This window comes from Sus scrofa, chromosome 9 (assembly GCF_054392235.1).
Source record: "Sus scrofa isolate SSC_HxYL_T2T_F1_AM1 chromosome 9, Sscrofa_HxYL_maternal_Yorkshire_Landrace_v2.0, whole genome shotgun sequence".
Taxonomy (NCBI): domain Eukaryota; kingdom Metazoa; phylum Chordata; class Mammalia; order Artiodactyla; family Suidae; genus Sus; species Sus scrofa.
The window spans coordinates 71,385,833-71,447,492 of record NC_139391.1 but is presented as its reverse complement, the minus strand read 5'-3'; the positions used below and the strand labels follow the sequence as shown (position 1 = coordinate 71,447,492).

The window sequence follows — 61,660 nt, the reverse complement described above, 5'->3', positions numbered from 1 at the left end:
TTTTTCCTTTCTTTTTCATCTGCACCTTCAGCATACGGATATTCACGGGCCAGGGATTGAATCTGAGTCCCACCAGCAACCTATGCTGCCCACTGCACCAGACAGGGGATCAAACTCTGCCTTCTCAGAGAAAAGCTGGATCATTAACCCACTGTGCCATTGCAGGAACTCCTCTTTCTGAATCTGCTGTGCAAACTGTACCTCAGGGTGACCAAATAGTTGATGAGGAGACGATTCTCTTTATAGAATTATTTGAATTAATAAGCAATGAAGGAATGGTAGAATTAGAATATAACAATTTTGCAAACCTGATGAATTAATGGATCTAAGCAATGGATATATCAATGGCTGCTGACATCATAAAAAGATAGACAATCAGACATTATTTATCCGTGATGGAAGCATCCAATAATACCTACGAAGTACTCTAACGGAAACAAAGAAACAAACAAAAAAACTAACCAGAATCTTATCAGCCCTCATTAAACAGGGGAATTTATTAAACAACTTCACAGGGATGCAAGTCTCAAAATATAGATAATGGGAAACTCTACAGGATAAAGCAGTCTTGGTCTTTAACAACAAAAACAAAATTACAAGGAACAAAGGAAACAAAAAAATGGAGGTGGAAGCTATAAAAAACAGACTTAAGTGATACATTAACCAAACACCAATGTATGAACCTTTTTTGAATATGGACACAGACAACCTGTTAAACATTTTTAAGACAATAAAACATTTTTATTAGATAATCAAGGAATTGTGAAAGCTGACTGAATATTTGATGCTGTTAGTGAATTACTAATAGTTTGGGGGATTATATTATAGCTATATTTAAGAGCCTCATTTTTTTGAAAATATATCTGATGTATTTAGTGATGAAATGGTATTATGTCTGACATTTGCATCAAAATAGTTTTGGGGTAGAGGGCAAGTGAACGACGAAGTAGATAAAACAAGACTGGCTATCTAGGAGTTCCCGTCGTGGCTCACTGTAAAGGAATCCAACTAGGAACCATGAGGTTGCGGGTTCGATCTCTGGCCTTTCTCAGTGGATTAAGGAGTGGCGGTGTTGCTGTGAGCTGCAGTGTGGGTCACAGTCGTGGCTCAGATCTGGCATTGCTGTGGCTGTGGTGTAGGCCGGCCGCTGAGCTCCAACTCAACCCCTAGACTGGGAACCTCCATATGCCACTGGAGTGGCCTTAAAAAGAAAAAAAAAAAAAAAAAAAAGATTGGCTATCTATTGATAATTGCTAAAACCAGGGGATGAAAATATGGGGTTTTCCTATACTATTCTTTGTACTTTTGTATATGATTAAATTTTCCTTTAATCAAAAAAAATTTTTTTTTGTTTGGAAGAAGATTTTTACCTTTAGGGAGTTGAAAAAATAGGGGTAATATTGGAGTACGATTACTTTTATACGAACTCCACTATAAAATCATCTGACTCTTTATACTATGCACATGTAAAAATAAGTATATTTTAAAAATTAAAAAGTGGAGTGGATCTACCATAAATATAATACTTCATGGTAAAACAATATATTTAAATGTGTATAATTTTAAGTGAATACATCAAAAAGTGAATAACTGGGAGCAGGAAGAGGGAGATATGCACAGACAGCCCTTTTGAGTCTTGCTGTAATAGCTGGAGGTGGGTGAATAACTGGGAGCAGGAAGAGGGAGATATGCACAGACAGCCCTTTTGAGTCTTGCTGTAATAGCTGAGGTGAGTTTATATATATATTTATAATATATATATTATATATACATATATAATTTCTTAACGCACAGACCCTAGAGTTTGTTTGCCTGCCTAAAATGATCCGGTAGAGAGACTTAAAATTTAAAGAGCAAAATCCTTGAAAAGTTGGGGCTTTGGCTGCAGAGCACAAACGGAGGCTGCTACAGTATGTCAGGTGAGAAACGGTGCAAGCACGGTGGCAGTGGGATGGAGTGGAGATGCATGAGATGCATGAGAGCATGGTGGCTGTTTAGGATGGAGGCTCTTCAAGAAGTGCTGTTAGGAGTTCCCATCAGGGCTCAGAGGTAACCAACTGGACCAGTATCCTTGAGGACACAGGTTCCATCCCTGGCCTCACTGAGTGGGTTAAAGGATGTGTTGCCTTGAGCTGTGGTGTAGGTTGAAGACATGGCTCAGATCTGGTGTTGCTGTGGCTGTGGCATAGGCCTGTGGCTACAGCTCTGATTTGACCCCTAGCCTGGGAACTTCCATATGCTGTGGGTGTGGCCCTAAAAAGACCATATAAAAAAAAAAAGTGATGTGGAGTTCCCTTCGTGGCTCAGTGGTTAATGAATCTGACTAGGAACCATGAGTTTTCAGGTTCGATCCCTGGCCCTGCTCAGTGGGTTAAGGATCCGGTGTTGCCGTGAGCTATGGTGTAGGTGGCAGACACGGCTCAGATCTGGCATTGAATGGCTCTGGCATTGGCCAGCAGCAACAGCTCTGATTAGGCCCCTAGCCTGGGAACCTCCATATGCTGCAAGTGCAGCCCTGGAAAAGACAAAAAAAAAAAAAAAAGTGATGTTAACTGGATGGGGGGTGGCACTTTAAAGGGGGATCTGGTTTGATTAAAAGTCAGGACAAGAGGACCTCTGGTACAATGATGAACCCTGCCCTTTCTGAGGGTGTAAACGTGCTGTTGTCACACCTAAGGAACTTCTAATACGCTCTAGGGAGTCCCAATAACCCACCTGCTATATGTACTAAAAATAAAGTGAGTTCCACAACCAGGACCACACACTACATTCTCCACTGAACCATAAGCTTCCTCTGGGCCCTGGTGGTTTATTTTTCTTTGGACCCTCTGCGCCAGCGCCTCTCACACACTGGATAAGGCCGCTCTTGGAAAAGCATATGCCCTGGGTCTAGTCCTGCCTCTACTGCTTACTAGTTCTGTGATCTTCCAGAGCAAGTCATGTAACGTCCATGGGCCTCCACGGTTCCTCTCATAGGGTGGTTTACTGCCTTTATGATGCTGCTTGAGAAGGACTCTGGAGTCCACGGGTTAACCTATCCTGAACTGCAGAACTCCAGGTCTAACTCCTCCCACCCCTGCCTTCCTGTCACCACTATTGCCCCCTCTTCGCACATGTCCTGCTTCCCCGCCCGCTATCCTTTAAGACCTCCACCTGTTTCCTCGGAAGGAGTCGTCAAGGTCGCTCCCAAGGGCTAAGAGCGCCTTCTGGGGCCTTGCCTCGCCCACCTGGCCACACCTGCCGTTCTTGGACCCTTGCTGGGCTAACAAGGAACCCAACAGCGCTGCTAGCCTTAGGGTCCCCACATGGTGAGTGGCCACCCCCCATTCCCTGGGTATGCATCTGTCTTGGGAGACAGTCCGATGGTTCCAAGCGCGAGCCAAGATGAGGTTACCTGCCTGTTTGCGGATCCATGGGTCCCTCTGGCAGGTGAGCGCTGACTTGTGCGGTCCCCTTCCCACCCTCTCTGTCCCTGATCCACCTTCTCTCCCTGCCTGTGCCTGGTCCACCCTCTGTTCCTCCTCCCCGACTCTCCCCGGACACTCCCCTCTACCCCCTCCAGCCAGCCTCTCCGTCCCCCCGCCGCCGGCTGGGTGCCTGTGTCACTCCGCCCTCCTCTGCAGGAGCCAACCGGCGTGCGGAGGGGCCGGAGCGCTCCGGCTGTGAGCCCATAAAACCTGCTCAGGCTGAGCCGATGCTCTGTCGCTGCCGCTTGTCGCCTCCCGCCCGCCAGGGTGCGCGGGCCAGGCTGGGACCGCCACACTGGGGCTTCCCGCTCCGCGGGTGGACGGGTGACGCTGACGGACGGCTCTGACCGCGCCTCCAAGCAGGCTTAGAGACATCTGCTTTCCACTTCCAGAAAAGTTTGGAGAAAGTGAACTCAGGGTGGATTCAGGAGTGGTGCCAGCTCCCCCAGCCTTCTTTCCTTTTCAGAAGCCTCACCTTGCACAGCCTCATCCATTCTTTCCTTCCTGACACCTTGCCTCCCTGACTCCTCCGTCCCTTCGCTGCCGGTTTCCCCCTCCCCTCTCTAGGATCGGCGCCTTATAGGTCCGTCCTTATCTCTTTCTCCCTCATCCTCTCTATCCCTGTCCTCTTAACTATTTTCACCCAATTTCAGCCCTTCTCCCTGGCATCCTCACCCTCCTCCTTTCTTCCATCTTAAATCTTCCCCTCCCCCCTCCATCTCACTCCTTGACCCTCTCCACTTGCACCCAACTCTCCATCCATCCCTCTCCTCGTCCCTGTCCCTCCCCGAAGACTTCCGCCATGGATTCGGGACCTCCTTGGTTGGCCAACCCCACCCCTGGAGGCACTCTCTCTGTCCCCAATGCCACCACACCCTGGCTGGGCCGGGATGAGGAACTGGCCAAGGTGGAGATTGGAGTGTTGGCCACTGTCCTGGTGCTGGCGACAGGGGGCAACCTGACTGTGCTGCTGACCTTGGGACAGCCAGGCCGCAAGCGCTCCCGCATGCACCTGTTTGTGCTGCACCTGGCCCTGACGGACCTGGGCGTGGCGCTCTTCCAGGTGCTGCCCCAGCTGCTGTGGGACATCACCTACCGCTTCCAGGGCCCTGACCCTCTCTGCCGGGCCGTTAAGTACCTACAGGTGCTCAGCATGTTCGCCTCCACTTACATGCTGCTGGCCATGACACTGGACCGCTACCTGGCCGTTTGTCACCCTCTGCGCAGCCTCCAGCAGCCCAACCGGTCCACCTACCCACTCATCGCAGCTCCCTGGCTGCTGGCCGCCCTCCTCAGCCTCCCTCAAGTCTTCATTTTTTCTTTGCGAGAGGTGATCCAGGGCTCCGGCGTGCTGGACTGCTGGGCAGACTTCCGCTTCCCTTGGGGGCCACGGGCCTACATCACCTGGACCACCCTGGCCATCTTCATCCTGCCTGTGGCCACGCTCACGGCCTGCTACAGCCTCATCTGCCACGAAATCTGCAAGAACCTAAAAGTCAAGACTCAGGCCTGGAAGGTGGAAGGAGGGGGTCGGAGGACTTGGAACGAACCCTTACCTTTGGCCCAGGCTGCCGCCATGCGGGGGCTGCCCTCCCGGGTCAGCAGCATCAGTACCATCTCACGGGCCAAGATCCGAACTGTGAAGATGACCTTTGTCATTGTGCTGGCCTACATCGCCTGCTGGGCACCTTTCTTCAGTGTCCAGATGTGGTCTGTATGGGATGAGAATGCCCCTGACGAAGGCAAGTGTGTTGTCTGGTGGCAGGGGTGGGGGGAGGGGGGAATGAGGAGGAAAAATGCAGAGAAAGGAGAATGAGAATATGAGGACAGGGTTACAGTGACTCCCAGGGCTAGACAGGCCACAAATGAGTGAAAACAATTCAGAGAGATGGTGCTTGTCCCACGTGAAAGGGCTCAGCTGCAACTCCCAGCCAGGCAGCCGATGCCATGTGAAGTTTGTCATGGGAATTTCCATGTTTAAAAATGTTGGTAGCTAATTGAATCATTTAAAGATGCTATATGACCCTAAGGAAATATGACCATTAGTAGATTTGATCAAGCAACTGGCAGTTTGCTTGATGTTTGAAAGGGATTTTCACATGATTCAGTCCAGGATGTCCATGTGTGGCCCACGAACTGTAGCTCTCATCACTCTTGCCCCCCTGCACCTGAACATGACTTTGAACTCCTTCTCAACAGCCCTTCCAGTTAACTAGCCTGAAACCCCGAAATTTCAATTCAACCCTGATGAGAAAGCAGAGGCCCAGAGAGGAAACGTGACTTGCCCAAGGCCACACAGCTAGGAAGGAGCAAAGTGAAGAATAGAACCCAGGCTTGCTGTTCCTTGACTTTTTCCTCAACTCTGTGCCCCCCTTCAATAATCCTGGCTCTGAAAGGGATGAGGAGAGGAGCCTTCCTCCTACGTGAAAAACAAAATGGAGCCCTCCAGGTGGACTGGGTCCCGGGTGGCACGTGGGAGGCCATGTTTTGGTGACTTTTTTGGAGTGAGGTCGATCACAGCCTCCTAAGTTTTAGATACCTCCAGACCGCCAGGCCATTTGGGGGTGAGCGTGTTCTCAGAAAGGTAGGTGCTGGGGGTGGGCAGCAAAAATGTTGGAGAGTGGTATTCAAAGGCATCTATTCCCGGAGTTCCCATCGTGGCTCAGTGGTTAACAAATCCAACTAGGAACCATGAGGTTGCAGGTTTGATCCCTGGCCTCACTCAGTGGGTTAAGGATCTGGCGTTGCCGTGAGCTGTGGCGTAGGTCACAGACATGGCTCGGATCTGGCGTTGTTGTGGCTGTGGCGTAGGCCGACAGCTACAGCTCCGATTCGACCCCTAGCTTGGAAACCTCCATATGCCATAGGAGTGGCCCCAGAAAAGGCAAAAAGACAAAACAAACAAACAAAAAACAACAAACAAACAAACAAACAAACCAGACATCTGTTCTGGTTCCCCTAAGAAGAGTGAGGACAAGTAAGTGGCCTGGGTGTCCTCAAAACAGGGTGACGGGGTGCTCTGCAGTGCAGCATCTCTTATGCAAAGCTGGGGATGTATAACAGGTGCAACACGTAATTGCCCAGGGAGGCCCTGTGCACAGGCTCCTCTGAAAGCTTCTGGAGGGTTCACTGGCCAGTAGACCCAGGCTACCCCTTCCTACTAGATCTTAGGGAGTGGTCCTCTTTGCCTGTGCTTTTGTTTCTGATCTCATTTGGCTCATCCCAGGCCACACTCCAGCCAAATGCTTTGCCTTTTCTGGAGAGATGAAGTAAGGGAAAGGCTGTTAGTGACATTAACACAATTTAGCAAGAGGAGTGTGATGCTGACCATCCCACCGTACCTCTTGTTAACCACCTTTTGGACATCAGTCTGGACAAGGGGCTATTTATTTATTTATTGTCCTTTTGCCTTTTCTAGGGCCGCTCCTGTGGCATGTGGAGGTTCCCAGGCTAGGGGTCAAATCGGAGCTACAGCTTCCAGCCTACACCACAGCCACAGCAATGCCAGATCTGAGCCATGTCTGCGACCTACATCCCAGCTCAAGGCAACACCAGATCCTTAACCCACTGAGCGAGGCCAGGGATCGAACCCGCAACCTCATGGTTCCTAGTCAGATTCTTTAACCACTGAGCCACGACGGGAACTCCCAAGGGGCTATTTATAAATTACCCTTTAAGCAATGAGCATAGTAATCTTAAGAGCTGTAGAGATCTCCCTGCTCTAGTCAAGCCCAGAAGAGAAGGAAGGAGGGCTTCCTAGCACCAAGCACATCCAGGCCCTGTGCTGCTTAGGGGTGGCCCTTTCTCCTTTCCATCTGAGTAACCTGAGACTCAAGGAGGTGAAATAACTGGTCCAAAGTGTCCCTGCTGGTCAGAGATGGAGCCGGGAATCTAATCAAGGTCTTTATGGGCCAAGCTTTATCCATGGCACAGCCAGATTCCCAGTCACAGTTCAGCTGGCACCAGGGGTAAGATGGCCATTTGCCCCTTTATCAAGGAACCTCTGAGAAGAGGTAGATCCTGCTGCTCAGCCAGTGCAGGCTTCCTGCTTTCACCACCAACATGAACCTGTGCCTCAGTACTATGTGTAAAGTGACTTACCAAGGGCCTCTCTGAGCAAAGAGTACAGGAACTAAGTGTCGGAAAATGTGCTTCCCTGGAGTTCCCATTGTGGCTCAGCAGGTTAAGGACCTGACATTGTCTCTGTCCCGTCGAGCTCTGTAATTCTTGTGCTTCTCTCTGGGCAGATTCAACGAATGTGGCTTTCACCATCTCCATGCTTTTGGGCAACCTCAGCAGCTGCTGCAACCCCTGGATCTACCTGGGCTTCAACAGCCACCTGTGGCCACGCCCCCTGCGCCATCCTGTCTGCTGCCGAGGCCCCGGGCCCAGTGTGCGCAGGCAACTCTCCAGCAGCAGCCTGTCCAGCCGCCGCACCACCCTGCTGACCCGCTCCAGCGGCGCCCCCAACCCCAGCCTCAGCCCCAGACTCAGCGGGAGGCTGGAGCCCCAAGACTCACTGAAGGACTCGGAGCCGGTGGACAGGGATGGCACCACCGAGACCGGCATCTTTTAGGTAACACACCCCTGAGTCTGGCGCTGCCCCCGGGGCCGGCGGAGGGTCTCTGCTCATCTCAGATGTGAACCCTGGGAGCATCAGGGCTGGAGTCAGGGGAGCCCAGGTTGAGGCAGGGTGAGGAGGCCAGCATGGCTGCTCCGACCCTCGCTGTGGTCGCTGTCCTCGTTGATTCCCAGTCTCACATGCTGGGAGTTAAGGAGATTCAATGTCTGTTTCCTTGATCCTGCCATATTCACAGGGTGTCTGGGGACCATGCATGTGGTAGATGTGGTGCATCAGATCGGAGACAGGCCTAGGACTGTCCTGTCTGGAGGTCCACAAGCAGCAGGAACTCAGAGGCTGGTCTCTTATCTTGTTTATCCCCATCCTAACCTGACTAGCGATCCCAGCTCAACCCTGAGCGGGAAGGAGTGAAAAACTGTAAGGAGGATGCTATTTGTATCCTGGATGGTTTTCTTTGTTTGTTTTGGTAGCGAGAGGATTGTTAATGAAGAAAAGCAAAAGTAGGCGGGGCTTCGCCTGCTACGCCCACCTGTCTACGGGAAGGGAGATGCAGGGTGAACACAGCACCTGGTAACTAGTAAAAACTCTGCAAATGCTACTTCTCTTCTCTCCCTTAGGGGGCGACAGGGGCAAAGTGTTGCACATTCTCAGTGGAACGACCTGCTGGGAGCGAGTGTGAGAAGAAGGAGTGAGGAAAGGAGGAGATGAAAATGGTCATAATAAAATGACAAACGGAGGAAGCTTCAGAAGCTGCAAGGAGGGGTTGCTCTCCTCCCCCCCCCCCCTCCAAAGGATCCATGCTGCTCCTGCCCCTGGGGCTGCATGGAGGAGGCATCCTTTGGAAAGTGTGACTTGGTCATGGCTGTGAATTTGTTTGAGGCTCTTCAGAGCTTCCACATGAATCACAAGCTTGCTGTGATCAAATCAGGAGCATAGGATTTGAGACTTGGCTCTACCTTTGGGGATCTGTAATGGCCCTGGGCAAGTCACCTCCCTCTCTGGGCCTCAGCTCCTGGCCTGGAGAACAGAAATGATCTCGGAGGATTTTCCCAGCTCTAACCTTTCATGACTCTGCAAGACTGGAGAAACGGTGTCTTAAGGACATTCTAACCAAAAGACTGGAAGATTTTTTTTTTTTTTTTTTTTTTTGGTCTTTTTAGGGCCACACCCGCAGCATATGGAGGTTCCCAGGCTAGGGGTCGAATCAGAGCTGTAGCCGCTGGCCTAAGCCACAGCCACAGCAATGTGGGATCTGTGCCTCTTCTGCAGCCTACACTGCAGCAATGCTGGATCCTTAACCCATTGAGTGAGGCCAGGGATCAAACCCAGGTCCTCATGGATGCTAATAAGGTTCGTTAACCGCTGAACCATGACGGAAATGCCAAGGCTGGAAGAATTGTTCAATTTTCACGACAATGACATTTATGCCCTTTGACTCAATTCGGGTGACTACGGGTCCTGCTGTGGCCGGAACTTTTGCCCTCAATTCTGTGATGCTGACACCGGGAGAGACAGCCTAGCAGGTAGAATCTGGGGCTTTCTCCTGCTTCTCATCACCTCCAGTGGGGTTTATACCATGGAACAACCTCCCACCCTGACTCTGGTTCTACTCTAAGTGATGGACTTGATGGTGAAAAGAGCACCAGCTGAAGTCAGGAGAACTGGCTCCTGGCTCTGCCTGGTTCACGCCATCACCCATGACCAAGACCGTGAAGATGCTGGCTGATCCTGGCTCTCTTCATTATGAGTGTCAAATAGGACTGTGGATGGTGGTTTGTCAGCCCACGAACCCATACTCATTAGGGATGACTAAGCTAATTAGGAGCTCCTGAGAGCAGCTCTAGGGAACAGATTCGCTCTCTGCCCTCCACTCCTAGGGAAGCTTCGAGGAGTGGCTGTGCCTTTGGGCATATACTTACGTATGAGGCTACTTAGCTCTAAGTTTTCTTATGCTTCCTTAAAAGAAAAGAACCTAAGCCGAGTGTTGCGAGTGAGCAAAGCATCCCAACCCTTTGATACGAGAGAACTGGCAAACAGGATGCATATGGGACCAAGGCCCAAGGCGGATGGGCACCCCCACCCCATCTCTCTTCACAACACCCCATTGCTCAGTTAAGCCCCTGACATCCAACTACTTCTTCCCTGTCCATCTGTCCCACTGGAGCTGGGCTCAGGAGCTTCCTATGCCAGCTTGGGCTGTTGAAGTTGCTCCTTCCTCTGCTTGCATAAGCCACCCTCCTTTCAAGACCGCAATTTCCAACCCTAATGCCCATAGTAGGTACTGAGCAAACTTTGCTCATCATGATGACTGAGAGGTAGAAGGGATACTGGCCTTGTACCCCTAAACCTGGATTTGAGTCCTGCCTCACCTCTTTCCACCTGTATGAAACTTAGCAAGTTTGCCTGTATGAACTTGGGCAAGTTATCCAATCTCTCTGAGCAACAGGTGCCCCATTTGTGGAATGGCAGTAACAGTGCTCGCCTTGCTGGGAAGGATTTGTGAGGCTGTGGACTGACTTTGGAACATCCTACTGATGTTGGAGAAGATAATGGCCTGGCTCAGGATTGCATCCAGTGGGTACCTCCAGGGCCCTGGGCCCAGGAGACTCCATAGTAGAAAGGAGAGAAGAGAGGAGGCCTGGAATTGAGGTTGACCAGAGCCCCTGCCATGCCCGTTCCAGGCCTTCTATAGCAAAGAGTAGCAGGTAATCCCCCTATTATATTTCCAACTTTGCATCGCACAAGGGGGATTTACTTATGGTTGGTGGCTTTGGGGCCCTCACTGTTCCTCCCATGGAGAGGCTGCTCTTGTTCTTTTCCAGAAAGCTGGTGCTGTCCTATGATGAGGCCAGTGGGGAACAGCTGGATACTGGGATAGGGGGAGGCTCCTGGAAGAAATGGCATGAGGGTGTCTGGATCTACAAATGATGGCTTTTGCAGTCCCTGTAGGAAGCTCTCACAGACACTCTGAGACAACACAAGGGCCTTGGATAAGGTTCGGGGAGGTGGGCACTTGCTGGAAACAAGAAGGAACTTCTGTGTTCTCTGGGTCAAACTCGTTTCTTTTTTTTTTTTTAATGCATTAAAAATATTAAAGTATAGTTGATTTACAATGTTGTGGCAGTTTCTGCTGTACAGCAAAGTGACCAGTCTCTCTCTCTCTCTCTCACACATACACACACACACAAACAAATACACATTCAATCTCATTTCTGAGTTTGCCCCAGGAAAAACAGAAAGATACTATCCCTGGGCTGAGCACATTTGTAAAATGTTTATGTCATCCTGTGGACTCAGAAATATAGCACTTCAGTCCCTTGGGACCCATATGGGAGCAGGGGGTCAAGGATGCGCCAGGCAGAGGCTGGCAGGAGAAGGTTAATTGCTTGACCGTGGACATTTCTCAGAATGACTTTTTATGTTGTTTGGTATAGGCCAGTAATTTTCCAGATGACTCTGTCTGTGTTATGCATGTAAATAGGTGTTTTATCTATTGAGGGGCTATAGCCTCAGCCGAGGGCACAGCAGCTCACTCCTGGGTCCAGCACCCATAGATGTGGTTGAAATTGACCAATAAAACTCCTTAATGACCGGGAAATTTCTGGGCATCTTTGCTTCCTATGGGCAATGACAATGGGATATGCAAGCTAAAATAAAGTTTTGATCTCTTTGAGCAGGGCAGAGGCAGGGGAAAGGCTGAGGGGCAGAGAGCCACTTTCCTGGAGCCTCAGCATCTACTTAAGAGGGAAAAGGAGACAAGCGTGACCTGGGATTTGCCCTGAGACCACACGGTGGCAGTGTGGAGCTGAAAGTGGGCCTGAAGCAATAAATGACCCACAGGCCCCTACTGGAAAGTTACACAGTCTCTCAGCTCTAAGGCCATACTACCTTTCCCTAAAGTTCTAGCGCCTTGGCCTTTCATTTGACCCAGTGCTCCTGAGATTCTTGGATGTGCACGTCTTTTTCCCTAAGTTCATGGAGGATGTATTTAGCAAGAAGGGGCAAAGAACAAGAGGTTTCTTCTGCAAGGTGAGGACCTGAATATAGAAATTCCTGCCTGAAAGGCTAGGTGTATGAGGGAGCTCATAGAAAGAAAGAGAAAGAAAGAAAAAAAGAGAGAAAGAGGGAAGGAAAGAGAGAGGAAGGAAGGAAGGGAGAAAGGAAGGAAGAAAGAGAAAAAAAAAAAGAAAAGAAGAGAGGAGTTTCCGTCGTGGCGCAGTGGTTAATGAATCCGACTAGGAACCATGAGGTTGTGGGTTCGGTCCCTGCCCTTGCTCAGTGGGTTGACGATCCGGCGTTGCCGAGGGCTGTGGTGTGGGTTGCAGACGCAGCTCAGATCCTGCGTTGCTGTGGCTCTGGCGTAGGCCAGTGGCTACAGCTCCAACTCGACCCCTAGCCTGGGAACCTCCATATGCCGTGGGAGCGGCCCAAAGAAATAGCAAAAAGACAAAAAAAAAAAAGAGAGAGAGAGAGAAAACCACTAAGGTGAAGCCATTATAATGTATTTGGTTTAGAGGCCAGGGGCTTGGGTTAGAAGGCCTCCTGATCCCGGAGCAAATATCTCACTGATGTTGGACATAAAATACCTTCCTCATGCTGTGGGTCTTGCTGGCTAGTAAGTCTAGTGTCCCTCATGGAATCATAGAATTCTGCTGCATCTCTATTGTGGGCACTGGGTGCTTGCTCCTTTAGAATAAATATTCATTGAAGACAGGTCACATTTTTTTTCTGGTCTACTCCATATTCCCAGGTCATCACTGGCATGTAATCAACCTTCATCTGGTTGCCAGTACCAAATCAGTTTGTCTGTAGCATGTTATAAGATAGTTTTGGAGAGGTTTTTATCCAGTCCTTATCCATGGAGGAACCCAGAGTAGGCCAGCCTGATACTCCCCTGGAGGTTCTGATGACAAATAACCTGGGAGAAAGCCACTTCATTGTACTAGAAACCATGCTCCTCAGTTTGTCCTGTTTGAACTGTGCCTTGTACAGGCAGCCATTCCTACAGATTTATACAGCTACCCTTTTAAGCTCATGGAGGTATCACAAACAAAAGGCCATGTTATTTCTAGCAACATGGCTAGCAATGTGGGTCAGTTCAGATTGTTAGCTGGCCCCAATCATTGTCAGCTTATTGGCTCAAGCTCCTTAGTATGTCAGATCAGCCCTCCTCTTTATTTAGCTTATCAGGGCACTGTGAGGTCATCAGCATCACTGATGGTCAATCAAACATCTGTGAGTCACTTGGAGCCACTCTTTCAACTCTATTCCTAAACAGCACTCTCCAAGTATGCCTTTCCTTATAAGCAACTCTATGATATGTTTATTTGCCGTGAAAGTCATACTTGTGAAGCCAGGCATAGCAGCGTTTATGACAGACCTTGATCAGCTTGCTGGTGCCATGGCCATCTCTGCTTTCTCTGACCCCAACTAAACCTGCTCCCAGATATCACCACTGCTTCTGAGCCCAGGCTCAGATATTTCTCCTGCAGTTCAGTTCAGGTTAGTCCCTGGAGAATTTATTAAGTGCCTGCATTGGGTCAGGTCTGCCCCCTTTCCTTCTGTCTCTTCTCCCATCCATCAGTTTTCCACCCTTTTTTCTCAACTGAGGCCAAAAACTACCTCTCTCTGAGATGGTTTTTGATAAGGCCCACCTTTCTTATACCTACCAGTCTTATTCGTATTCTGCCTAAACATTGACCAGCTCTGGTTTCATTGCTCGATATTAGTTCTTCTTTGTCACATGTTGTTTTGTACATGTTCTTGCCTGTGCTCACAACTAGGTCATACATGCCTTGACCCCATCCACATGTCCAAGTCCTCTTTTTGTGTATGATCTTCCCAATTCCCAGGGCCTATCCAGAATTATGCATAAAGCAGGCATTCTGTCCATACTACTGCAATTTTCTCCTCTCCTGGTGTTGGAACTGTCTCTGCAGTATCTCTGTCTCTCTTGCGTGTGCTATAACCTATCTGAATATCTTCAGCATACTCTTGAATTGTTTTTTCCTTTTTAAAAGAGATCTCCATTTCTGGATGCAAAGATACTGTTATTGTTGGTGGCTTTGGTGGTGTTTAGTCTTTATTCTGCCTCTCTAATCAGTAGAATCTCTTCTTCCCCATTAAGAAAATCTTAAACAAAATTGATAACCCCTAAGGCAGACTTACCAGGAAAAAAGAGAGAAGACCAAATAAATAAAATCGGAAATGAACAAGAAGTTACAATCAGCATCACATACATATAAAGGATCATAAGAGATTACTATGAAAAATGATATGCCAATAAAATGGACAACCTAGGAGAAATGGACAAATTCCTAGAAACATATAATCTCCTGAGACTGAATTAGGAAGAAATAAAAAATATGAGCTGATCAATTACCAGTAATGAAATTGAATCTGTAATTCAAAAAACTCCCAGCAAATAAAAGTCTATGAGAAGACAGTTCTACAGGTGAATTCCACCAAACATTTAGTAAAGAGTTAATGCCTATCTTATCAAATTATTCCCAAAAATTGCAGAGAAAGGAATGCTTCCAAATTCATTCTATGAGGGCAATAGTTCCCTGATACCAAAGTCAGACAAAGATATCACAGAGAAGAAAATCATAGGTCAGTATTATTGGTGAACATAGATGCAAAAATCCTCAACAAAATCATAGTGAACCAAATCAACAATATTAAAATTATCATATGTCATGATCAAGTGGAATTTATTTCAGAGATATAAGAATGGTTTGATATCCACAAATCTAAGGAGGTAAAAGATCTATACTTGGAAATCTATGAAACGCTAATAAAAGAAATTGCAGATGAGACAGATAGAAATATATACTGTGCTCATGGATTGGAAGAATTAATATTGTTAAAATTACCATACTACCCAAGGCAATCTAGAGATTCAATGCCATCTCTATCAAAATACCAATGATATTTTTCACAGAACTAGAACAAATAATTCTAAAAGTTGTGTGGAAACACAAAAGACCCTGGATAGCCAAAACAGTCTTTAGAAAGAAAAACAAAGCTACAGGAAACAAACTTTCTGATTTCAAACTATATCACAAAACTACACTACCAAACAGTATGGTACTGGCACAAAAACAGACACAGAAATCAATGGAACAGAATAGAGAGCCTAGAAATAAATCCGCACTTACATAGACAATTAACCTATGACAAAGGAGGCAAGAATATACAATGAGATGACAGTCTTTTCAATAAAAAGAGTTGGAAAACTGGACAGCTACACACAAAAGAATCACACTGGACTACTCTCTCACATACCATGCATAAAAATAAATTCAAAATAGATTAAAGACTTAAATGTAAAATTAAATTGTCTAGAAGAAAACAGAGGCATTACACTTTTTGACATTGGTCTTAGCAATTTTTTTTTTTTTGATATATTACCTCAGGCAAGGGAAACAAAAGCAAAAATAAACAAATGGAACTATAAAAAACTAAAGCGCTTTAGCACCATGAAGGAAACTATTAACAAAATGAAAAGGCTGCCTACTGAATAGGAGAAGATATTTGCAAATGATATACCTAATAAGGGGTTAATATCCAAAATATACAAGAATTTATATAACTCAACATAAAAAAGATGGAAAACCGGCAGATAATTTGGATAGACATTTTTCCAAAGAAGATAATACAGATGGCCAGTGGACACATGAAAAGATGTTCAACATCACTAATCATCAGGGAAATGCAAATCAAAACTACAATGAGATATCCCCTAACACCCGTCAGAATAGCTATTATCAAAAAGACAACAAGTAAGTATTCAGGAAGATGGGGTGGGGGTGGGGAGGAACTCTCCTGTACTGTTGCTAGTGCAGGGAAGGTAATGCACCTTTGTGCAGTCACTGTGGAAAACAGCATGGAGATTTCTCAAAAGAATTGAAATTAAGACTACCATACAATACAGACCTTCCACTCCTAGGCATTTATCCAAAGAAAATGAAAACACTAGTTAGGAAAGCTATGTGCACTCCTATGTTCATTGCTGCATTATTTGCAATAGTCAGGATATGGAAGCAACCCAGTGCCCCTTGATAAAGAGGATGGATAAAGAAGATGTGAGACACACACACACACACACACACACACACACACACACACACACACACACTTGTATTACTCAAAAAAAGAATAAAACCTTGCCATATGCCACAACATGAATGGACTTAGAGGTTATTACACTGGCTAAGTGAAATAAGCCAGACAAAGACAAATACTATATCATTTCATTTGTATATGGAATCTAAAAAACAAAAGTGTGATAAATTCATTGAGTAATTAAAAAAAAAAGAAAAAAGTATTCTCAAAATTAATATCATGAAGCTTTGGCCTTCAGGATTTTTCTAGGACTTTTATAGTTTGGGGTCTTATTTTTAAGTTTTTCATCCATTTTGGGTATATTTGTATGATATATTATAAGGATCAGTTTCATTCTTTTGCAAGTGAATAACCAGTTTTCCAGACAAAATTTGTTGAAAAGAGTATTCCTTCTTCATTGTGCATTCTTAACACCCTTAACAAAGATCAGTTGATCACATATGTGTATATTTTGAAGGGGGAATCTCTATTCTGTTCCATAGGTTTACATGTCTAACTTTATGCCAGTACTGTACTGTTTGATTAGTGTGCTTTTTTTTTTTTGTCTTTTTTTTTTTTTTTACCTTTTCTAGGGCCGCTTCCCATGGCATATGGAGGTTCCCAGGCTAGGGGTTGAATCGGAGCTGTAGCTGCCAGCCTACACCAGAGCCACAGCCACGTGGGATCCAAGCCGCATCTGTGACCTACACCACAGCTCACAGCAACACTGGATCCTTAACCCAATGAGCAAGGTCAGAGATCGAACCCGCAACCTCATGGTTCCTAGTCGGATTTGTTAACCACTGCACCACAATGGGAACTCCTGATTAGTGTACATTTATATTATATTTTGGAATCAGAAACAATAAATAAAAAACAAAACAAATAAATATGACAAAATAGAAACAGAGTCTTAGATACAGAGAACAAACAGGTTGTTACCAGAGAGGAGGAGTGAGAGAAGAGAAGAAGTAGGCGAGGGAGATTAAGAGGTACGAACCTCCAATTGCCAAGTGAATGAGTCACAGTTCTGAAAGGTTCAGTGCGGGGAATACAGTCAATAATTATGTAGTATCTTTGGAGATGACAGAGGATAACTACACTTACTGTGTCATCATTTTGAAATGTGTAGAAATAACAAATTGCTATGTTGTGCAACAGGAACTAACCGAGTGTTGTAGGTCAATTATGCTTCAGAAACGTACAAACAGGAATTCCCGTGGTGGATCAGAGGAAATGAATCTGACTAGCATCCATGAGGTTGCAGGTTCGATCCCTGGCCTTGTTCAGTGGGTTAAGGATTCAGCGTTGCCGTGAGCTGTGGTGTAGGTCGCAGGTGCAGCTTGGATCCCTCATTGCTGTGGCTGTGGCTCCTATTGGACCCCCAACCTGGGAACCTTCGTATGCCTCGCATGGGGCCCTCAAAAGACAAACAAAACAAAATAAGACAAAACAAAACAAAACAAAAAACCCACCAAAAAACCTATACAAAAATACTCATAGAAAAAGAGATCATATTTGTGGTTACTAGAGGTAGGGGGTTGTGGGAGGGGAATTGGATGAAGGCGATCAAAAGGCGCAAACTTTCAGTTGTAAGATAAATACTAGGAATGCAATTACAACATGATAAATCAAATTAACACTGCTATTATGTTGTATATGAAAATTGTTAAGAGAGTAAATCCTAAGGGTTCTCATCCCAAGGAAAAGTTTCTATTTCTCTAACTTTGTACATGTATGAAAGGCTGGATGTTCACTAAACTTATTGTGTCAATCATTTCATGATATATGTAAATCAAATCATTATGATATATACCTAAAACTTATACAGTACTGTGTGTCAATTATATTTCAATAGGAGTTCCCATTGTGGCACAGTGGAAATGAATCCGACTAGGAACCATGAGGATGCTGGTTCGATCCCTGGCCTTGCTCAGTGGGTTAAGGATCCAGCGTTGCCATGAGCTGTGGTGTAGGTCCCAGATGCGGCTCTGATCCCGTGCTGCTGTGGGTGTGCTGTAGGCTGGCAGCTACAGCTCCTATTTGACCCCTAGCCTGGGAACCTCCATAAGGTATGGCCTTAGAAAGACAAAAAAAATTATGTTTCAATGAAGCTGGAAGAAAAAAAAGAATCCCTAAGGAGATGTCACAGTCACTACAGGCTGCCATAAAAAAAAAAAAAATACCATAGACTGGGTGGCTTATAAACAACAGCTATTTCTTTTTCATAGTTTTGGAGGGTGCCAGCATGGTCAGTGAATGCCCTCTTCTGGGTCTCGGACTTCTCATTGTATCCTTACATGTGAAGCAGCTGGGAAGCTCTGTGGATTTCTATGAGCACTAATCTCCTTCCGGGGGCTGCCACCCTCATGACCTAACCACCTCCCAAAGGCGCCATCTCCCAATGTCATCACTTTGGGTTAGGATTTCGATACACGAATTTGGGAATTTGAGGGGGACACAAATCTTCAAACTGTAGCAAGAGAGAAATAAGAATGGCAGTTAAGAGGAGTAGGGACATATGAACTGGCAAAAGTTTCCAGTCCCCAGAAACTTCAACTAGAACCCTTTCTTCAGATCATCTTGGGGAAGAGGAATTTGGGAAGATGAAAGTTGCCCATCGCTCTGAGGCTGATAAGAACTCAGGTAGTCAGTGCAGGAGCATGGGCTTTGATGCATTCTTTGGTATGGCCATTGATTAACATTTGCGGCTTAAGGGCTCCAGGGAGTAACATCCCCACAGGCCTTGTTTGCTATAGGGAGTGTACCTACGCCCAGATGGACATTAATCCCTATCCCCCTGTGACTCAGTTTACAGGAAGAGAAGGGCAAAGAAACCATGAGACTTAGGAGACATTTCCACCCCTAAGACCCCTATTGGACAAGGATTGATATACGTAACTGGGCAAGGCCAATGGGAGAAAACCTCATCTTTCTGGACCCCATGTTGTTACCCCCCCAACTTTAAGGGATAAAACCCCCTATAGGACAATGGGGCGGGGGCTCTTCTCCCCTATCCCAGATGTCCTGGAAGCTATTTGCTTTCCTGTAATAAAGACTTGCTTGCTGCCTGTGTGTTCATGAAATTCATTCTTTGGCTGTGTGAACAAGAACCCGAATTCAGGTAATCTCTTTCCAGCATCAACTCTCAGACCAAGGATAGAAAGGTCATTTACAGCCTGCAGATGGAGCACAGTAAATAAATAGTCTCTAGGGAGTTCCCATTGTGGCTCAGTGGTTAACGAATCCGACTAGGAACCATGAGGTTGCGGGTTCGGTCCCTGCCCTTGCTCAGTGGGTTAACGATCCGGCGTGGCTGTGAGCTGTGGTGTAGGTTGCAGACACGGCTCGGATCCTTCGTTACTGTGGCTCTGGTGTAGGCTGGTAGCTACAGCTCCGACTAGACCCCTAGCCTGGGAACCTTCATATGCCGCAGGAGCAGCCCAAGAAATGGCAAAAATAAATAAATAAATAAATAAATAAATAAACAAATAAATAAATAAATAGTCTCTAGACCTGAATGCCATTTTCCCACAGTTTGATTTTAGCTAGGAGTATTTTTAGGATTTCCGTTTTTTGAGAAGTTTGGTTAGCTATTGGCAGCATTTTTTTTTTTTTTTTTGTAATTTTGTCTCTTAGCTGTTGGGAAAAAAAGGTACATCGTATATTTATCTAGGCACTATTACTACACATGATCAATTTTTAAACATTTAATTCCCTGAGGTTTTCTAGAATAAGCATACTGAAAACAATGGCGAACTTTATCCCCCTCTCCAATAGTTATAGCCCTTATTGTTGTTCATTGTTTTACTGCCCTGGTTCGAATTTCTTTTTTTTATATATTTTATTTTATTTTCCCACTATACAGCAAGGGGATCAAGTTATCCTTACATGTATACATTACAATTACATTTTTTTCCCCACCCTTTGTTCTGTTGCAACATGAGTATCTAGACAAAGTTCTCAATGCTACTCAGCAGGATCTCCTTGTAAATCTATTCTAGGTTGTGTCTGATAAGCCCAAGCTCCCGATCCCTCCCACTCCCTCCCCCTCCCATCAGCCAGCCACAAGTCTTTTCTCCAAGTCCATGATTTTCTTTTCTGAGATGTTCATTTGTGCTGGATATTAGATTCCAGTTATAAGTGATATCATATGGTATTTGTCTTTGTCTTTCTGACTCATTTCACTCAGTATGAGTCTCTAGTTCCATCCATGTTGCTGCAAATGGCATTATGTCATTCTTTTTCATGGCTGAGTAGTATTCCATTGTGTATATATACCACATCTTCCGAATCCAATCATCTGTTGATGGACATTTGGGTTGTTTCCATGTCCTGGCTGTTGTGAATAGTGCTGCAATGAACATGTGGGTGCATGTGTCTCTTTTAAGGAGTGTTTTGTCCGGATATATGCCCAAGAGTGGGATTGTGGGGTCATATGGAAGTTCTATGTATAGATTTCTAAGGTATCTCCAAACTGTTCTCCATAGTGGCTGTACCAGTTTACATTCCCACCAACAGTGCAGGAGAGTTCCCTTTTCTCCACAGCCCCTCCAGCACTTGCTATTTGTGGATTTATTAATGATGGCCATTCTGACTTGATTCGAATTTCTAAAGCAATGTTATGTAATATTGGAAATGGCAGGCTTTTTGACATTCTTACTTTGGTCAAGATTTAACAGGACTGCACGTAGAATCTTACAATGAAATATCATGCTCTCAGCTGATTCGAGATAAGCTATTCTTCATCAAGTTAAGAAGATGCTCTTCACTACAAACTGGCAGTCAAAGTAAAAACATCAACAAACCCAGGGTGGATATTGAATTTTATTGGATTAAATTTGGAAAGATTTTCCTTGGAATAACAGACTGTGATGTTGGTTGGCACTAGTACCCTGTCATCTTTCGTTCCCAAGAAACTGCAGCTTTGAAGGTGGAGTGATGGTGGGCTTTCCAAGGGCACCATTGAAAGTTCTGAGGGGAGGGCAGGATTACTCAGCAAGATAACAATGCTGAAAAAGGAACAGCATGCAAGCTTAGGTGAGAGGAAAAGAGGAACGAGTAGTTGCTGTTTTATTTTAAACTTTTAAGGATTGTTTATTGGCAATAATTCAAGAGCTCAGAGAGGCATTTACTTATAAGACCGTCAAACAGAACGATGACAGCTGATGAAAACCTCGACACATTTTTCGCTGGCGAGCGTCTTCATGACCTTCTCTACTGAGATGCTCCAATGTTTTCATACATCACCTGGAAGGCTTCCTGATTTGAATCATTCTTGCGGAGATGCAAGAAAGATTCAGGTTTATTATGCCTTGTTTAAAAAAACAAAACAAAACTCCGTAATTCACCTACAGTCTAAGTGCAAGAATTCATAAGGCACTGCATGCCACTGCAAAGCCTAGAATTCACAGGGCCACTTGAGTGTATTCCACTGGCTCAGAGGCAGGGTTCACAAAAGCCCAGAAATTGGGCTTATGGGTTTTGGGGTTGACATTGACGTAATCTGTCGTTTCCTTTATGTTCTCATAGTCTAGGACGGATTCATTTCTTCGTCCTCCAGGGGCTGAAAAGATCACTTGTGTGTAGTTCACATCCTTGGTGGCCTTCGGGGAAGGGAAAGCAAAACCTTTGGGTCAAGATTCTTGCCATGTTTGGAGGAGATATTGAGCTCACTCACTCAAAGAGGCTCACCCTAGGCTGAATGGGAAAGAAACTGGGTTCCAGCTAGCGGTATCTGGGGGCAGGGGTAGGGTAGAGCGGACGATTGCTCCTCGTGCCCACCGGAATGAATGAGTTTAAGGAAAAAAGGCATGGAGACTCCATCCAAGTACGGTCAAGAGTCAGAGTGGACTTTGGCCAGTGACTAGGCCATGGGAAGGAGGGGTCCCACTAGAGCTTTCATTTTTTTTTTATTGCTCAGATTTTTAAAAATTACTCAATGAATTTTATTACTTTTATAGTTGTACAACAATCATCACAACCTGATTTTATAGCATTTCCATCCCAAACCCCCAGCACATTCCACCCCCCCCAACTTGCCTCATCTGGAAACCCGTAAGTTTTTCAAAGTCCATGAGTCAGTATCTGTTCTACAAAGTTCATTGTGTCCTTTTTTTAGATGCCACATGTAAGTGATAGCATATGATGTTGGTGTCTCACTGTCTGGCTAACTTCACCTGGCATGATAATTTCTAGGTGGAGCTTTCATTTTTATAGCCCACTCAGATCTACTCTGTCTGGATAATCCATGCTGATAGGAGCCTTTGGGCAAAAGCCTGAGCACCCTCCCCTAAGGATGCTGGAATGACTCCAGAAGCCCCTCCTTCCTTGCTCCCATCTTGTATTCAAGGTGACCCCAGACTCGACATGGAGGGCTGGGATCCTTGGGAGGGTCCATTACCTGGTGGGTGGGCGGCGAGCTGTCTGAGCTGTCAGAACTATCGGAGGATGTGTCGCTGTCATCTAGGGAGAAATAGAAACTGTTCTTCTGCAGGAAGCCAGAGGGTGTTAGGAGGAGGTAGGGGCAATGGAAGGGAGAAGGAGACAAAGACAGAGGCAGAGCCAGCGACTCAGAGAGGAGTGGGGAAGAGAGACACAGAATCCACCAAAGAGGAAAAAGGAATAGAACAGAAAAAGGGCAGTGGGGCAGAGACCCTCCCCAAATAGCCAGGAACATGTCCAAGAGTTCAGGCACTGCTGGGTTTTGTTTGTTTGTTTGTTTGTTTCTTTTTAGGGCTGAGCCCACAGCATATGGAGGTTCCCAGGCTAGGGGTAAAATTGAAGCTGCAGCTGCCAGCCGATACCATAGCCAGCCAATACCATTGCCAGGTCTGAACTGCATCTGCAACCTACACTGCAGCTCATGGCAACACCAGATCCTTAATCAATGGAGCAAGGCCAGGGATTGAACCCACATCCTCATGGATACAAGTCAGATTTGTTACCTCTAAGCCATGACAGGAACTCTAGGCACTGCAGCTTTGTCCAGCTCCATCTAAAAGTAATGCCAGTGCTGGAGGGGCTGTGGAGAAAAGGGAACCCTCCTGCACTGCTGGTGGGAATGTAAACTGGTACAGCCACTATGGAGAACAGTTTGGAGATACCTTAGAAATCTATACATAGAACTTCCATATGACCCTGCAATCCCACTCTTGGGCATCTATCCGGACAAAGCTCTACTTAAAAGAGACACATGCACCCGCATGTTCATTGCAGCACTATTCACAATAGCCAGGACGTGGAAACAACCCAAATGTCCATCGACAGATGACTGGATTCGGAAGATGTGGTATATATACACAATGGAATACTACTCAGCCATAAAAAAGGATGACATCATGCCATTTGCAGCAACATGGATGGAACTAGAGAATCTCATACTGAGTGAAATGAGCCAGAAAGACAAAGACAAATACCATATGATATCACTTATAACTGGAATCTAATATCCAGCACAAATGAACATCTCCTCAGAAAAGAAAATCATGGACTTGGAGAAGAGACTTGTGGCTGGCTGATGGGAGGGGGAGGGAGTGGGAGGGATCGGGAGCTTGGGCTTATCAGACACAACCTAGAATAGATTTACAAGGAGATCCTGCTGAATAGCATTGAGAACTATGTCTAGATACTCATGTTGCAACAGAAGAAAGGGTGGGGGAAAAAACTGTATCTGCAATGTATACATCTAAGGATAACCTGACCCCCTTGCTGTACAGTGGGAAAAAAAAAAACACTAAAAATTTTATATACAATAAAAATAAATAAATAAATAAATAAATAAAAGTAATGCCAAGCCCACCAGGTTGAACTGTGCCCGGGAAGGACTGTCTGCTGCAAGGGGAGTGAGCGGGCATGTGCTGAGATGCTGTGGCCCAATGAGAACTGCTCTGGCCCCAAAACCACAGGCACAGCTTTTAGTCTATGTCTATCACTAACTCCAGGAAGGTTACATTCCTTTTTTTGTGCCCTGGTTTTGTCCCTTGTCAAACAAGAGGATTGGACCATGATCTCTGAGGTTCCTGCCAACCAAACTGTGTCTGAGTTGGGCCAGGCTCCAGTGGAGCTTCAGGATCAGGGGTCATGGCAAGGCCATCACCCCTCGTATTTCACTGACACCCTGAATTCACGCGAAGTGGCATCTTTTGATTCCCATAGGCACTGAGGCCTTATTAAAGATATAAATAATATCTCAGTGCTGAGGAAGTCTGACAATTAGATTTCTTCAAGGGAGAAGATCCAATTAGAACAAAAGAGCTGGGAGTTCCCGTTGTGGCTCAGTGGGTAATGAACCCGACTAGGATCCATGAGGTTGTAGGTCTGATCCCTGGCCTTGCTCAGTGCATTAAGGATCTGGCATTGCCGTGAGTTGTGGTGTAGGTCACAGATGCGGCTCAAGTCCCATGTTGCTCTGGCTGTGGTGTAGGCAGGTGGCTACAGCTCCAATTTGATCCCTAGCCTGGGAACCTCCATATGCTGCAGGTGTGGCCCTAAAAAGCAAAACAGAACAACAAAACAAAACAGAAAAAACAGAGCAAACTCAAAGCAACCAAGAGCTAAAGCAAAGAGGAAGGAGCAGTCTCTGGCAAGGGACTCTCATGCTGCAGAAGTGACCGTTGCCACGTGTGAAGAGTGACCTGAAGTGCCTCCTAAGTGGAGAAAGAGAAAAAAAAGGAGTGATGTCCCTGTTGGCCCACTTGCCAAAGGGGGATACAGATGTGAAGTGTCACCAAGACTCACACTTATTCAAATGCCCAGATGCCATGGCTGGGGGACAGGTGGGGTGGTTGAAATCTTGGCTCCACCACTCACTGGCAGGCAGGAGAAAAGATGCCAGAGGATCACAGAGACAGGGGAAGAGAGGGTCCCCAAGCCTCCCCTGCAGCCATTCACACATGACCAAAGCTGGGACCAAACTTAGACCCACACAAACCCAATGAGATCCACCCTCCGCCAGGATAGGAAGAACAAGCTTCTGAAACGGGGGTCTGGCTTGACCTGTACTGAGGAGGGTGTGAGGAATCTCCAGGCTAGGGGTTTGGGCAGGACAGCCTGGGGCTGCTGCATGGAGCCTCCCCTGCTGTCCAGACAGAACAGAACAAGTTTTGTGACAAGTTCACCACCTGCCCCAGTACTCACGCCGGTATCGGGGCTCAGATGCAGGGGGGTTTCTCTCTGCCCGAGCTTCCTTTATCTCCTTGACAGCAGGTGCGTGGGGCTGGGCAGGGCTGAGTATGGGGACCTGGAGCCTGGCCTCTTTCAGTATCCGCTCATTCTCCTTGACTAAAAGGGAAAAGGCAAGTGACCCATGTGAAAGGTCGCTGGGTCGGGCCCAGGTCCAATAGGGAAAACTGATCTTTGAATCTTAGCATGTCTCTGCTCAAAACCCGGCAATGCCCCTTGCCTCCTGTGGGGTAAAAACCCAAGTACCAGCCTGAAGGCCCTCCTGGCCTCACTCCTCCTTCCTCTTCCTGGCAGCTTCTCAGCTGGGCCACCCCAGCCTCTTTGCTCCCGGCACAGTGTTTGTTCTGTGCATTCCTGGCTTATAGCCTTTCTAGGTATGACTCACGTCCTTACTTCCCTAGATTTAGACTCACCTGTCAGCATCGCGGGGACACTGACTCCCCCTTCCAATGCCTATCTCCTCACCTTGCTTCATCCTCTTCCCCCCCCACACCCCACCCAGCACATAGCATAAGCTAACACATTTTTACTTGTTTATGTTGTTCATTGTCTGGGTTACCCATGGAATGTCAGGTGCATAAGGACAGGGAGTTTTGTTTTGTTCCCTGTTCTGTTGAATAAGTGAATGAATGCATGAATGAGTCACTAGAGAAGCCTAAATTTACACCACCCGACCCAGTGCCTTGTCCTAGCACAGCTAAAGCAGTGTTACTTTATTTTCTCTGACTATAATGTCTTCCCTGGACAGAGCTTCCTTCTTTCCACTGTAAACCAGTCCCAGCATCCAAGCTAATCTCTCAGTCTAAGTATACTTCCTTCCGTTGCAATGCTAGGCCATTTCTTCACTTGCTCAGTCCCTTGCCAGTGATGAAGGAAATTCACCAGGCTCAGGTTACGTGAGCCCAGCCTCCCAAGCACTGCAGAGAAGCCTGTCTCTAGGCAGGTCTGTGGGATGGATGGCCTCTGAGCTGTCATTGTCAACCACAAAGAGGTTGGGTCAGGATGGGGATTATCCCCTTAGAGCCTGGCAGAGAGAGGGGGCATCTGGCCAGTGGATCCTCAGATAGGTTTTCAAGTGATATTTAGGGGCTCCAAAGGGGACTAGTGGCTGGGGAGTGGTTCCTGAGAAGGACCAGGAGGGAAGAGAAGGCTGAGCCAGTTACCCATGTGCCGGCTGAGCAGGTAGTTGATGGCTGCGAGGAGGCAGGCCTGCAGGACCAGCGACACCACTGCGATCACTACTCCTTGCCAGAGCTTCATTTCTCTGTTGGGAAAGGTCAGGTTAGAGGTTGCAGAGGTGCTGAGATGGATGCAAACCCATCCCCTGCCCTCTGCCAGAGGCAGCCCGCAGAAGCTGGCTTGGAAGCCGGCTATACCATCAGCCTGAAAGGAACCCGTGCCGGTTCTTCCGGGGCCACTCACTCCGTCAGCATGATGTGCTCCTCGCAGGGAAGCTTCGGGTTGTGAGTGGGGCTCAGGATCTCTGGAGGGGGGTGGTAGGAAAAGATGTGGGTGGATCCACCCTGGGCACCCTGTCGCCAAGGAGCACGGCCAGCGGGACTGTCCCGGAGACCTGCAGAGGTGGGGCAGCAGGTCAGGACTCCCAGGCAAACTCAGCTACTGGGGTGTCGTTTGCTTTTCTCTCCCCAGATTCCAGATTTTGTCTTTTTCTTTTTAAGGCTGCTCCTGTGGCATACGTAAGTTCCCAGGCTAGGAGGTAAATCGGAGCTGTAGCTGCCGGCCTATGCCACAGCCACAACCGCACCAGATCTGAGCTGTCTGTGACCTACACTGCAGCTCAAGGCAACACTGGATCCTTAACCCACTGAGCAAGGCCAGGGATCGAACCTGCATCCTCATGGATACTAGTCAGGTTCTTATTCTGCTGAGCCACAATAGGAACTCCCCAGATTCCAGTTTTTGAATCTACAAAAGAGGCAGTAAGGGCCAGTGGGCACTTGTTCTCTGCCAGCCACAGTGATGAGTCCATGGGACATGGCCCATTCTACCTGATCCACATAATCCCATGACTTAGATGTCACTACCCTCCTTTTATAAGGAGCAATGTGAGCTCCAAGGGCTGAGGGAATGCGTCTGAGGTCACACAGCCAGGCCTGGATCTGAGCTCTACATCCAAGCCTACACCTCCAACCATTCGTCTCTGCTCCCAGGAGACTTACCTGCTGCTGGAAGCACAAAGGGGTCCAACTGCAGCAAACACACAGGTAGAGACTGTGAGGAAGCCCAATCTTACACACACACACATGCACACACATTCACTCACACCCTCTGTGACTTCACTGGGCTTTAAGTCCAGGACTGTGGATGCTGTTCCAACCTTTACGAGCATGTTTATTTTAAAAATCAGCTGATGGAGGAGTTCCCATCGTGGCTCAGCGGTTGATGAATCCGACTGGAAACCAGGAGGTAGCGGGTTCGGTCCCTGACCTTGCTCAGTGGGTTGGGGATCCGGCATTGCTGTGAGCTGGGGTGTAGGTTGCAGACGTGGCTCAGATCCTGAGTTGCTGTGGCTGTGGTGTAGGCCAGCGGCTATAGCTCCGATTCGACCCCTAACCTGGGAACCTCCATGTGCCAAGGGAGTGGCCCAAGAAAAATGGCAAGGAGACATAAATAAATAAATAAATAAATACATTAAAAAATAAAAATAAAAATCAGCTGATGGAGTTCCCATCGTGGCACAGCAGAAACGAATCCGACTAGGAACCATGAGCTGTCGGGTTCGATCCCTGTCCTCGCTCAGTGGGTTAAGGATCCTAAGGACCCGGCGTTGCCGTGAGCTGTGGTGTAGGTCACAGACACAGCTTGGATCACAAGTTGCTGTGCCTGTGGCGTAGGCCAGCGGCTACAGCTCTGATTAGACCCCTAGCCTGGGAACCTCCATATGCCATGGGAGGGTGGCCCTAAAAAGTAAAAAAGAAAAAAACAAAACACTTATAAATTCCATCAACATGGGGTTGAATATGGAGATTACACTAAGACAAGCCAGGATAGTAAACACTGAAAGGATGTTTATTCAGTACAAGATGAGGCCATGAAACCGCCCACTGTCCTACTGAAGACGGTAAAGGTTGAAAAGCCTTTTATTGCCAATAGGCTTATTTTCCCCCCAATCAGTTTCCAAGTGATGAGGGCCGTGTGGAAAGTCTCGGCGTTTTGGGTTTTGTCTGCAGTTCTCATGCTGGGGCTCTTCCAAGCTCCAACTTGGACTAAAGTTGGGGCACAGAAGAGGCACTAACCAGAGAGGGAGTCTGTGGGGCTTGTCACCACGGCCTCTCCAGGCCTGTGGGTATTGGCCGGCTGGGGGTGCCAGAGGGAAATTACCACCTTCACCCCTACACCCTTCACAAAACAACAAGCCAGCCCTTAAGAATGACTTTTGTGTGTGTGTGAGGTCAAAACTTGGGAACAACCCTGCCCAATTTAGTCATCATACTTGCTTCAGTCGCGTCTTTCCCGCCTAATAAATTCTAGACACTTCCCGCAAAGGAACCTAACTCAATCTACCCTTTGCTTTTCAAGTTAAATGAGCAAAGAACACCTAACACCATCACGCCTAAAGAGCTGTATTTAGTCTGATTTATAAAGCTGGATTCAAGATCCAGACACGAGTGCTTCATTACGTATAGATTCAGATCACGTAGGGATGCGCTGGGGGAGATGGTAGGTGGGAACGTTCTAAGTGGGAGAATTCCCTTTCCTCTTCCTCTGCTTCACCCCAAGCACCCACCACCCTGGTGCCGAGAAGCACCAGAAGTTCATCTGAGCATCAGAGCTTCTGTGGTTCCTTCTGCAGGACAGCTGCATGAGCTCACTCTGGTTTAGCACAAAGGGGCCCCAGGGAGGCAGGAGGTGGAAACTGACCCAGACGGAAAACAAGAGAAATGACCCACCTCTCACCTCCTCTGAGTCCCAGGACAAATGGATAGAAAATCGAACACTCGCCAGCTATCTGCAAGCTCCAGAAAGAAAGCTCAGTCTAAAAGTGGCATGTACAGGAGTTCTCGTTGTGGCTCAGTGGTTAAAGAATCCAACTAGGAACCATGAAGTTGCCGGTTCGATCCCTGGCCTTGCTCAGTGGGTTAAGGATCTGGCATTGCCATGAGCTGTGGTGTAGGTCCAAGATGCTGCTTGGATCTGGTGTTGCTGTGGCTCTGGCATAGGCCGGCAGCTATAGCTCTGATTAGACCCCTATCCTGGGAACCTCCACATGCCGTGGGTGTGGCCTTAGAAAAAGACAAAAAAAAAAAAAAAGACCTCCCAAAAAGTGGCATGCACAAAATAAAATTTACAGAGCCAGGATGCCAGAAATAAAACACCAAAGTGATGAAGAAGAAGCGAGAAGGGCATTGTTCTCGAAAAACAGTGATCTTGAAGGATCAGGTGACTTGACAGAAGAAAGGGCATAGGTGTATTTTAAATGCCCTTGTCTTCTTTTGAATAAGCTGTCCTAAAAGTTCAATATGAAGCTAGTACAACCTTGTAAATCAACCATACCTCGATAAAATTAGAAAAAAAATTTTCAATAGATACCAATTTCTCAAGAAAATGTCATTACCTATCCTGATTTCTGGGGCAGTTGCAAAAATAAGATGCGATCTTAACTTTACCAGGAGAAATTTATTGCATCAAAAAAGATATGAAGGAGTTCCTGCTGGGGTGCAATAGGATCAGCGGCTTTTTGGGAACATTGGGACACATGTTCAGTCCCTGCCTGGCCTTGCTCAGTGGGTTAAGGATCCAGCATTTCCGCAGCTGCAGCGTAGGTCGCAAATGCAGCTTAGATCTGATCCCTAAACTAGGGCCAATGGGAAGGCCCCCCAAAAAAGAAAAGAAAAAGACATGAAAATCCTGGCAAAGGGCTAGAAGCTAGGCTAGTGCGCCTGGAACATCAATTGTTCCTTTTTTTTTTTTTTTTTTTAAAGGGCCACACCCACTAGGTGAGGCTGGGCCCAGGCGAGGGGTCCAATCGAAGGTGTATATTCTGGCCACAGCCACAGAAATGGCCAGATCACAGCCGTGTCTGTGACCTACACCGCAGCTCAGGGAAATGCCGGATCCTTAACCTGCTGAGCAAGGCCGGGGATCAAACCCGCAGCCTTATGGATACTAGTCAGGTTATTAACCTGCTGCGCCACAATAGGAACTACTCAAATGTCCCTTTTTTAAAGGTGATCTAGTGCCTTAGGATTGATTACCTCATATTGAGCATCTCATTCGTCCTTAATCTCAGAAATTATTCCCCCTCTTTCATTGAAGGAGATGGTCAGGACGCCACCAGAGCTATGTTCTAAACGTGTGCTCAAAGTTTTAATCTTTAAAGACTCCCTTCTCTCTTTATTTATTAAAAAATTAAACAAAGAATAAGGGTTTATAATATGAGAATTAAAAATGTAAATAAGCAAAGCATTTCACAAAAATGACCCCAAATTTCTTCCATAAAGTTTTCTATATATTTTCATAAATGCATACACTTTGGAGCATGTTTACACGATATTTTAAAATATGGTGTCACGCTGATTGGTAGCTTTTTCTCTTCACTTAATATATCATAAACTTGTTTCCAGACAAGAAAAACCTCCATTAAAAGACTCCAATCTACTAAATGCCCATTGACAGATGAATGGATTAAAAAGATGTGGTACATGTATACAATGGAATACCATTCAGCCATAAAGAAGAACAAAATAATGCCAGTTGCAGCAACATGGATGCAACTAGAGATTCTCATGCTAAGTGAACTAAGTCAGAAAGAGAAAGAAAAATACCACATGATATCACTTACATGTGAAATCTAAAATACAGCACAGATGAGTCTATCTACAGAGCGGAAACAGACTCACAGATATGGAGGGCAGACTTGGGGTTGCCAAAGGGGACAGGGGAGGGGGAGTTCAAGGTTAATAGATGCAAACGATTACATTTAGAGTGGATAAGCAATATAGTCCTACTGGACAGCACAGGGAACTATATCCAGTCTCTTGGGATAGAACATAATAGAAGATAGTATGAGAGAAAGAATATATATATATATATGTATGACTGGGTCACTATGCTGTATAGCAGAAATTGACACAACACTTAACTGTATTTCAATAAAATAAAATAAAAAAGCTCCAATCTAGGGGCCCACAGGCCAAATTTAATGCCAATTTTGCCATTAAACAAAATTTAATGATTTTGTTTGATAACATGCCTTAAGACTTTGTATGTGGATGTCCTGAGGAGGACCAGGTTCCTTTTAGACCCTGGCTGGTCCCTGAAGGCATTTGAGTCTGTCACCTTCCGTTTTATAGCATCATTTAAAGTTACTACTATTCCACTCTATTGGTGTTTCTTAGCAGGCTGACATTCTGAAGCAGACAGTTCCTTGTTGTCTAGAATTATGTGGACAGCCAGACATTCGGTGTCCTGGGAGATCACCGATAACAGGTGTTAACATGTCAATGTAACAACCAAAATGACCAAAATGACCGCACCCATTTCCAAACGTCCCATTATTTTAACACCAATCTTATTTTGTCTCTTTATTCAAACCTAGATTGCCTGCCACTCCTTCCATCATTCTGATATATTATGAGCATCTTACTAGCCAAATGGCACACAGTACCCGTGGTAATAGATAACATAAACGTCAAACAGATCTCAATATGGATTCAAGTTCTGTTCCCTTCCAAGTGTGAATTATTGAACTCCTCAGTGTCTCAGGTTCTCTACCTGTACAATGGGGCCAATGAGAGTATCTACCTCCCAGAGTTCTTATGTGGGCTCTGGGAGTTATGTTTATAAAGACCTAAATCAGTGCCAGGCATATGGGAAGCACGCCATAATTACTAGGTATTATTCAACCCTAAAATGCCACACCAGCCACCAAGGTGGTGACTAGAGTAGAGCTATTAAAACTGGGTCACTCTATTTTAGGAAACTTAGGCATTCCTTCTGAGTATGGTTTGAAGATAAAATCTGGGCAGAATGAGAAATGAAAATGATGACCGATGTCATTATTAAGTGGCTAATAGCCTCTAACCACAATGAGCAAGTTGTTCCATGGTGTCTAACAGCAGATTGCTGATCAGACAGTCGGCAGAAACATCTACTCATTTGTGTGGGCACACACACATGCACGAATGCTCACACACACACACACACACACACACACACACACACAACCCCCAAATGACTGGGAAATGAGCAATCCGAGGCAATTATGCTGTGACAAAGTGCCCAGACCATGTACAAGTAGGTAAGCCTTGTCCCATAATCAAGAAGGGACTGTTCTGCCCTCTTTCAGGTTTTGGTGATAGAGTGTCCCACCAGGTGCCTTCAAACACACGCCAGCAGAGGGCTAAGAGCATTTCTTCTGTTCACTTCAGACCTGGTGGAAATCCTTAGGCTCCCAGTGAAGGCTGGATTCCATTTTCTTGTTTCTCCTTCCCCTGATAAAGGAGCTCTCTCGTGGCAGTAGGTACAGCAGAACAAAAGATGTGAAATAATAAAAACACACCTTTTTCTCTCTGATGTCATGCTTTCTTTGGATAGATAGATTCTGGAAAGAGTGGTTTAAAATAAGACCACAACAGAAGGTGATTTCGATGAAAAGCATGTGGGTTAGAGCCATTGTCATCAATATTGCTAAGCTGACTTGGTCGATTTTTAAAAATCAAGTCTCTTTAATGGCTTTTATGAAGCATTTAAAAAGATTTTCTCTGCTTTGCTGTATGGTAGAAGTTGACAGAACACTGTAAATCAACTATAACGGAAAAAATAAAAATCAATAAAAAAAGACTTTCTGGCCATTTTTATCATTTATTGCTTTTAAAAAGAACAATTTGAGGAGTTTCCATTGTGGTTCAGCAGAAACGAATCTGACTGGCATCCATGAGGACGCAGGTTCAATCCCTGGCCTTGCTCAGTGGGTTAAGAATCCAGCATTGCCATGAGATATGGTGTAGGTTACAGACATGGCTCAGATCTGGCATTGTTGTGGCAGTGGTGTAGGCTGGAAGCTGTAGCTCCGATTTGACCCCTAGCCTGGGAACCTCCATATGCCTCGGATGTGGCCCTAAAAAGACAAAAAGTAAATAAAATAAATAGAATAAAATGCACAATTTGAGCTAGAACACAGTGGAAAAAGAACAAGGCAGCGAGGAGAGCCTGGCTTATCCTCCTGGCTCTGTCACTTGCCAATTACAGCATGAGACAGGTGGAAGTCTTTCCCAGGCCCAGCAATTGACAGGACCCCTAAGGCTCTCTCTAGCCCTCAGCATCCTGTCTTTTTTTTTTTTTTTTGTCTTTTTAGGGTTGCACTCGTGGCATACGGAAGTTCCCAGGCTAGGGGTCAAATCGGAGCTACAGCTGCCAGCCTACACCACAGCTGCAGGCAACTCGGGATCCGAGCCACGTCTGTGACCTACACCGCAGCTCATGGCAATGCTGGATCCTTAAGCCACTGAGCGAGGCCAGGGATTGAACCCACGTCCTCATGGATGCTAGTTGGGTTTGTTAACCACTGAGCCATGATGGGAACTCCAGCTTTCTGTTCTTTAAGGACTGAAGTAGAGTAGGTGAAAGGGAAGTATAGCTGGATGGAAACGGAATCTTTTAAAAGAAAAAATATATATTCATCTTACAATATCATCCAGTCTCCTTCATATTATTAGACTTTTCTCCCCTAATTGAATATGCAGTTTTGAAGAGTCGGCAAAATGAGGAAACGAAAATAAACCAAACTAATAATGAATATAACCACAGGAACAGAGAAGGCCGAACATTGTGAGGCCACTGAAATTTTCTTTTCACAAAATCTCAATAAAATTATTGATTGCTAGAAAAATATAAACTAGCAAAATTGATTTCATCAGGCCCAGAAAATTTAGATGGAAACCAAAGCAAAATAATAAGAAAGAAGTGTGAAAAGCAGTGTAGTCTCTAACTGCTTAAGGCAGTGAACTTGGAGTTGGACAGCTTGAGTTCACACCCCAGCCCATCCCCTGCATAAGCTTGATGTAGGTATTTAACTTCCCAAAGCCTCTCTTTTCCTACCTGTAAGATGAGAGCAATAATAATTAATTCCCAGGATTAGATAAGATGAATATATTGGAGTTCCTGTCGTGGCTCAGTGGTTAACAAATCCAACTAGGAACCCTGAGGTTTCAGGTTTGATCCCTGGCCTTGCTCAGTGGGTTAAGGATCCGGCATGACCGTGACCTGTGGTGTAGTTTGCAGACGCGGCTCAGATCCCGCATTGCTGTGGCTCTGGTGTAGGCTGGTGGCTACGGCTCCGATTAGACCCCTAGCCTGGGAACCTCCATGTGCTTCAGGAGCGGCCCAAGAAATAGCAAAAGCAAAAAAAAAAAAAAAAAAAAAAAAAGATGAATGTAAATGATACCTCCTTCTGCGGATGAAATAAGATGAGATATGTGAAGCAGTTATTCTAGCTTTTGTCACCTATTAAGAAGCATCCAATACATGGAAGCTATTATTATTTAGAAATTAAAAGCATTACAAAAATTCTCTACTCAAACTCTGTGTCCAAACAGTTTTACAAATGAGTTATTTTGAACTTTTCGGGAACATGTACTTTTTATGCTATATAAGAAGATCCAGGGCACAGAAAAAGATGGAAAACTCTCCAGACTCATCTCACTTACGAATATAGAGACAAACATGATAATATCAAAAGGCACTCCAGGGATGTCCAGGGAATCCGTCATTACAACAAGGAAAACTAACGTTGAGTATTTACCATGTGCTTTTATCCTCTTACTCTACGAGACTAGGCATCATCACCATTTCACAAAGGAGGACACTGAGGCTTGGGGAGGCTGAGCAATTTGCCCTGGGGGACCCACTCAAAGAGTCAAGTTTTTTTTTTTTTTTTTCATCTTTTGTCTTTTTAGGGCTGCACTTGCGGCATATGGAGTTCCCAGGCTAGGGGTCGAATTGGAGCTGTAGCCACCAGCCTGCAGCTACTCTGGATCCCAGCCGTGTCTGTGACCTACAACACACAGCTCACAGCAACGCTGGATCCTTAACCCACTTAGCGAGGCCAGGGATTGAACCCGTGTCCTCGTGGTTGTTAGTCGGGTTCGTTAACCACTGAGCCATGACCGGAACTCCCAAGTTTTTTTTTAATTGAAGTAGAGTTGATTTACAATATTGTGTTAATTTCTGCTGTACAGAAAAATGATTCAGTTATGCATATACAGTATACACTGTTTTGTCTTTTGTTTTGTTTTTTTGTTTGTTTTGTTTTGTCTTTTTGCCATTTCTTGGCCCATTCTCGCGGCATATGGAAGTTCCCAGGCTAGGGGTCTAATCGGAGCCGTAGCCACCAGCCTACACCAGAGCCACAGCAATGCGGGATCCGAGCCGCGTCTGCAAACTACACCACAGGTCACGGCCACGCCGGATCCTTAACCCACTGAGCAAGGCCAGGGATCGAACCCACCACCTCATGGTTCCTAGTCGGATTCGTTAACCACTGTGCCACGACAGGAACCCGTATACACTGTTTTTAAAACATCCTTTTCCATTATGGTTTATCATAGGACATTGAATATCGTTCTCTGTGCTATTCAGTAGTCTAGAGTCAAGTTTTAAACTCACACCCATCTGACTCCAAAGTTTAACCCTCAATCCTTACAAAGAACTGCATGTTACATGCAAACATAAATACAACATGAACAAATCAGATTTTTTAAATGATCTCAGTAAGATGGTAAAATAATGGATAAAATTGAGGGTTCATTTTTAATTTTTTCATAAAGTTGATTGCATTCAAGGGTGAGGATTGTTTCTTACTCTAATAAAGAATATCCCTTCTATACGAACAATCAACATCTTACCAAATCATAAAGTATTTTAGCAGTTATTTGAGAACAAGGATGTCTGCTGTAACCATTTTTAAAAGTTAGTCCTGGAAATTTGAGTCCTGGAAATTCATCCACATTTAACAACAATATTGAGTATTTATTTAGTATGTTCTCTGTGGCAGACACATGTACTAGCTGACTCAACTCTCACAATCACCTTAGTAGGTAGGTACTATCATTATTTCCATTTTACAGAGGACGAAATTCAGACACAGAGAACTTAAGTAATTTGGCCAAGATAATGAAAAGAGTTAATGAGGTCTTGTGCCCAGAGGGGCGCTGGAGCCTCAGCTAATAACTGATGCATCAAAGAAATGGGGCAAAAAAAAAAAATCAAATTTCTCCTTATTTGCAAAAGATGTGATTTTATACTGATAAATCCCCAAAGAATCAATTGAAAGACTAGTGAAATTAATGACACTGTTCAGGAAAGTCCTGAGGACCTGATAAATATTCTAAAATTACCAGCTATCTTTCTATTATTTTAGCAATGGCCAGTTAGAAAACCGAATTGGGGGCGGGGAGAGGCAGGAGCCTTAGCAACCTTCACCACAGATCGATCTGAGAATAATTTGAATTATAGGAAAGTTATTTTGCAGAAAATTGTAGAAATTTATTGAGAAATCTAAAAGACTTAAAACTAATAAAGGCATACGTTGATTCAGACTGAGAAGCTAGAAGACTAAGAATAAATCACTTTGAAATTGAAATCAAGTGAAATTGAAATAAATCAATTTGAAATTGTCCAAAGTTAGAGTGAGAACTTTTTTATCTCAAAATATGCAAAAATTCATCTGAGAAAAAGTAGTACCAATCCAGAAGCACTGAAACATGTTTGAGAAGAAATTGAGACAGGTGGATTCCAGACACACCACTTTTTAAAAGTAGTGTAGGCTTGTAAAATATGCCTCTGTACAGTGCATATATTATAAAAGTAATTCACAAAGCAGGGAGAGGAAAGAGAGGGGTTATTTTAAAAATGTTGCACTCAGAATAATGAATTAGCTACCTTTAAGAATCCAGAAAGTATCTTAGATTCAGATGTGATATAACAAAATAAAGTATAAAGGGATTAAGGAAGTAAATATTTTTGAGATATTAAAATTGAAAGGAAATAGGATCAGATATTCATATATTTAATAATATTTATGAAATCCGCAAATGAGAGAAAACTTTCTCAGTTTATGTGCAATGGAAGAAATCATAAAGTGACACAAGCAAAGCAGATCTGGTTCTAAAATATTAAAATTTTATACTCAATATTTTGTAATAATCTAAAGGGGAAAGAATCAGGGAAAGAATATCTATATAACTGAAGCCCTATGCTATATACCTGAAACTAACACAATATTGAAAATCAACGAGGATACTTCAATTAAAAAAATTAACATGTTAAAAAAGGATCTAAAGGCAAACAGACAAAAAACTAGAAAAAATATGTGGAACACATAATTTTTAAAGATTTTACTTTTTTTTTTTTTTGCAAAAATTCTTATGAAAAGCCCTAGCACTCCCCAAATGATAAGCTATAAAAGGCGTGGAACAGACAATTCACAAACAATCGAGAATGAGACCAAAGCTGTAAATGCAAGGTAGCTCTACCCACTGTGGGTTATAAAAATGAAAAGAATGGAAAACAATCTAATTGAAAAACAAAAACTTAATAAATTAGGATGAAGGTATAGAATGGGGTGTTTTATACAGATATTTTAAATTATGTTTAGGAAATATTAATCTGGGGAAGGCTCAGGTCTGTGAAAAAGTACAAGGCAGTTACATTTAGCTTGTACTTTATTGTATATATATATATATATATATATGATATACAATATGATCGCAACCCTGTAAAAAGTAAACATAAATTAATGAATATTTCTAAGAAAGAAAACTCTGCATTATTAGATTTTCTTGTCTATTAGTTGAACACTAACTGCCACCCTCAATTCACCTGATTTGGTTTCTCCAAATCCAGAGTAATTAATAATAATTGTGTATATCAAATATAGATTTTTCTCATGAATATAAATTATGAAAATTAAATTGGGGATTCTATTTAAATTACTTTATTCAAAAATGAGAAATGGAAGAAAATATACCTAAATGTTCACAAAACTAGGTAGTGAAATGTGGATGATTTTTCCAATGAGGAAAAAAAAACATATTTTAAGAGAATGGAGACAAGCCCAGAAATTCTGAGTAGCTTAAATTAGCTTGAGACTAAATTTATCTACATAAATGTTTTATTTAACCTCTAAATTGTATCTCATATTTTCTGGCATTGAAAGCACAGAAGATAAAATGTTGGCAGCTGATCTAAACTTAGTAAGGAGTATGATAATTTGCCAAGGCAAAGAAAAGATGCTCACTCTGTATCTTAAGTTATAGAATAGGAAGGCAAAGGCTATTCAAAACCCTTTTGGTAAGTTCTGTACAAAGAAATAATGCACTTCAATAGAAACAACCTAAATGTCCATCAACAGATGAATGGATTAGGATGTGGTACATATACACAATGGAATACTACTCAGCCATAAAGAAGAACACAATGATGCCATTTGTAGCAACATGGATGGAGCTAGAGACTCTCATAGTAAGTGAAGTAAGTTAGAAAGAGAAAGACAAATACCATATGATATCACTTATATCTGGAATCTAATATATGGCACAAATGAACCTTTCCACAGAAAAGAAACAAACTCATGGGCATGGAGAACAGCCTTGTGGTTGCCAAGGGGGAGGGAGAGGGAATGGGATAGACTGGGAGTTTGGGGTTAGTAGACGCAGACTATTGTCCTTGGAGCGGATAACAATGAGCTCCTGCTGTATAGCACAGGGAACTGTATCTAATCACTTGTAATGGAATATGATAGAGGATAATGTGAAAAAAGAATATATATATGTATGTATATATGGGTCTCTTTGCTGTATAGCAGAAATTGACAGAACATTGTAAATCAACTATAATAATTTTTTTAAAAAAAGAAAAAATTAGAAATAATACACGGAGTTCCTGTTGTGGTGCAGTGGAAAAATGAATCCGACTAGTATCCATGAGGATGTGGGTTTGATCCCTGGCCTCAGTGGGTTAAGGATCCGGGTTGATGTGAGCTGTGGTGTAGTTTGCAGATGCAGCTCAGATCTGGTGTTGCTATGGTTGTGGTGCAGGCTGGCAGCTGCAACTCTGATTGGACCCCTAGTCTGGGAACTTCCATATGCCACAGGCACAGCCTTAAAAAGCAAAAAAAAAAAAAAAAGCAAATAATACACTTCAATTCTCAATGATTCCAATGTTTTAACTTTCCATGTACTAAATAAATACTATGAAACTAAAAAAATTGTATCTTGGCAAGTTAATCAAACATTGAGATAATCAACACCATGTTTGAATTTCAATCGATTAAATATTTTTTGAGTGGTCTATGTGCATGGTGCTGGGTGAAATACCCTGATGCCCATGAGGGAGATGAGAATGTCATCTGAACTTCCAAGAGCTCATGTTGTACTGGGAAAATTAAGACATTAACTTGCGAAAAATCAGAATGCACAAAAGATGCCACGGCGAAGCATGAAGGATTGGCAGAAGGAGTGATATCAATGACACATATTATTTCAGTGGAAATGGAGATCTCCACGCAGTAGCATGTTCAGAGAAGAGTCGCTGTGTGGTGACGGAGAACAGGCAATGGATGGGTGGAGAACTGGGAGCATAGCACTCCAGCGAAAGGTGTCTGCCAGCCCTGACTGTAGCTTCAGTGGAACTGACAGTCTTTAACAAAGTTCAGTCTAGATGACCACATGGGAATAAGGTTATATGGGAGAAAGCTGAGTACACTGCCAGGTAACCTCACAAGTAAGGGCAGGAGAATGATGGAGAGCAAGGACTTAGTGGTCAGATGAACTGGGATGGAAATCCCAGCTCTGGCCTTCTTAGCCTCATTGTTTGATCAGAAAAATGAAGACATCACTTGTTTCATTTTTTTAAACTCACATGTTGTACGCTTATTCTGCGCCAGCATCATACAAAACATCTCGCCTAAATTATCTTATTTAATCCTCAGAATAGCAACATATTGTTGTCCTTATTTTACGGATAAGAGAACCAGGCTCTAATCCCCCAGGGAGGGGAAGGGAACTCGAATCCAAGCTGTTTAGGGCCAGAGCCTCCATCACACTGCACACGGTATTTAAAAAGCTTAGTTGATTAAGAAGATGTAGTACACATATACAATGGAGTGCCACTCAGCCATAAAAAAGAATAAAATAATACCATTTGCAGCAACATGGATGCAACGTTAGATTCTCATACTAAATGAACTAAGTCAGAAAGAGAAAGACAAATACCATGTGATATCACTTATGTGTGGAATCTAAAATATGGCACAAATGATCCTATCTTCAGAATAGAAACAGAGTCACAGACATAGCCAACAGATTTGTGGTTACTGAGGGGGAAGGGGAGGAAGTGGCATGGACGGGGAGTTTGGGGCAGATAGATGCAAACTATTACGTTTAGAATGGATAAGCAATGCGGTCCAACTGTACTGCACAGGGAACTATACCCAGTCTCTTGGGACACAGCATGATGGAAAATACCATGAGAGAAAGAATGTTTATATATGTATGACTGGGTCACTATGCTACACAGCAGAAATTGACAGAACAGTGTAAATCAACTATATTCTAATAATTAAAAAAAAAAAAAAAAAAGGAAAAGAAGCTCAGTTGAGGGCCTGGTGTCTATAGGTGCACAGCAGCGGAAGATCCTCAGACCAGAACAGAGGGCTCAAGTTCAAACTGGCTTGCCCACATAAAGGCACCCATTTCCATAGGGTCCTGTAAGAAAACTGAGCTCACTTGTGATTTTCAATGTACAAAGCTAGACGGTCCTGGGAGGTCCTCAGTCCTAAACAGTTCCCACTCCTACAACTGTCATCATGTCCACACACCAGGGGACAGAGAAAGTCAAAGTTCCAGCTGTGAAAAGGGAGGAAATCAGGGGATGACAGAGTGTTAGGGTGTCACCTCTCTCCTGGGTATCTGAGAAATCGTCTCTAGAGTTCCTTCGGCTCTGGTCACCGTGGCAGGGGCCTCACCCCCAGGTGGCTGAGACACATCTGGAATATGAAATGAGAACCCAGATCAACGTTGCAGCTCGGCAGCTCTCTAAACTCAGCCGCCTTGGGCACCCTGCTTCCTCTCTCAGAACCTCAGTTTCCCAGAAGCTGAGAGGGGTGAGCAAAATAGATTTAGTTCTGACATTTTGTTGTTCCAGAATTCTCTGACTCTAAAATGACATAAATGAGCCAGAAGTAGCAACACTGAATCTCCACCAGCAAAGCCACATCTCCAGTCACAATGATTTGTAAGTGTGGGTGCAGCTGATTTTTGAGGAGGAAAACCAGTCGTCCAAAATTTCGAATTAGGAGTTCCTGTTGTGGCTCAGCGGAAAGGAACCTGACTAACATCCATGAGGATGCAGGTTTGATCCCTGGCCTTGCTCAGTGGGTTAAGGATCTCGCGTTGCCGAGAGCTGTGGTGTGTAGGTCGCAGACGCAACTCGGATCCTGCATTGCTGTGACTGTGGTGTAGGCCAGCAGCTACAGCTCCAATTTGATCCCTAGCCTGGGAATCTCCATACGCAGCGGTGCGGCCCTAAAAGACAGAAAAAAAAAAAACTGAATTAGTTAATTTGAGGTAAACATTTTTGCAAGAAAGTTTTAGGGAGAAATGTAACTTGGTGATTTGGGGGCGGAAGCAATTTTACAATGACTTGAGGTGAGTGCAACTTAGTGCCAAGATTAAATCAGCAAGACAAAGAATTGCAAGAAACTCAAGCAGTGTTCAGGATTCATTTTGCTAGTTCCCACAAAGCTCCAGGTGAATTGGAGGGGCCGACCACCTTTTATGGAATTAACCCGGTAACTTTTAGAGAAAGGAAACGCTTTCTATAGATTATGCTCAGTTTGTGAGCACTTTGGTGGCTGGGACCCTGTCTTGCCCATACTTTAGCTCCATCATTCCTGGTGCAATTCTTAGAGATAATGTATGAGGAAAGCACTGTTTTAACATTCTGGACACATTGCAGTTAAATCAGTTTGCATATAATAAACACTGTTTAAGCTTGGTTGTAGGGGGGCACTTAATGTCCCTCAGTCCCAATTTCCAACTCTGTTAATCAGAAAACCAAAGAGGGGTGAGACCGTGGAAACTTCCAGCACAGTTATGGCTTCACTACTGGGTCTCAGAGCCCTGGACGTGCCCCCTGTGCAGTCTAGTAGCGCCTTGTGCTCAGAAGGGCCCCAGGGTTGGTTTAGTGCTGGACCATTACTATCTTTAAATCCTTAATAATTTTTAACAGGGAACCCCAGATTCCCACTTGCCTTGGGCCCTTCCAGTTAAACACTGATCCTGCTCAAGGCCTTTTATTGAGTAGAGCAGCCGAAGCCCACACAGCAAAGTCACTACACAGAACCAGAGCAGGGGGTGCCAGTCACCAAGTCTTCCCTGAGTGGTTGGTCTACACTTCTGAGTTCCCAGGCTGCAGAGATGATGGAGAGAGGCCTGCTCTAAAAACACTCGGCTGTGCTAAACTTCGCTAGAAGAGTTTTCCATCACTGACTTCTGTCAGGTCACTTAACACCTCCGTGCCCAGGTTTCCTCAACGATAAAGAGAAGCTACTAACACCAACTCTATTTTCAGGGTTGTTGTAAGGATTAGAAGAATTAATCTATGTGATGCTCTTAGAATAGCTCCTGGAAAAAAAAAAAAAAAAAAGAACCAAGTGTTACCTTTTGCTGTTGTTGCTGGCTTTTCCTTGCCTGAAGGGTTGTGTGGCTTTTTTCTTTGGCAGCATACATTTTCTGATTCCCATTCATAACATTTTAAAACTGCTGGACTGGTTCCCTGGCCTCCACTTATCCCAGTTCCTTGTGGATCAGGAGGAATCTTAAGGGAAAACCTCCTGCAGGGAGATATTCTCTGGGATCTAGTTTCCAGTTGACTTTCAAAGTGTAATTTATAGCTACTACTGATGGAGCACTGGACTGGGTACCAAATGTACATTGTGGAATCCTCATAGCAACACTGTAAGGTGGCTGGTTTTATACCCATTTTACAGATCAGGAAACTGAGGCCTACAAATGTTTGGCCGAGTTCTTCAGATTTGGTCCTGTCTGGATCCAAAGTCCATTCGCCTTCTAGCCAGAGCCCTGAGGGCCACTGCTGCTAAGGCAGCCACAGCTCAGGTTTCAGGAGCAGGAGACTAATGTCCCCTAAAGTGCAAACTGCTGCATCGTTAGCTCGCTTCAAGCCAATTGCAGTTGAATTCCACACCCTGGAATTCTAGCATACAGGTAGAGAAGCTCCTCTAAAACTTCTGCATATGTATTGTCACAAATAGAGGCACATCCCTCAAGCTAATTTAAAATCCTACCTTGTTCAGACAGTACTTACCCTCAGGACCGTGAGAAAGGTCAGATCCCAGCCTATGTTTCAGTGCAGTCCTGATAGAAACATCTCCGGTCGGAAGATTCTCAGTTACTGGAGGTCAGTCACAAATGTTTCATCATTTCCAACAGGGTGGGGGCAGGCTGCTTAGAAGATAGCAATCTAGCTCAGTTGAGTAGAGCGGGGTGAAGCGACAGATAATACCACCTATCTTGCTCAGCCTCCTACCCTACCGCTCTGTGCAGCAGACTCTTTGACGTTGATGAAAATGAATCGTCTCTTTCTCTCTCTGTGAACACGTTTAAACACCAAGAATAGGAGTTCCCGTCTTGGCTCAGTGGTTGGTGAATCCGACTGGGAATCATGAAGTTGCGGGTTTGATCCCTGGCCTTGCTCAGTGGGTTGGGGGCTTGGCGTTGCCGCGAGCTGTGATGTAGGCTGCAGATGCGGCTCAGATCCCACGTTGCTGTGGCTGTGGTGTAGGCCGGCAGTTGTAGCTCCGATTCGACCCCTGGCCTGGGAACATCCATGTGCCGCGGTTTCGGCGCTAGAAGAGATAGAAAACAAACAAACAATACCAAGAATAGGCACACAGCCTGGTAGCACAGAAATAGCACTGGAGAAGGACTCAGGAGGCCTGGGTTCAAGTCCCGGCTCTGGCACTAATTTGCTGTCTGGGCTCACGCAAGTCACTTTCCCACCAGGGGTCTCACATTGTACCTCTAGAAAATAAAGACATGGGCCTCCAGCTATTGGAAAGATCCCTTCCAACTCGCCTCATTTCTGAGTCTGTGGGTGAGGCAGCCACAGATGATTGAGAGAGTGTGTATGGGGCATATGGCAACTGACGAGGATTTTCTTTTTCTTTCTTTCTTTCTGGATAGATTTTCAAGGACTTCTTCTTCTTCTTCTTTTTTTTTTTTTTTTTTTTTGTCTTTTTAGGGCCGCACTCATGGCATATGGAGGTTCCGAGGCTAGGAGTCAAATGGGAGCAGTAGCCACCGGCCTGCACCACAGCCACAGCAACACAGGATCCGAGCTGCGTCTGTGACCTACACCACAGCTCACCGCCACGCCGGATCCTTAACCCACTGAGCGAGACCAGGAATCGAACCCAAATCTTCATGGATCCTTGTCGGGTTCGTTAACCACTGAGCCACAATGGAAGTCCCAGGACTTCTTTTGCCACTAAACATGGAATGAGGCCATGCTACAAGGGCTGTTGCAGTTTGTAGGACAGAGAGTGCCAGGAAGAGAAGGAAGGTTTCTTGCAGGCTTTGAGGGGTGGGGGGTGGGGTGGTGGCGGGTCTCAGGCTAAACCCCTAAGATCTAAATTTGGGAATGAAGAAGAACAGGAGGAGGATAAAATGATTCTGATTCTGGTATAAAACAATGAAGGCCGAACTTCATAGGCCTCTATGATGTCACCTCCATGCTCAAGACAAGATTAAGTTGTGTAGAAAAATGGCTCCCAAGTCAGACATATTCATATTTGAAACCTGGCTCTACTATTTGGTAGCTGAGCAACTTGGGAAAAGTTACTTAACCTCTCTGATCCTCCATTTTTTCATACGTTAATAATAAATGTCTAATTTTTAATGACTTCATAAGGTCATTTAACGTTAATACAAATAGGCAAAGCACTAACAGAAGCTCCTTTCTCCAGTAAACAACAAACGGTAGCTATTTACATGTTCTCTAAATTAAATTTAGAAATCCACCCCTCGGGCTGAGTCCTGCTCGATGTTTTCTGACCAAGATGTATTATCAGCTCACTGTGGAAATATTTTTGTGACTGCAATTTCCTTTGCACAGCTTATGTTAAGAACAAGAAGCCCCGTTATTAGTCAAAGTTTAGGAACGCATGAGAATGCAGGAAGCTCTACAGAGTGATTTCCTAACTGGTTTTCCATACCCTCCATGTTCATTCTTTGGGGGGGGCTTTTTTTTTTAAGGCCGCACCCATGGCATATGGAGGTTCCCAGGCTAGGGGTCAAATTGGAGCTGTAGCTGCTGGCCTACACCACAGACACAGCAACTTGAGATCCAAGCCAAGTCTTCGACCTACACCACAGCTCATGGCAACGCCGGATCCTTAACCCACCGATGGAGGCGAGGGATCAAACCTGCAACCTCAAGGTTCCTAGTCAGATTCGTTAACCACTAAGCCATGACGGGAACTCCTGACTCCCCTCCAGGTTCATTTTTACACTGTCAACATATACCTTCTCTGTTCCTGACTCTTCCAGGGTGTCTAAGTAATGAACTCTAGCTTCATTTAACCTATGGGAACCAAGCAAAGATTTTTTTTTTTTCACACCCGTGGAAGGTCCTGAGCCAGAGATCGAACCCTAACCACAACAGGGACAATGTGGGATCCTTAACCCCCTAGGCCACCAGGGAACTCTAAGCCAAGATGTTGACTCACTGCACTGATTTTCCTTTTACCTAAACCCAGAGTAGATATGGCAGCAGCCAGCGCTGTGTAATGTGCACACCTCTCTGCTCTTCTGTGTGGACCACTCTTGGACCAGAACCTTCCAGGATGTCCCTCCAGGGCTCATGATATCGTGTAGTTGTTAGGGACCTTTAAATATGACATATTTTGGGTCCTCCATTGTGTATTCTCTCTCTAGGACAGTATTGTGACAATAGAAAGTCCTTTTGACTTGGATCTCAGGGACCTGGAGATCTGAGGGACTGGACGTCTCTGGACTACATTTTCTTCACATACAATAGAAAGACGGTTTTGTGTGTGTGTGTGTGTGTGTGTGTGTGTGTGGGTGGGTGTGTGTGTGTGTGTTTGCTTTTTAGGGCCACACCTGTGGCAAATGGAAGTTCCCAGGCTAGGGGAATTGAATTGAAGCTGCAGCTGCCAGCCTACACCACAGCTCCCGGCAACACCGGATCTTTGATGTGCTGAGTGAGGCCAGGGATTAAACCCGCATCCTCATGGATACTAGTTGGGTTCATAACCCGCTGAGCTGCAGCAGGAACTCTGATATTAAGGTTTTTAATGAGATCATCATGACTCTACTTTAAATTGAGGGTCAATGTCTTTTTTTTTTTTTTTTTTTTTTTTTTTTGGTCTTTTTAGGACTAAACTCATGGCATATGGAGGTTCCCAGACTAGGGGTCCAATTGGAGCTGTAGCCGCTGGCATATGCCACAACCACAGCAATGCCAGGTCCGAACTGTGTCTGCAACCTACACCACAGTTCACGGTAACCCTGGATCCTTAACCCATGAGTGAGGCCAGGGATCGAACCTGCATCCTCATGGATACTAGTCAGATTTGTTTCCGCTGAGCCACGGCAGGAACTCCGAAGGTCTAAGTCTTACTCTACTGTATCCCCTGTCACCAGAACTCTGCCTGCTTCTGGTAGGTGCTCAAGCAGTGTTTGTGGCATGGATAAATGAGTGATGAATTAAAGTGCTCTGCCTAGGGTATGCCCGCATCTCACACACTGCCTGACTACATGCAAACACTTGCCGAGGATGAGAGGATGTGCTGACAAAGCACGGAGCCTGCTCCTTCCCAGAGGCCACTGGCAATGGATTCCTGCTGATGCCCTTGGGAGGTCCACGGCCAGGCCTCCATCAGACAAACCCCTCATGACGTGGTCCTCCTCTCTCTGCCCTGAGCTGATAGACCACAGCCTCAAAGGCAGGGTTCAAGGGGAGATCAGCCAGTGATAAATGAAGCTGTGACATCTGTAACATCAACAGGAAGCTACTTCTGATAGCTTATCACCTGGTGGAGAAGGAGCAGCTGATGGAGGTTGATAAGTCACTCTCACCTCCCACCCGTTCCACATTTCGTAAGACCACATCCCTCCCAAGCCCTCTCCCCTTGCACAATGCCTCGGACACACATGGGATGCAGCACCTCACATAAAACACAGCTACTTTCCGCGGGTGAGTCCTTTCCCTTTCCTCATTTTTAAAGAAGGAAAACGGTGTGTCAACAAGATTGAGGAACTTTTGAAAAGGGAAAAAAAATACTCATCATCCAATCATCCAAATACATTTTTGCGTAACTGTTCTTCCTACATACTTGTGTGTTTTTTAGATGGTTTCCCATATTGTTTTCCACATTATAAATGATGAGCTTTATTTAGAATTTTGTAATTCATGGGAGTTCCCATCGTGGTGCAGGGGAAACGAATCCATCTAGGAACCATGAGTTTGCAGGTTTGATCCCTGGCCTTGCTCAGTGGGCTAAGGATCCGGCGTTGCCGTGAGCTGTGGTGTAGGTCACAGATGTGGCTCGGATCTGATGTTGCTGTGGCTGTGGTGTAGGCTGGCAGCTGTAGCTCTGATTAGATCCCTAGCCTGGGAACCTCCATATGCCATGGGTGAGGCCCTAAAATAAGACAAAGAGACTATATATACACACAGACACACACACACACACACATGCATATATATATACAGACACACACACATATATATGTAGTTGATTTACAATATTGTGTTAGTTTCAGGTGCACAGCAAAGTGGTTCAGTTATGCGCACACACACACACATTTTTATTTTAGATTCTTTTCCATTATAAGTTATTACAAGATACTGAGCATATTTCATGGTGCTATACAGTAGGTCCTCATTGGTTACCTATGTTATGTAGAGTACTGTGTATATTTTAATCACAAACTCTTTATTTACCTCTCCCCCACTCTGGATACTGTTTGGGTTCTTTCTGGCTACGCCCAAGGCATGTGGAAATTCCCGGGAACCAGAGATCAAACCCACACCACAGCAGGTATTCAAGCTACCTCATTGACAATGCCGGATCCTTAACCCACTGTGCCACAAGAGGACTCCTGGATACTGTTTTATGTTTATTTTTATGTGTGTATTTATTTATTTTGTATACTGTTTTAAAACAAAGAAACTGAATATTGCAGAGGTTAACTTGCCCAAAGTCAAAGACTTGTAGAAAGTAGCAGCAGAATAAGGTTTCAAATTCAGATATTTTATTATTATTACCTCAAAAGCCGCTTGCTTTAGGTATTCTTTCTCTACCATCTGTATCCTCCAATGAAGTGACTTTCTGCAGTAGTGAGTTTTGTGGACACCCAACATACCAGAGCTTAGGGGGTAGTGTGGATCCCCAAGTTCATGCGGCAACATACTTGGAGCACCAGCCCATGCCTTCCAGGCTCTGCAGCCTGTAGACAGGAGCCCCTAGCTCACCACCCCTCCCCTTCCTTTTAGATTAATCTTTTTATTGATTAAAGGTCTCCCTCCAAAAACTGAAGTTTAAACTCAGTGACAGATGCCGACAAGTGCCCACCTCACAGAATTGTTCAAGATCCAGGAGCCCACATGGAATACTGTCAACTATGTAACACTCTGCAAATGCTAGGCTTTACTATCTTTTAAAAATAACACAGAAGTTCCCATCCTAGCGCAGTGGTTAACAAGTCCGACTAGGAACCATGAGGTTGTGGGTTCGATCCCTGGCCTTGCTCAGTGGGTTGAGGATCCGGCGTTGCCGCGAGCGGTGGTGTAGGTCGCAGACGCGGCTCGGATCCCGCGTTGCTGTGGCTCTGGCGTAGGCCGGTGGCTGCAGCTCCGATTCGACCCCTAGCCTGGGAACTTCCATATGCCGCGGGAGCGGCCCAAGAAATGGCAAAAAGACAAAAATAAAATAAAATAAAATAATTTAAAAAAACCCACAGAAATAAATGGAGAATGGCTGCTAATGAGGGCAAGGTTCTTATGAAACCTTACGGGTGATGAAAATGTTCTGAAATTGTGGTAATGGATGCATACCTCTGTGAATATACCGAAAAGAATGGAATTGTACACTTTCGATGAGTGAATTGTATGGTATGTGAATTCTTTTTTTTTTTTTTTTTTTGTCTTTTTAGGGCCGCACTCATGGCATATGGAGGTTCCGAGGCTAGGAGTCAAATGGGAGCAGTAGCCACCGGCCTGCACCACAGCCACAGCAACACAGGATCCGAGCTGCGTCTGTGACCTACACCACAGCTCACCGCCACGCCGGATCCTTAACCCACTGAGCGAGACCAGGAATCGAACCCAAATCTTCATGGATCCTTGTCGGGTTCGTTAACCACTGAGCCACAATGGAAGTCCCAGGACTTCTTTTGCCACTAAACATGGAATGAGGCCATGCTACAAGGGCTGTTGCAGTTTGTAGGACAGAGAGTGCCAGGAAGAGAAGGAAGGTTTCTTGCAGGCTTTGAGGGGTGGGGGGTGGGGTGGTGGCGGGTCTCAGGCTAAACCCCTAAGATCTAAATTTGGGAATGAAGAAGAACAGGAGGAGGATAAAATGATTCTGATTCTGGTATAAAACAATGAAGGCCGAACTTCATAGGCCTCTATGATGTCACCTCCATGCTCAAGACAAGATTAAGTTGTGTAGAAAAATGGCTCCCAAGTCAGACATATTCATATTTGAAACCTGGCTCTACTATTTGGTAGCTGAGCAACTTGGGAAAAGTTACTTAACCTCTCTGATCCTCCATTTTTTCATACGTTAATAATAAATGTCTAATTTTTAATGACTTCATAAGGTCATTTAACGTTAATACAAATAGGCAAAGCACTAACAGAAGCTCCTTTCTCCAGTAAACAACAAACGGTAGCTATTTACATGTTCTCTAAATTAAATTTAGAAATCCACCCCTCGGGCTGAGTCCTGCTCGATGTTTTCTGACCAAGATGTATTATCAGCTCACTGTGGAAATATTTTTGTGACTGCAATTTCCTTTGCACAGCTTATGTTAAGAACAAGAAGCCCCGTTATTAGTCAAAGTTTAGGAACGCATGAGAATGCAGGAAGCTCTACAGAGTGATTTCCTAACTGGTTTTCCATACCCTCCATGTTCATTCTTTGGGGGGGGCTTTTTTTTTTAAGGCCGCACCCATGGCATATGGAGGTTCCCAGGCTAGGGGTCAAATTGGAGCTGTAGCTGCTGGCCTACACCACAGACACAGCAACTTGAGATCCAAGCCAAGTCTTCGACCTACACCACAGCTCATGGCAACGCCGGATCCTTAACCCACCGATGGAGGCGAGGGATCAAACCTGCAACCTCAAGGTTCCTAGTCAGATTCGTTAACCACTAAGCCATGACGGGAACTCCTGACTCCCCTCCAGGTTCATTTTTACACTGTCAACATATACCTTCTCTGTTCCTGACTCTTCCAGGGTGTCTAAGTAATGAACTCTAGCTTCATTTAACCTATGGGAACCAAGCAAAGATTTTTTTTTTTTCACACCCGTGGAAGGTCCTGAGCCAGAGATCGAACCCTAACCACAACAGGGACAATGTGGGATCCTTAACCCCCTAGGCCACCAGGGAACTCTAAGCCAAGATGTTGACTCACTGCACTGATTTTCCTTTTACCTAAACCCAGAGTAGATATGGCAGCAGCCAGCGCTGTGTAATGTGCACACCTCTCTGCTCTTCTGTGTGGACCACTCTTGGACCAGAACCTTCCAGGATGTCCCTCCAGGGCTCATGATATCGTGTAGTTGTTAGGGACCTTTAAATATGACATATTTTGGGTCCTCCATTGTGTATTCTCTCTCTAGGACAGTATTGTGACAATAGAAAGTCCTTTTGACTTGGATCTCAGGGACCTGGAGATCTGAGGGACTGGACGTCTCTGGACTACATTTTCTTCACATACAATAGAAAGACGGTTTTGTGTGTGTGTGTGTGTGTGTGTGTGTGTGTGGGTGGGTGTGTGTGTGTGTGTTTGCTTTTTAGGGCCACACCTGTGGCAAATGGAAGTTCCCAGGCTAGGGGAATTGAATTGAAGCTGCAGCTGCCAGCCTACACCACAGCTCCCGGCAACACCGGATCTTTGATGTGCTGAGTGAGGCCAGGGATTAAACCCGCATCCTCATGGATACTAGTTGGGTTCATAACCCGCTGAGCTGCAGCAGGAACTCTGATATTAAGGTTTTTAATGAGATCATCATGACTCTACTTTAAATTGAGGGTCAATGTCTTTTTTTTTTTTTTTTTTTTTTTTTTTTGGTCTTTTTAGGACTAAACTCATGGCATATGGAGGTTCCCAGACTAGGGGTCCAATTGGAGCTGTAGCCGCTGGCATATGCCACAACCACAGCAATGCCAGGTCCGAACTGTGTCTGCAACCTACACCACAGTTCACGGTAACCCTGGATCCTTAACCCATGAGTGAGGCCAGGGATCGAACCTGCATCCTCATGGATACTAGTCAGATTTGTTTCCGCTGAGCCACGGCAGGAACTCCGAAGGTCTAAGTCTTACTCTACTGTATCCCCTGTCACCAGAACTCTGCCTGCTTCTGGTAGGTGCTCAAGCAGTGTTTGTGGCATGGATAAATGAGTGATGAATTAAAGTGCTCTGCCTAGGGTATGCCCGCATCTCACACACTGCCTGACTACATGCAAACACTTGCCGAGGATGAGAGGATGTGCTGACAAAGCACGGAGCCTGCTCCTTCCCAGAGGCCACTGGCAATGGATTCCTGCTGATGCCCTTGGGAGGTCCACGGCCAGGCCTCCATCAGACAAACCCCTCATGACGTGGTCCTCCTCTCTCTGCCCTGAGCTGATAGACCACAGCCTCAAAGGCAGGGTTCAAGGGGAGATCAGCCAGTGATAAATGAAGCTGTGACATCTGTAACATCAACAGGAAGCTACTTCTGATAGCTTATCACCTGGTGGAGAAGGAGCAGCTGATGGAGGTTGATAAGTCACTCTCACCTCCCACCCGTTCCACATTTCGTAAGACCACATCCCTCCCAAGCCCTCTCCCCTTGCACAATGCCTCGGACACACATGGGATGCAGCACCTCACATAAAACACAGCTACTTTCCGCGGGTGAGTCCTTTCCCTTTCCTCATTTTTAAAGAAGGAAAACGGTGTGTCAACAAGATTGAGGAACTTTTGAAAAGGGAAAAAAAATACTCATCATCCAATCATCCAAATACATTTTTGCGTAACTGTTCTTCCTACATACTTGTGTGTTTTTTAGATGGTTTCCCATATTGTTTTCCACATTATAAATGATGAGCTTTATTTAGAATTTTGTAATTCATGGGAGTTCCCATCGTGGTGCAGGGGAAACGAATCCATCTAGGAACCATGAGTTTGCAGGTTTGATCCCTGGCCTTGCTCAGTGGGCTAAGGATCCGGCGTTGCCGTGAGCTGTGGTGTAGGTCACAGATGTGGCTCGGATCTGATGTTGCTGTGGCTGTGGTGTAGGCTGGCAGCTGTAGCTCTGATTAGATCCCTAGCCTGGGAACCTCCATATGCCATGGGTGAGGCCCTAAAATAAGACAAAGAGACTATATATACACACAGACACACACACACACACACATGCATATATATATACAGACACACACACATATATATGTAGTTGATTTACAATATTGTGTTAGTTTCAGGTGCACAGCAAAGTGGTTCAGTTATGCGCACACACACACACATTTTTATTTTAGATTCTTTTCCATTATAAGTTATTACAAGATACTGAGCATATTTCATGGTGCTATACAGTAGGTCCTCATTGGTTACCTATGTTATGTAGAGTACTGTGTATATTTTAATCACAAACTCTTTATTTACCTCTCCCCCACTCTGGATACTGTTTGGGTTCTTTCTGGCTACGCCCAAGGCATGTGGAAATTCCCGGGAACCAGAGATCAAACCCACACCACAGCAGGTATTCAAGCTACCTCATTGACAATGCCGGATCCTTAACCCACTGTGCCACAAGAGGACTCCTGGATACTGTTTTATGTTTATTTTTATGTGTGTATTTATTTATTTTGTATACTGTTTTAAAACAAAGAAACTGAATATTGCAGAGGTTAACTTGCCCAAAGTCAAAGACTTGTAGAAAGTAGCAGCAGAATAAGGTTTCAAATTCAGATATTTTATTATTATTACCTCAAAAGCCGCTTGCTTTAGGTATTCTTTCTCTACCATCTGTATCCTCCAATGAAGTGACTTTCTGCAGTAGTGAGTTTTGTGGACACCCAACATACCAGAGCTTAGGGGGTAGTGTGGATCCCCAAGTTCATGCGGCAACATACTTGGAGCACCAGCCCATGCCTTCCAGGCTCTGCAGCCTGTAGACAGGAGCCCCTAGCTCACCACCCCTCCCCTTCCTTTTAGATTAATCTTTTTATTGATTAAAGGTCTCCCTCCAAAAACTGAAGTTTAAACTCAGTGACAGATGCCGACAAGTGCCCACCTCACAGAATTGTTCAAGATCCAGGAGCCCACATGGAATACTGTCAACTATGTAACACTCTGCAAATGCTAGGCTTTACTATCTTTTAAAAATAACACAGAAGTTCCCATCCTAGCGCAGTGGTTAACAAGTCCGACTAGGAACCATGAGGTTGTGGGTTCGATCCCTGGCCTTGCTCAGTGGGTTGAGGATCCGGCGTTGCCGCGAGCGGTGGTGTAGGTCGCAGACGCGGCTCGGATCCCGCGTTGCTGTGGCTCTGGCGTAGGCCGGTGGCTGCAGCTCCGATTCGACCCCTAGCCTGGGAACTTCCATATGCCGCGGGAGCGGCCCAAGAAATGGCAAAAAGACAAAAATAAAATAAAATAAAATAATTTAAAAAAACCCACAGAAATAAATGGAGAATGGCTGCTAATGAGGGCAAGGTTCTTATGAAACCTTACGGGTGATGAAAATGTTCTGAAATTGTGGTAATGGATGCATACCTCTGTGAATATACCGAAAAGAATGGAATTGTACACTTTCGATGAGTGAATTGTATGGTATGTGAATTCTTTTTTTTTTTTTTTTTTTGTCTTTTTAGTGCCGCACCTGTGGCATTTGGAGGTTCCCAGGCTAGGGGTCTAATCGGAGCTGTAGCTGCTGGCCTACGCCAGAGCCACAGCAATGCCAGATCCGAGCCATGTCTGCGGCCTACACCACAACTCACGGCAATGCTGGATCCTTAACCCACTGAGCGAGGCCAGGGATCAAACCCACATCCTCATGGATCCTAGTTGGCTTTATTTACCACTGAGCCACAAAGGGAGCTCCCTCAAATCTTTAACGTCTATGCCTAGAAACATCACTGCAGAGCCTGTGAGAGGAGTACACTATTTTTACAAAGCCTAACGCACATAAAAACAAGGATCCTTCTGGAATGAGAGACATCCCTCAATGCTCACTGATTTCATATGTTTGGACCATTGTACAGTCAGTATATCCTTTCCTCAATCTGGGCTACCTTCTTTGCACACACTTTTTTTTTCACCGTTTTGTGTCTATTTTAATTCCTCTTAGATCACTAGTTCTTAAGGAAGTGAAAAATCAGGGACCACATGATTTATTTATTCACTGAGTTCCTGTTTATGATGAGATGTTGCTGAATAGTATTTGAGGCAGTTTCTCTCTCTCTCCCTCTCCCCCTCTCTCTCTCTCTCTCTCTCTCTCTCTCTCACACACACACACACACACACACACACAAATGCGTTAGCCGATAGTGGCCACTCCCTTCCAATGATGGCAAAATCATCCTGCTGATCTCGTCCATTCAACTGATCCATCAGCAACATCTCCTTGTAACATGACCAATTGTCATATAATCAGTTGACAAGAAGTCTTCACATTTTCTACAGTATTTTATAATTTACAGAATATTTTCATATGACATCATCAGACAAACACCTTCCAGGTGGTCACAAATTATTTCCATACTCTGTGAAATTATTATTTCCGTTTTATAGGCAAGAAAATATGGACTTGAAGAAATTTCTTAACTTGCCAAAGGTTGCGCAGGGTAAGTGATGGGTCAAGACTGATGGCTGGGAGTTCCCATTGTGGCACAGAGGAAACGAATCTGACTGGGAAGCATGAGGTTGTGGGTTCGATCCCTGGCCTCGCTCAGTGGGTTAAGGATCTGGAGTTGCCGTGAGTTGTGGTGTAGGTCACAAACACGGCTCGGATTCTGTGGTGCTGTGGCTGTGGTGTAGGTCAGCAGCTGTAGCTCTGATTTGTCCCTTAGCCTGGGAACCTCCATATGCTTCAAGTGCAGCCCTCAAAAGCAAAAAAAAAAAAAAAAAAAAAAAAAAGACTGGAGCGGGGGTGGAAGCTGTCCATCCTGGAAGCAGACATGAAAGGGGTGCACTGTCTGCAGAGGGTTTAAAAATAATAATAAAACCAACTAAAAGCAGTCTGCTTCTTGTTATCACTGTGCTCCAGTAATTCCAAATAACGTCAGTAATAAAATACTCCTTCCTGCTGGGCACTGAGAAGTTGACTTTTCCTATCTTCCAATAGAAACATTAAGGGAGCAAGTGAGCTTCATTTCTAGTCACACACAGAGATTAACCTCAGGACTTGGCAAAACATTTCATGTTCCAAATCCCTGCACTTGTCAAAATAGATATATTCTCTTTGAGGGGGTTTAGAATCTTACAAAATTGTGCTTTCCCAAGAAAAATAGCAAACATCACATAGCCAAATGTCTAGGAGCTCCTCAGCCTACTTAACAGAATTTCCTGAGACTCTTCTAGAAGAGCAGCACCCATTCACTCATTCAGCAAGATGCCTTGGGCAGCTCCTCTGAGGGTGAAGCAAGACAAGAGCCACGGGTGCTGGTGGATGACAAGAAGAGTTAGGTGTCATCCGCCAGGCTAGTGGGTTGTGGATGAGGACAAACTCCTTTTGAGGATGAGCCAAAGGGATTTGTCCTAGCGCCCAGGAGCTAGGCTTCCTTCCAGGACCTAGGCTTCCTTGGAGTGTACAACTTGGTTGCCTTCTGGGCTTCAGCTGGAAAGATCCATAATTCTCCCACCTTAACTGAGAAGGGCAGCAGCTCACTCTAAAATCACAAAAGATTGCTCTAAAATTCAGTAGTGGAGAGTCCTAGCTGCTTGCAGCCCAGACCTGAGGGGTTTCCTGGAACCCAGCACTCTCGATGCTAAGACTGGGACATTCCAGGACAAGCTGGGGTGGTTGCTCATCCATCCTTCTAGTTGCTGAGATTTTTAAATCATCATTTAGTGCTCATGTTACTGTTGTTGAAATCACTGTGGGAAGGGAGTTCCCTGGTGGCCTAGTGGGTTAAGAATCCGGTGTGGGAAGGGAGTTCCCTGGTGGCCTAGTGGGTTAAGAATCTGGTGTTGTCCTTGCTATAGGGCGGGTTGAATCCCTGGCCTGGGAACTTCCACATGTCCTGAGTGCAGCCAAAAAAAGAGAGAAATCACTGTGAGTCCCAAGCTTGGAGTATAAGGGAGCTGGACAATACATTCATCTTAGCTGTGTATGGGAACCAGCATCAAAGCTGGCTCACACATGAGCTCCCTGCAAAAGCTAGAGCAGGGTTTCTCAACAGCAGCACTACTGTCATCTTATGGAGAGTAATTTATTTGGGGGGTGCTTTCCAGTGCCTTGTGCAATGCTGAACAGCACCCTTGGCCTCTACTCATTATATGCCAGTACTTGCATGTATGCGTGCATGAGAGCATGCACGCACTCACATCAAAAATATATCCAGATATTCTCAAATATCCCCTGGGAGGAGCAAATTGCTCCTAGCTGAGAGCTGGTGCCTCAGAGAGAGGTCTCTGTTTTCCTCACTAAAAATGTAGGGGTGTAAGGCACAAATCAAAGCTGGAAGAGGGGGTGTCCTGGCTTCAGGCGGGGCACAGCCACCCCATGTGACATATACAATAATGGCTATGCAGCCCCATCCCCAGGTAGAAGCAGGAGTGGCCCTGCTGGGTCACTCCTGGGACAGGGCTCCTGGGGTCCCCCTGGGACAGGGCTGCTTGGACAGGTGCCCACTTAAGCTCTTCCCACAGCATCACAAGGATTATTTCCTGTCCCTCAGAATGTTCCCTAGGGAAATCAGAGGGAGTTTAAAGGATACTACATGACTATTCACCAAATACATTACATACAGAAAAATTTGAAAAGCCTCGCAATAAGGAAACCTGTTTACATTACACAACCCAGGCGTTCCCATTCTGGTTCAGCGGAAAGGAATTCCACTAGGAACCATGAGGTTATGGGTTCGATCCCTGGCCTTGCTCAGTGGGTTAAGGATCTGGCCATGCCGTAGCTGTGGTGTAGGTCGCAGATGAGTCTCGGGTCCTGGGTTGCTGTGGCTGTAGTATAGGCTGACAGCTGTAGCTCCCATGGGACCCCTAGCCTGGGAACCTCCATATGCTGCAGGTGCAGCCCTAGAAAAGACAAAAATAAATAAATAAATAAATAAATAAATAAATAAATTTAATTAAATTAATTAAATTAAATAAATTTCACAACCCAGACTTATGCTGAGATCAAACTATCCACTGAAATATCCTCGTCACATCTCTCAGCTGAAGGTTCTTTGGAAACTCTAGTGCCCTGCCTGAGATTTCTGAGAATTTGCATTCGTGGATTCACTTCCAGCTCTGTGTTCAGCCTCCCCCTGAATTGTCCAACTCATTCATATTGCACCTCTTACCACTTCCCTCTGTGTCTGCTCTTATGCTGACCAAGATGTGGATTTCAGCCCCCTTTCATAATGTCTCCTTCCCCAAAATACCCACGCCAGGCATTGGTGTGTTCTGTGGGCTTTGCTGAGGTTTGCAGTGGTGGAAGATTTTTATGTGACTACTAGCACCCCTTTCCCTCAAAACTTTCCTCATTCTCACCCTCTTTATTTATTTATTTATTTATTGTCTTTTTTGCCTTTATGGAGGTTCCCTGGCTAGGGGTCAAATCAGAGCTGTAGCTACCAGCCTACACCAGAGCCACAGCAACGCGTCTTCGACCTACACCACAGCTCATGGCAACGCCGGATCCTTAACCCACTGAGCAAGGCCAGGGATGGAACCCGCAACCTCATGGTTCCTAGTCGGATTCGTTAACCACTGAGCACAACGGGAACTCCTGACCCTAACTCTTTATTCATGCAGCCTCCTCCACCCCCATCCAACTCCATCCTCCTTCCTTTATTGGATAATTTGCTTTCCCCTTCTTATTGGTCTTGGACTTGTTTTTTGCACTTTCAAAGCCTTGCTAAGAGGTGACCCCATAATTTATCATCCAAACTATGACCCTTTGGAGAATAAAAGGGGACCTAATAATTTCACTGTGACAACAGGCTCACATTAGGAAAGTTCCCAACAAACCAGGGCTCGTGATTGCCATGCATCTGCACTAAAATAAAGGTCTGTCTACTCTTGGACTTTCCTTTTATCAACACAGAAAAGGTGACAAGGCTTAGAAATCTTCGTGTCACCTTTCTACCTGCTCCTCCCCTCGCTAGTCCCTCTAAGTGGCATGAACCATAGGGTATGTATTTTCTTATTGATGAGAGCCATGCCATCCTCCTTCCAAGAAAGAAGGGGTTCCCATCAGCTTTTATTTTATTTTATTTTATTTTATTTTATTTTATTTTTGTCTTTTTATCTTTTCTAGGGCTGCTCCTGCGGCATATGGAGGTTCCCAGGCTAGGGGTCTAATCAGAACTGTAGCCACCGGCCTATGCCAGAGCCACAGCAACGTGGGATCCGAACCACATCTGTGACCTACACTACAGCTCACGGCCACGCCAGATCCTTAACCCACTGAGCGAGGCCAGGGATCGAACCCGAAACCTCATGGTTCCTAGTCCGATTCATTAACCACTGAGCCACCACGGGAACTCCCCATCAGCTTTGATTTTAAATGAAAATTTCTTTTTCTCCATTACTATTTAGTTATTCATCATTTTCGGAACTTATTTGGTCATTGATCTTATCTCCTCTCTCCATCCCAACACCCATGAACATCTCCCATAACTGGAAGAACACACTTTGGGGAACTTTGGTAGGAAGGACCGTCTACATTGCCACTGAAATCACTGTGGGTGATGACAAAATTCGGGTGGAGACCAGGAGTCCCTGATAAATGAGGGGACTGTGTGGGGATTAGCAGATGCCAGTAACAGGTGTGTAGAGGGTGGTACAGCAGAGCATCATCCCCAAAGGACCCTGGGGCTCTCTACTAACGTCCTGTGGAATATGCTGTGGGGAACACTGCCTTAGATCACTGATTCCCTAACTCAGGTGCTGATTGGCTGCCCAGACCTCATCTACCATCCTGTCCCCCCCTCACATACTCCAGACACACTCATATCTTTGCTATTGTTTGACCTTGTAAGGTACACGTCCACCTCAGGGCCTTTGCACTTGCTGTTCCTTCTGCCTGAAATGCTCTTCCCCAATTATCCTCAAGTCTCATTTTCTCACTTCCTTCAGATCAAATACCAAGGAGGCTGCCACCACCTGACAGTCTGTGTATTTGCTTGTTTATTTGTTCATTGCCCTTCTCCCCCTCCTAGAAGGTAAGCTCCATGAGAACAAGGTTTTGTCTGTTGTGTTCGCTGCTGCATTCCCTGGGTCTAGAAGATGGTGGTGTTTAATGAAGGTTTTCAAATGGAGGAAAGAGGGAGTGAGTCATTTGCAAAGTTCCAGAGCTCTTCCAATTCACACGGAGCAGACCCTGGTCAGTGGTGACATGTATCCACTTCCACCAGGCGCTGCTTCCCCTCCACTCTCTGCGGGAGCTCCGCCAAGTTTCACGCCCCCAGGAAGAAGCACTTCACAAGTAGCTGCAGCTCCTCCACGCCTCCTTCTCCCCCGATACTTGGTGTGTTGTCCTGCAAAGCTGTTGCGAAGACATGCACAATAGTTAGCGTTTCCTGTCTCCACATGTATGAGCTTGACTCGTGAATTAACCTGCACAAGGTTAATTCAATTTCTAACTGGGAAGAACAAGAAAGAAAAAAAAATCCAGAAGCTGGTCCCAGAAGCTCCACTCCTCAGCCCTATCCTCAGGAGGGGCAGAAGCTAAGAAGGGATCCTCTGCTATTGGCCAGTCTCTCTCGGGAAAGCATTTCTGGAGCTCAAGGGGCTCAGAACGATTGTGTCCCTTATCTTACAAGTGTCACTCCTTTCCATTAGAGCTGCACTTTGCTTCCAATAAATGAGAAGAAATACTTAGCCACTTGTCTCCATCAGAATAAGTTTAATGCATTTCAAAGACACACACACACACACACACACACACACACACACACACACACACACACACACACACACACACATCTAAAGCAAAAGCTGCATTGTGAGCCAGCTAGGGCACAGGTCTGACTCTCCACCCTGAAGCATCTCGCTGGCTTCCCATCAGTGGAACACAATGGAGGCATATTCCACTTGGTCTGGGGATGTCCTTCTGGGGCGATTGAAAGGGGGCACGTTGGCATAGACAGCGAAGTCCTCCTCCTTCCTGGGGGCCAGGTTGATCACGTTGGAATATATGGCATCGGCATGGCAGGAAAACTCCTTTAGAGACAGCACGCAGGTTAGAGGCAGAGAATTGGGCACCAGTGACTTCCAAAGACAAAACCAGCTACTGGGGTTCGTATAGGACAGCAAGCAGAACACTGGGTTCTTGCTGAGCAAGCCCTAGATCTCCCTTGATTTTCAAAAACATTTCTTTCAGGACTGTTCTCTGTCTCCCCCCTACCACCCTCTGTATGAGGGTCTATCTAGCAACTACATGAAAACTTGCAGTGATGACAGGGATAGTATGAGGCTACTATTTCCTTACCGAGGATTTGTGGAGATAGTTCATCTGATGCTTCAGTTGTTTCTTAAATAGTCCTAGAAAAATTAATAAATTCAGAGTCAGCCTGAGTCAGGGTAGTAACCGTCTTTGTCTGGCCAGCTGCCGAACTTAGCTTCGAACTACAGAATGTAAAATCTACCACGTTCAATCCACTGGGCCTTTGAGACTGAGCTAAGTGCCCAGGAAGAGGCAGGGGGCGTGAGCACTGTCGTGTACTTTATAATTTTGCTCAGTATTTAGATTATTTGGCATCAATATTTCTTTTGTTGAAGCGTATAAACCATCTTTGCAGATAGCTGATACGTGGCTTTTAGCATAAAGAATTTGGATCATAAATAAATCTTGTTGCAGAGTTTCCACTATGGCA

The 61,660-nt window shown here is 45.2% G+C and overlaps 3 protein-coding genes across 7 annotated transcripts in view; 1 reads left to right on the top strand and 2 right to left on the bottom strand.

Annotated features, from left to right (window-relative positions):
* Positions 1-3,715: 3,715 nt before the first annotated feature.
* AVPR1B (vasopressin receptor 1B) lies at positions 3,716-11,959 on the top strand. The gene is made up of 3 exons (XM_003130445.4): positions 3,716-5,209; positions 7,715-8,043; positions 8,667-11,959. The coding sequence occupies exons 1-2, from the start codon at positions 4,270-4,272 to the stop codon at positions 8,041-8,043; spliced, it is 1,269 nt and encodes a 422-aa protein (XP_003130493.1). The 5' UTR covers positions 3,716-4,269; the 3' UTR covers positions 8,667-11,959.
* Positions 11,960-21,226: 9,267 nt separating this feature from the next.
* Positions 21,227-43,772, bottom strand: RHEX (regulator of hemoglobinization and erythroid cell expansion). 4 transcript variants are annotated; one of them, XR_014816804.1, is made up of 7 exons: positions 43,684-43,772; positions 41,253-41,344; positions 26,761-26,911; positions 26,502-26,602; positions 25,294-25,437; positions 22,559-24,803; positions 21,227-21,761 (listed from the first exon to the last, which is right to left on the bottom strand). XR_014816804.1 is itself a non-coding variant. In XM_084978404.1 (7 exons), the coding sequence occupies exons 4-7, from the start codon at positions 26,596-26,598 to the stop codon at positions 21,564-21,566; spliced, it is 501 nt and encodes a 166-aa protein (XP_084834530.1). In that variant the 5' UTR covers positions 26,599-26,602; positions 26,715-26,911; positions 41,253-41,344; positions 43,684-43,772; the 3' UTR covers positions 21,227-21,563. The 4 variants fall into 4 exon arrangements, 3 of the variants coding, with proteins under 3 accessions (XP_084834530.1, XP_003357462.1, XP_020918948.1); XM_084978404.1 differs by having other exon boundaries at positions 22,559-22,620; positions 26,715-26,911; XM_003357414.4 differs by having other exon boundaries at positions 22,559-22,620.
* Positions 43,773-59,954: 16,182 nt separating this feature from the next.
* Positions 59,955-61,660, bottom strand: part of LOC100627879 (uncharacterized) — a 23,980-nt gene continuing 22,274 nt past the window's right edge. For both annotated transcript variants that reach the window (XM_021063286.2, XM_084978403.1), the window contains 2 exons: positions 61,276-61,328; positions 59,955-61,007 (listed from right to left, as the gene is read on the bottom strand). In XM_021063286.2, coding sequence (XP_020918945.2) covers positions 60,849-61,007; positions 61,276-61,328 — 212 coding nt within the window. In that variant the 3' untranslated portion in view covers positions 59,955-60,848. The remainder of the gene's footprint in view (positions 61,008-61,275; positions 61,329-61,660) is intronic.

What these genes read in the sequence shown, in the direction of transcription:
- RHEX (XM_003357414.4), bottom strand. An exon ending in CCTGCTCAGCCGGCACATGG is followed by an intron (nt 25,438 to 26,501) that starts GTAACTGGCTCA and finishes TTTCCCTTTTAG; the next exon opens with TCAAGGAGAATGAGCGGATA. An exon ending in GCTCGCCGCCCACCCACCAG is followed by an intron (nt 21,762 to 22,558) that starts GTAATGGACCCT and finishes CCTTCCCCGAAG; the next exon opens with GCCACCAAGGATGTGAACTA.
- AVPR1B (XM_003130445.4), top strand. Translation starts at nt 4,270, where the DNA reads ATGGATTCGGGACCTCCTTGGTTGGCCAACCCCACCCCTGGAGGCACT. An exon ending in TGAGAATGCCCCTGACGAAG is followed by an intron (nt 5,210 to 7,714) that starts GCAAGTGTGTTG and finishes CTCTCTGGGCAG; the next exon opens with ATTCAACGAATGTGGCTTTC.